The sequence below is a fragment of the Enhydra lutris genome, unplaced genomic scaffold (genome assembly GCF_002288905.1).
Source record: "Enhydra lutris kenyoni isolate GAN:26980312 unplaced genomic scaffold, ASM228890v2 scaffoldscaffold25, whole genome shotgun sequence".
NCBI classification, from domain to species: Eukaryota; Metazoa; Chordata; class Mammalia; order Carnivora; family Mustelidae; genus Enhydra; species Enhydra lutris.
The window spans coordinates 4435462-4496409 of NW_019154109.1; the positions used below are offsets into that span (position 1 = coordinate 4435462).

The 60948-nt window shown below is 50.8% G+C and overlaps 2 protein-coding genes and 1 long non-coding RNA gene across 3 annotated transcripts in view; 2 read left to right on the plus strand and 1 right to left on the minus strand.

The window, feature by feature from the left end:
- LOC111151054 overlaps window positions 1-2623 on the minus strand; it is a 42547-nt gene extending 39924 nt beyond the window's left edge. Inside the window, exon 1 of the long non-coding RNA XR_002640837.1 lies at window positions 2520-2623. This is a non-coding gene — a long non-coding RNA (uncharacterized LOC111151054). The remainder of the gene's footprint in view (window positions 1-2519) is intronic.
- A 4111-nt stretch (window positions 2624-6734) lies between these two features.
- LOC111151171 (chromosome unknown C1orf106 homolog) lies at window positions 6735-25817 on the plus strand. The gene is made up of 10 exons (XM_022508969.1): window positions 6735-6949; window positions 13037-13185; window positions 13937-14061; window positions 14593-14709; window positions 15452-15674; window positions 20383-20436; window positions 21304-21514; window positions 21741-21914; window positions 23777-24440; window positions 25725-25817. Exons 1-10 carry the CDS (start codon window positions 6735-6737, stop codon window positions 25815-25817), a joined length of 2025 nt encoding a protein of 674 aa, XP_022364677.1.
- Window positions 25818-36652: 10835 nt separating this feature from the next.
- LOC111150951 (maestro heat-like repeat-containing protein family member 7) lies at window positions 36653-60658 on the plus strand. Its single transcript, XM_022508644.1, has 15 exons — window positions 36653-36692; window positions 36774-36862; window positions 38354-38503; window positions 40565-40719; window positions 48967-49111; window positions 49598-49770; window positions 50275-50412; window positions 50511-50625; window positions 53252-53392; window positions 53948-54124; window positions 54464-54622; window positions 55524-55625; window positions 58953-59055; window positions 59656-59715; window positions 60525-60658. The coding sequence occupies exons 2-15, from the start codon at window positions 36845-36847 to the stop codon at window positions 60656-60658; spliced, it is 1770 nt and encodes a 589-aa protein (XP_022364352.1). The 5' UTR covers window positions 36653-36692; window positions 36774-36844.
- The last annotated feature ends 290 nt before the right edge of the window (window positions 60659-60948 follow it).

Here is a 60948-nt window from a genome sequence, read left to right on the forward strand (position 1 = left end):
AGCATCGTACCTCAAGGTATTCTCCTTGGTTCGTACCAAACCATTCTCCTTTTTCTTCCTTTCTCATCATGCTGAGTATTGTAGGAGACAGAAGTGTGAGGCACGAATTTGATTCTAGTTAACACATGCCAATGCCCCAGGCCCAGGGCTGGCCACGGGAGGAGGGCGGCCTTTCGAAGCCGAAGCCTCGAGCTGCTAAACCACAGGAAGTGAAACTTGGTCACCAGTAAACAGGTTTGGACCACTGAAGTCTTAATTATCATGCAGAAGTTTCTTTCTTTCTTTCTTTCTTTCTTTTTTTTTCTTCCTGAGAGTTGGGTGTGAGGAAGAACTTATTTTTCTTTTAAGATTAGGAATGTGGGGGAAAAGTCTTGAAAAAAAAAAATCACTACCAGGATGTCTGGATGGCTCAGTCAGTTAAGTGTCTGCCTTCAGCTCAAGTCATGATGTCAGAGTCCTAGGATCGAGCCCCGCATGGGGCTCCTTGCTCGGCGGGAAGCCTGCTTCTCCCTCTGCCTGCTGCTCCTCCTGCTTGTGCTCTCTCTCTCTCTCTCTGGCACATAAATAAATAAAATATTTTAAAAATAAATAAAAATTTTTGAAAAATCACTACACCTTTCCCCGGTGCCTGGCTGGCTCAGTCCAAGGAGCATGTGACTCTTGATCTCGGGGTTATGAGTTGGAGTCCCACTTTGGGTGGAGAGGTTCCTTGATAATTACATAATGCTAAAACCTATCTTATCTACATGATTTCACTATCCTCCCCACAGCCACACCAGTGCATCCACCATCCCCATTTTACAGAGGAAGAAACTGAGGCTAATTTGTCTGAGTCCAAAACACATACTTTTTGTATCTCTCCTAAATTACGTCCCCGAGCTGCCCAATAACCACCTACCAGGCAAAGTGAGGAAAGGCCCCACTAGGTCAGGTGCTACTTTGGGGGGCACCTCTATCTCCAGGCACTTGAGAAAAACAAGCAGTTATCAGATTTCTAATAATCCAGCCCTGATCAGAGCAGCAGACACCCCTACCCTCACCCTCCATCTCTCCCGCCACCTCCCTTGCCAGCCGCTCGAACTCATGACCTGAGGTGCTGCTCAGACAGGGACTTGGGGGCCCGGGCTCTGCTCCCAGGGACCTGGGACTTCTCCACCACACATAACCCTGACAGGGAAGAAATGCAGTGGGGACCAGGCTGACAAAGTCTTACTATGTGTGCCATCTAACTTCAAGCAGATACGGGCTTTCTCTGTGGGCACTGGAGTGGGGGCGGCTAAGGAGAGCTGGGAGCAGAGGCACCCTCAGGACCCACATGTCCTGTCTGTCAGGATGCTGGTCTCCGCCATGTCTGAAAGCCCCACAATAATCACTGCTTTCTCTGGTCTGTGGTATTTAGGTTTTTGTCTTTGTAGTTGTACTGTTTTTAACATAATTCACTTAAAGTTTTTCTTAAAGTTTCAAAATCTCGGGGCGCCTAGGTGGCTCAGTGGGTTAAGCATCTGCCTTCGGCTCAGGCCGAGATCCTAGGGGTCCTGGAATGGAGCCCCGTGTGGGGCTCCCCGCTCGGCAGGGTGTCTGCTTCTTCCTCTCTCTCTGAACCTACCTCCGCAACCACCGCCTTGCTTGCCCTCTTACTCTCTTGCTCACATAAATAAACACATGAATAAATAATCTCTTAAATTTTTTTTTTAAAGTTTCAAATTCTCTGGGTCTCTAGACACAGAAGAGAGGATAGCCAGAGACCAGGGCCCCCAGAGCAAGGCAAGGTAGGCTGGGGGCTTGGGGCTTGCAGTGAGGGAGGGGCCCGTTCACCCCTCAGGAGAGGAAGGATCCGCGTCCTCCATCAGCTGGGCTATCGGAAGCAAGGAATTCTCAGGCTGGATTAGAGCCTAGGACAACTCCACTCCACCCTCGTCACTTTCACTCTCAGGATTTTTTCTCCTCCAAGGCACAGGGAAGAAAGACCAGAGCATCATTGGTCCAGATCCAAGAGCGATCAACTCTCGCCCCCTGGTGGCCGCACCAGGGAGCGCATGCTATAACTGAGGCCGGCGCAGTACGTTAAGAGGGGAGGATGGCGCCAGTCTCAGGGGCCAGGGCTCTGGGCCGGAGGCACTCAGACACAGGGCTGTGGCCCCTGGAATCCTATGGGAGCCCTGGTGGCTCGGATGGAGGAGGTGGAGAGGAAGAGGTAGGAAGAACGAGAGAAAGGGGAAGGAAACATGCAAAGGAAGAGAGAGAAGGTGGGAAGGGTAAGCACCGTGGAGAGGATCTGGTGGCATCCAGAAAGCAGCTGAGAATTGCCAGCCTGCTGGATGCTGCTGTGTCTTGGTGAAGTGGGCTCCTTTTCCACCTCATGCAACTCAGGAGTCGGAGCCCCACGGAGGGCTCTGTCCTGCATTCCAAGCAGGTCTCTAAATGCAACGTCTTTGCCCAAGTTGCCCTGCCCTTGGGGCAGTGAAACACCCAGCCTTGGCCCCCTAAGGTGGTCGTATGCATTTCCCACAGCTACTTACCTCCTGCCACCAGCCTGTGCCCCGTCGAGAGGGTTCTGCGCCACAGAGGCAGATGCCAACGGGCAGTGCCCCTCCTGCACCTGCCCTCAGCTGCGAGCTGCAGGATGCGGTCAGGAGAGGAAACAGGGCCTCGGGCTCCGAGTCATTCTGGGGTTTCCAAAAGGCTTCTTGCCGAGGGCATCGACAGGGCACTGTCTGCACCACTGAGAATCGACTCATTCTTTTCACCCAGCCCACGGAGGGAGGGGGAGAGGAGGGTGGGCAAGGTGAGTGAGCCTCATCCTCTGCTAGGCCCAAGGGCCTGAGGACACCTGAGTCAGCAGGACCAGGGCAGCTCCCATGGGCAGGGAGAGTTCTGGGGCACCCCCTCCCCACAGTATGTGGGGAAGGGCTGTTCCCAGCACAGACGGGCAGCTGCTCAGCCACCACGAGGCTTTCAGAAGCCAAGCTACGGAGTTTCCAGCTTGTGCCCCCTTCTCCTCTCTGGCAGGAACTCAGAAAGCTTTTCTCAAGACCCCTCCACCACTTCCCAGGACTAACCATCCGATGGAAAAGAACTGTGGCCCCCTTCAGCTAAAGTGAGAAGGACAGAAACCTGTTGGGTGCTTGGTGGACTCTCCCAATGAGCACCCCCCGCTCCTTCCATAGTCTGGGCTAGTCGGTTCCCTTTAAGGGCTCTGGTTTCTGCTTCCAGAACGAACATCTGCTTCCCCAGCCCTGGCTTCTTCAGACCCTGCTCAAACCAGTCCCAGGCTTTGTGCTCAGAGCTGTGCGGCAGCAAATCAAGCTATGGCCCAAGGACTGCAGATACATTTTGCTTGACTGCTTTTAAATTTTTTTTTTTTTAAAGATTTTGTTTATTTGACAGAGAGAGATCACAAGTAGACAGAGAGGCAGGCAGAGAGAGAGAGAGGGAAGCAGGCTCCCTGCTGAGCAGAGAGCCCGATGCGGCACTCGATCCCAGGACCCTGAGATCATGACCTGAGCTGAAGGCAGCGGCTTAACCCACTGAGCCACCCAGGCGCCCCTGCTTTTAAATTTTTAATAAAAGAATCAAATGTGTACAAATTAGGAGATCTCACATTTCACACAAAATCTGGGTTTCCAGATTTTGTTTTAAAAATAGAAGCCCTTTTCTTGTGACATTTGCAGTGACAGCTGCCCTGAAACAGAGCCTCAGTGTTGGAATTTGCCATAGTCTCCACCATGCCCTTCTGTGCCCCTCTCCCCCGACATATGCCAAGGCCAGGTCCATAAATCAATTTGATTCTGTTCTGGGCCTCTGGGGTGACAAAAACTGGTATTTTCTCAAGCAGGATCCTGAAGGTTTAGGGGAGCACCAGAGAGCAGGGTAAGGGCTGGCAGCTAGCTGCTCTAGCTCCCTGGGGTCTCTTATAGCCTGAGCTCCTGCTTCCTGGGTATGTGCAGTGCACAGTTATGTTGAGGCCAGAAACTTGGGCCTGAGCATCCCACCTCCCAGACCTGGTGAGGCCCCGCTACCACTTATGGGCACTGCATGAAGTAGTGTTCAGGGTCCTGGCTGCCTAGGACACACACTATTTTCCTTCACATTCCCAGGTCATCACACCTCTTTTTCCTGGCCTCCAAAAGCCACATCTCTGCCCTTGAACCTCAGGACCCCTGGCATTGTCTCAGGAGCCTTGGGGCTAAGGCCTTCAGGAAGGTTCTGCTTTCCTCCCAGAGAAAAGGCAGCAGTGAATGGAAAGGGAGAAGGAATGCAAATCAATGCTTCAACAAACTGTGCCATTCCATGAGTAATATAATAATATAATAATGCTTACCTTCAAAGGCACATTACCCTCTATCCTTAAACACTCCCAGAATTCCACGCCCCCCCCCCGCAATGTCTTTTTCTCATCTTACACACCCTACCTGGGTGATTTCACCCACTCCCAGATCTCCAGCTCTCTAGTGTCTCCTAAACCCCACTCTCCAACCTTCCTTGTGGTTTAGAGCTCCACCTCCTGCCAACACTACTGGGCTGCTGACTGGACATTACCTTCAATGTCCTCAGGTGAATACATCTTACGCTGAACTCTCAAGCTAGAAATCTGGGAAACCCTCGACTCTTCCCTTTTCCTACCTGCCATGTCTTTAGTCAGTCAGTTGTGAAGTCAAGCAAGATCTACCATCCTGTATGGCTGTTTCTAAACTCTCCCCAGTCCGTTTGCTCATTGATCTAACAATGAGTCTGCCTAGGTTCTGGATTGACAGTTTTCAATATCGTGATGGATAATTTTACGTGTCAACTTGGCTAGGCCTGTGGTTTCCAGATATTTGGTCAAATATTACCCAGGATGTTTCTGTGAAGGTATTTTTTTTATTTATTTATTTATTTATTTATTTATTTATTTATTTATTTATTACTTTTAAGTGGTCTCTCCACCCAACATGGAGCTCAAACTCACAAGCCAAAAGTTACACCTGGCACCCCTCTGTGAAGGTATTTTTTTTTTAAAGGATTTTATTTATTTATTTGACAGAGAAAGAGATCACAAGTAGGCAGAGAGGCAGGCAGAGAGAGAGGGAAGCAGGCTCCCTGCTGAGCAGAGAGCCCGATGCGGGACTCGAGCCCTGGGATCACGATCTGAGCCTAAGGCAGAGGCTTTAACCCACTGAGCCACCCAGGCGCCCTGTGAAGGTATTTTTAAAAGGGATTAACATTTAAGGGAACAGTGGACTCTGAGTAAAACATTATTCTCCATAATACGGGTGGACCTCATCCAATCAGTTGAAGGCCTTAATAGGAAAAAGACTGACCTTCTCTGATGAAGAAGGAATTCTGTAAGCAGAGTGCCTTTGGACTTGAACTGCAGTCTTCTCTGGGTCTTCAGCATGTCAGGCCACCCTGCAGATTTTGGACTTGTCAGCAATTCCAATAGCATTCCTTAAAATAAATCTCTTTTTCTCTGCATCTCTCTCTTTCTAATATATATGTATACACACACACATATTTATACCTATTGATTATGTTTTTCTGGAGAACCTTGACTAGTACAAGTAGCTTCTCTTCAATTTCAGGATAAAAATCTTAAGCCTTAGCTAGCCCACACAGCTCTTCAGTCAACTTAGTTCAGACAGTGCTTTTGTATGAATGAGAGAAAGTCGCCCTCTCTAGGCAGAACCAGGGCACACAGTTTGGTAGGTGGAACACCGATGAGCCCTCCTTATTAGTGTGGTGCACAACCTGGACAACCGCATAGAGCTACACTTCTTCCTGATGAGCCTCTGCCTGCCACTTTAGGCTTGTCTTTCTTTGTTTTCATTTTTTTCCTTCCGCCTCATCCTACACCCTAAGTTCCCTGTAGCTCCTAGAACCTACTGTGCTTCTTTGCCATTATGCTTTTGGATATCCCGTCATTGCTGCCTCAAAATCCTCCTTATACCTCCCAAATTCCCCTGGCGCTGCCTTCTCTCGCTTTTGCGACCCTCCTTCTGGCCCAGCCTCTTCCGCTCTCCTGTCTCTGTCTCTCTCGACCCTGGGTTCTAGCCCTTACTTCATTCATACTATTGCTACTTGATTACTCGCCTCTTTCTACTGGGGAATCATCCAGGGAAGAATCTGAACTGTGATCCACCGTGCTGAGCACTAGTAGGTGCTCAGTAAGATTCCTGGACAGACGAAAGCAGGGAAGAGTGAATGAAGGATGGCTGGAGGGGCACGGGGCTAGCGGGAACAGTAGGAGGCGCTCACCAGGAGTGGGCTCCTCTCCTGGCCCCGCCGGAGTGCGGCCAGCCGGCGCCCAGGAGGACTGGGCTGGGGCTGGAGGAGGGGGAGGCAATTCCCGCGGCGCCAGCGCGGTGCACGGCGAGGGAGAAGGGGACCGGCGAGGAGGGGGAGGGGGCCTGCGAGGGAGGGGCGCGGCGCCCTCTTGCCGGCTTCTCTCATTCTTTCACCCCGGGGTCTCGGGGAATGGAAACGGCCCCCGGTCAGGCCGGAGCGCGCGGATGAAAGGCGGCCCTCGGCCGGAGAGCCGAGCCTCCTCCCGCCCGGGCGGCGGAAACTGGCAGCGCGGGGGGTGTCCCGCCACGCCCGCGTCCCAAAGCGGGAGAAGGGGGCAGCCTCGCCTCCTCGAACGGGGGTCTCCCAAGAAAACCCATTACTGCTGGCATCTTGCCACCCCGACAGGGGGCCCCGCCCCGACTCTTGCCTCGGAATCTCGAATCCCTTCTTGAGTCTTTCCCCTCTTTCCAATGGGCCTTGGTATGCCCCAGGGGACAGATGTCTTGGGATCTTTAACATTTGGGATGCTGCAAATGCCGAAGTTAAATGAAATACCTCCCGGGAGGGAAGGCCGGGGGGAGACTCGGGGAGAGAGGAGATGGCCTGGACAAGCAGGTCCTGAAGCTGCGAGGCAGGATCGGGGGGCGCGGGGACAGGCGGGCGGCGCCAGAGCTCCATGGGACAGGTAAGGGGGAAAACTTAGGGGGAAGCAGCGCGGGTGAACTGAGGGGTGGGGGGAGTTCAAGCTCCTAAACCCATGGTCTTCGGCCTTAACGAAGCTGGCCCTAAAAGGAATGGAGTAATTTACAAAAGGGGTGGGAATTTCAAGGTCCTACCCAAAGTGCACATTTCCGACTCCTCAACCCTTCTTCGACCTTCCCCATGCCTGTGGATCCCCTGGCCAGGTTCCGGGAAGCCAGAAAACAGCCTAACAAAAGGAGCAAAGTCTGGGGCCGCCTGGATGCGGAGGGCGCGGTGGGGGAGGGGAGCAGGGTGGACGGACAAAGGGGCTTTTTAAGGAAAGCCTAGAGGTCTGATTTCAGGGCACATTCCAGGCTAGAATGGAGTTCTCCTGTCCTAGCCCACTCCACCATCGCCTGCTGGAGAACACCTTTCCCAGTGGGAAGAGAGAAGAGTGCAGTAAGAAAACGATTCAGGAGCCCTCTCCCACCCGCCTTCGCCTAGAGGGTCCCGGGCTCCTTGGCCTTTTTCTGCTCTGTTGACTCCGGCAGCTGACCATTGCTTTGTTAATTCATTAAGTGGGATTTTCCGAGCACCCGAGGCCGCGCTCGGCTGGGTGCTGGTGGCAATGTGAGGGTGGTAGGAGGAGGCCCTTGCTTTGAACAACTTCCAATCTCATGTATTAGAAGCAATTTAAAGAAGGGACTTCAAAACAATGTTGGAGAGGATGGCTACAGAGTGTGGAAGTTTCCTGATTTGGGACTTGTGGTTGGGAACTGAAAACCCGAAAGAGATTCAGTGTTTCTCCTTTCAACAATCAGATTCCAAGTCCTTTAACTCTGCTCAGGGAAACCACTTCCTCCACCGCCAAGTGGTGGTCCTGGTGTGGATGCCCTGGGGTTTGGGGCAGGGCATTGATTAGTCAGTCCCCCAATCCCCTAGGCTGACTGGGAGGGAGGCAGTGAACCCCAAAATTCCCAGTTTCTGGGGTGCCCACCTCCCTTTTGGTGTTTTGAGTTCACAGGCATGGCCGACCCGTTGAATCTGGTGTTCTTGGGAGAGTTGGTTTTCTAGTCCCATCCCAAACCTCACGTTTTGCTGGGCAGGAAATGCTGCATGTGAATTTGAGGGAACAAGGGGGTTTTCGAGAGTTCCAGGGGATCAGTGCAGTGAGTGGATTATCTGTGTTTCTCTCCTCTGAGCTCAGAGATGGGAGGGTCCCAGATGGTGGTGTTCTTAGCTGGGTCCTGGGCACCAAAGCATCTGTGGATAGAATTCAGAGGGTTTATGAACTTAGATGGGGAAAAAAATTTTTTTATTTCACACCAACCTTTAACAAAATTTAGCATTGCCTTCAGTTACAACGGCAAGAAACCACAGGCAGTACTTGTGACTTCGCCATTGATAGAATTCACAGATAGTTTTACACCCATTACAGTTGTTTAACTGTCTTGAAGTATTGTTCACTGTTCATCTCCTCTGTGAAATTATCCACTGCTGGATCCTGTTTAATGTTAATAAAGAGGCATATATATTACCATGTTTTTCTGTTTTTAGAACTGTATTTCCATATAGTTGGTTCTCTTAGCGATTGTCTTAATTTCATTTTGTGAGTTAAAATACATGCTATCAGCTAGTTCTAGAAACTTCTATCACCCCCCCACCTGGAGCTGGGGGATGGGCAAGGTGGAGGAAGGGGACCAGTTACAATGAGTCAATCTCTCTCTGTCATTGAAAGAATGTGACAAGTCTATTGGGGGATGGGGAGGACTAGGGGGAGGGAAGGGCTGTGGGTTCTTTGGGAGACCAGACTGAAAGCTGGCTCCACTTCACAGGAGGGCCCCCCCCACTCCCCCCACCCCCGCCTTGGGGCCCCTCAGCCTCAACCTGGAGAGAGGGAGGTGGTCAGCCCGGAGGACTCTGGGGCTAGCATTGTTTGGAAAGAAGGTGTGTATAGGAACGTGAGGGGGAGCAGGGTATGTGTGTAGGGACTCTGGGGACATCAGCAACAGAGCTCAGGCCCCCAGAAGCTGCTTGGTGGAGCAGACTTCCATCATCCTGGCCCTGAGGAATGGGGAGGGGGATGGGGTTTGGAGGTGGGGATGGAGGAGGGAAGTAATCCAGAGAGAGGTAGAGGTGCCTGCCTATACCCCAGGGTTGAGGGGCACCGTGGGAGTATCAGAGAGTGGGAGAAAGGGAGGCAGTGGGATGACATGTCGAGGGGTGCAGTCCTTAACCTACAGTATGTCTCTGTGTGGTCCATGGTGTAGCAACAGGCGGCCTTAGCCCTTGCTTCTCTCAGTGAAATGGGCTAAGTTGTGAACAGTTTTTGGTTTGCTTGAGGCTCAGTGGGGTGGGAGACCTGGAGGTGTATTTTCTGTAGAGAACAGGTTGCATTTTGGTTAGGAATCAAGGAACTGGTCCCTTGATTAGAACAGGTTGCATTTTGGTTAGGAATCAAGGAACTGGTCCCTTGATTAGATGCTGGGGTTCCAGCATGTCTCCTGTGGAGCAGGGGACAGGGCTGGGGTTCAGCTTAGTGTTCGTGGACCCTGCTGAGGGATGGCTGTAAGTAACAAATAGGCCTTGATGATCCTGGGGGGCAATGTCTAGGATGGAAGGAGAGAACACCCTTGCTGTCTTTAGGATCCTAGCACCTTCCCATATGGAGTTCCATAGTTACTCCCCTGCCTGAAGCTTTTTAAAACCTGATTTGGGAGAGATGAAACTCGGGCCTTGGTTTCCTTTCCAGTGTACGGAAAGAGCAATGAGCTCTTCTTGTCACTTTGTCAGTTTCTTGCTGGTATCCCCATGGACTGTGGACCTTCACCCTCCTTCTGGGGGTCTTGCAGACCTTGATTTCTGGAAAGGGAAACTGAGGGTCAGGAGGGCAGTTGTGCAATTAACAGCTCACCGTGTTGCATTAGAGTCCCTTGAGGCCATGAAGACGTAACCCCTCTTGCCTTCTTCTGGGGTTCCTCTTTGGGGAGCCCCTTTCTCCCCACTCCCCGCCCCCTCCCCGCCCCCGGAAGTGCAGAGGCCCAGGAGCTGCCCGCTGGCAAGAGCCACGGCAGGATTAGTTCAGGGAAGGACTTGCTCACCTGCTCCTCCCCTCTGACTCAAGTCACAACAAGTAACCTGGTTCCCCTGGCCGGCAGGCAGCCTAGGAGGAAAGGCAGGCGGGCCAGCAGGCGGGACCAGAGGGAGGGGCGGCCACCGGCAGCGAGCCGAGTGCGGGAGCCAGGTCAGAGAAAGAGGACAGGGAGGTCTGCCTGTGTCCTGGGACACCCTGAGACGGCATGTGACACCCCTCAGCCCCCTGACCTGAGAACAAGGGGTGTTTCCGGAATCCTGGACTAGACCCCAAAAGCAGGTGAGGGCGGGGCGGGGTAGAGCAGGTCTTCGGGGCTGAGGGGCAGACTGGCCCCAGGGGAGGGGGAGTGGCGGGGAGCCCCTGCGGTGGCCAGCACCAACACCCCCTTCCTCCTTGTGTCTTGGGCACAGGATGATGGGGGGTGCTGGTGGGCCCAGATGAGGAGCCCCTTGTTCTGCTGTAGTTCCCAGACCTCAGTCTCTAGGGGAGAAAGGGAGAGGCCCAGGAGCTGGCTTTGGGGGCACATCTGTGATGGGGGAGGGTCCTCAGTGGCTCAGCCTGAAGGACGCTGGTGTTTCCCTTCCTCCGTCTTTGCCTCTTCTTTCCTTCGCCTTTTTCTGGGGACCTTGTTTGGTCAGGTGGCCTGTTTCCTAGGACCCAGGACTGGGGTTTGCTGTCGGGGGGGCTGAGGGTCTGGAGGGCAGGGAGGGATTCCTGCCTTGGGAAGGGGTTTGGCGTGTGCCCTGAACTGCATTTATGGGAAAGCAATGCCTGAAACATCAGGCTCCAGAGACTTCTGTCCTGCTGGTGGAGGTGGGACCCCGGCAGGGTCCATACAGCGAGGAGGGCGACGTTGTCCGAGATTCAGAGAGGGAGGCTGAGAGGGCCTCTCCTACACACTATATAATCTTTGTGCCTATGAGGAAAGCAGGTCCATCCAGGCCAGGCGACTCTCTCAGGACAGCATGGGCCGTGGCTGAACTTGAATCTCCCAACTTCAGGTCCTGTGCTCTTTGCTCTACTTGGAGCCGCGCGTTAGCCCCAAGTGCGCCCAGCGTCCGACTGGGGCCACTGTGAATGCCAGGGCCAGCCTCTTGACCCTGGCAGTGAACACTGGAGGAGTGGGGTATGTCAGGAGGTGGGGGTCTCCTCTCACATCCACCCCTCTGCCCCGGTGACCCTACTACACACGGCAACAGTAAAGGAGGGAAGCCAGGCGGAGGTATCACAACTTCCCAAGGCAACGCCTTCGTGGTTAATAATTAATTAGCAAGTGTGACTAATTAATGGCTTCACTCCCACATCACCTCCTTCCTTGTCCAAAGCAAAATGCCCTCTCCGTCCCAGCTGTGAGGGCCTTGCTTTCTAGCTCTGGCCGGGCCCTGCCCCTGGCTGCTGGGGACGGGTAGAGGCTGCCTGTGGTGGGTGGGGGCTGGGTCAGCGCGGGTGGCTCTCCCACTGCATGTCCTGTTCTGGGTTTCCAGAACATGGGCCATTCTCTCTCTTTGGCATGTTTGCAAAGGCTCCACATAAACGTCTTTCTTTTTTTAATCCTACCATCCGTTCTCTAGACTTTCCTGGAGAATTGGAATTCCAAAGTGCAGGTACCTACTGTTTTCGGGGCTGTGTTTTTATTGCTGTTGCTCAACCGTCCTTTGATGGGCTGAGTGGTTGATGGAGGTCGATAAAAGAGCCCCATCATCCTTCCTGCTCTTCCAGTCTCGAGAGGCAGAGGTCCTCCTGGGGACAGGGCTGCCCGCAGCCCTCTCCCTCTCGCCTTGCTTTGCGCTCAGTTTTCCCAAGGCCTGCCTTCCTCGGCCCTGGGCTGATGGTGGAGGGCGGAGCCCACCTCCTCCACCCCATGGCCCTGTGCCGTAGGCCGGCAGGATAAGCTCCAGACAGAAACTCAGAAGGACTTTTGGACTGTTGCTCAATGGGCTGACTCAGTGAGGAGGTGGCTGGGCTGTCCTTCCAGCCCGCCTGCCTGGGCTCCGCCTGCCTCTCCCCTTCCCTGCTCCAGCCAACAGCTGCCAGAACCCTGGCCGGCGGGGACCCTGAGCAGGGGTGTGAACTCAGGGAGGAGAGAGGGGGCGAACAGCAGGTGTTGTTTTGGCGACGGGAGCCCAGCTGGGCCGACACATTCGGAGAGTGTACCTGTGCCACCGAGTGTGCTCAAGCCCAGGGAGGCAGAGGAGTGGGTGATCTTGGCTCCTCCTTGTCCTCCAGCAGCTTCCACTTTAGTCACAAATCCCACCCCACCCGTGACCCTGACACACACACACACGCGCGCGCGCACACACACACACATACGAACTGGGTCTCCCTGGCTGTGGGGTATAGGGGATCTTGGCCGACTCCTCCTTGAGGGGTCTCCTACACATAGTGGTTTGCTTCCGGGCAGCTCTCTGGCACCTGCCTTTGGATGAAGACCCTGGTCCAGAGGGCTGGGCAGCACGGGCTTTGAGGGCAGCACGGGCTTTGACGGCTTGGCCGAGTACCCAGTACTGTCTGTCACCCACTGGGCAGCGGGACAGGCCTCATGCCTCCTGGGTTCTCAGGCTGAGGATAGTCAGCCGCATGGGGACCGCTGTGCCCCAAGAAGACTTCTTCCCCCTTCTGCTTTCCTTTCCCCCTTGCTTCGTGTTCCCACCCATTTTTATTACCCCTTTCCTTTCCTCCTCTTTCTTGCTCTTTTCCTTATCCTTCTCCCCAGTCGCAGTGGTCCCTGTGGCCACTCAGAAGGAGGCAGCAGGAGGCTAGGGTGGGTTCAGAGGGCCCCCCTGAGAACGGGTTTGCTGGTGAGGCCCGCCGAGCTTTCTCTGCAGCAGCCCCAGCGCCCAGCGCCGACGACCTCCCGACCCCGGACTGTCCCAGAAACCCGGTCCTCGCATCCTCTCCCCCTGCCCTCAAATATCAAAAGACCTTACTTAAGGTCTGTGTAGAACCAAGGGGTTTTACCTACAGCTGGTTTTAGTTTATTTATTTATCTCTTCGAAGCTGGGGAACCTGCAGGCTGTCGCCACATCCTGGCTCAGGTTGGGAACGGCATCACCCCTCCCTACTCTGTGCCCCCTCCTCCCCAACATCCATCATGGAGAGTAAGGATGAGATCAGCGACACCGACAGTGGCATCATCCTGCAATCTGGTGAGTGGTTTGGGGGAATCCCGCCCTGTGGGCCCCCAGCCTGACTCTCCGAGGCCCCAAGCCCCAGGGCTGGCTAGGGTGAGTGGCTGGAAGATGAGTGGGAGAAGGTGGGAGGGGTGGGAGAGGCCTCAGCTGGGGGCTAGATACCCGAGGGGCTGCAGTTTTCCCGGATGGTCTGGCCTGGAGGTCTGATCCTATCTGGAACAGGTCTCTGCAGCTCTGGCCCTAGTGATTACTAAGAAGCTGAAAAATCTTATCTGGCTACTGGAAAGGTCCTGTCTCTCTGGTCGGCCTGAGTCTGTCGTCCTGACAGAAGAGAAGAAAGAAGCACATATGTGAGAGAGAGGGAGAAAGAGAGAGGGGGAAAGAGAAGGAAGAAGTAGTAGAGGCAGAAGTAAATTGTAGGGGTGGAGGGTGGGAAGGGGAAGAACAGAGCTCAGGCCTGTAGCCCGCCTATCACTGCAGATTGCCTTGGGGTTGGGGGCCAGCCCTTTCCCGTGAGCTGTCCTGTTGCCACCTGGGATGGCCAGGAGATGTGTTTGTGGTTATGACACCGGCTGCAGCAGCTGACCTGTCATCTGTGGGCAGGGATGAGGCTGTGTGTGTACATGAGTGTGTGTGTGTGTGTGTGTGTGTGTGTGTGTGTGTCTTTGTACATGGGAACACATCCTCCCCACCACCCCGGGGATAGTTAACAAGTGTCTGAGAGGGTCTCCCCCACCTTGCTGAGCTGTGCCCTGCCACCCCCTAGGCCCCGACAGCCCTGTCTCCCCCATGAAGGAGCTGACGCACGCGGTACGCAAGCAGCAGAGGGCCCTGGAGGCACGGCTGGAGGCACGGCTGGAGGAGCTGAAGAGACTCTGCCTCAGGGAGGCGGTGAGAGCCCCGGCCAGCCCCCTGGGCCCCCAGCAAACCTGGGGTTAATCTGAGCCACAGTTTGGGATGCTGGGGCTGCGGAAAGGGAACCCTGCTTGGGAGGGAATTCTGGAAATCAGAAGGGGGGGTGGGGCCTGGAGTCCCGTGTGCAGCACTTGGCGTGGGCACCGGACGGCTTGGGTGGAGAAGGAATTAGCCCAGGTGGGACCCCCGGCACAGGGAGGGAAGGACAGAAGGGCTGGAGCGGGAGTGGACAGAGGCGTGCGCGTGACTGTAACCAGGGCCAGAGTCGATCTCTGAAGGAGGGGGGACCTGAAGTTTGAAGGAAAAGAGGATGGAAGGTAGGGGGTGCCCTGAAGAGGCCAGTGAGGGTTACGGGGTACTCCGGGTTATGGGGTAAGGTGAGGCATGGGCAGGGGCCTCCGGGGAAGGGCAGGCACAGGCCATGCAGAGCTCGTGGGATTTGCGATTCCCGGTTGGCCAAGGGCTGCGTACATGGAGAGGGGCCTGGATGACTTTGTTTTCCCGCAGGAGCTGACGGGTATCTTGCCAGCAGAGTATCCCCTCAAACCAGGGGAGAAGGCCCCTAAGGTCCGCCGCAGGATCGGAGCAGCTTACAAACTGGACGAGCGGGCCTTGCACAGAGAGGTGAGGAGCCCGAGCGAGCCATCTTGCCCCCACAAGTGTTGCTCACTGAGCCAAGGCCACGCCATGTGGAGGGGTTAGCTCCTAAGACACAGTGCGCTCAGCCAGGACCTGGCCATCTCCGTTTCACCCCAGCACACCCCGTCAGGGAGCTTGGCTCTGTGCTGATGAGGGGCACCCACTAACCTGTAGCCCGGGTGGCTGTGGGAAGGGGTGCCACCACAGGAGCTGGAAGAGCTGGGACCTCGAGAAGATGCTGGGTTTGGTCGCCAGTAGGCAGAAGTTCAGTTAAACGCTCAACCACCAGCCCAGAGAGGCAATGGCCTGTTTAAACAGGTTATTCTGGCCCCTAGGGCTGTCCTCCTCCACACGGCAGGCAGGCAGGCAGGCGGCGGGGGTGGCTCGGGCCCTAAGATCCCTTCCCTGTGGTGTGAAAGGCAGCAAGTTTCTCTGGGCCTGCCTGACCAGCCCTTGGGGTCAGGAGAGAAAGTGTCCCACTTTGGTTCCCACGCTGCCTGGCTCAGGGAGCACCGGGGGCAGGCTAGTGGGTGGGTCCCCCTGCCCACTTCTCAGGGCGACAGGTCTGCTCTCGGCCACCTCCCACTACCCCACCCTCTGCCCCGTGGCCTCCTCCGCAGCTATCTGCATCCCTGCTTCCTGGGCTTAGGGTCAGGATTCAGGGCCCCGGGGTCAGGGCCGTTCTCTGGGTCCCCGAGTGAGGCCCCTGCCTCTCCCCCCTCCCCAGGACCCCCTGAGCAGCCTGGAGCGGGAGCTGGCCCTGCAGCTGCAGATCGCTGAGGCGGCCCGGCGCCTGTGCCGGGAGGAGAACCTCAGCAGGCAGGCCCGGCGGCAGCGCAAGCACGCCATGCTGCAGGAGGAGAAGAAGCTCAAGGAGCTGGAGCGCTGCCTGGGCGAGCAGCGGCGCGCCAGCGGGCCCCCTTCCACCGCTGCCCTGCCCCTGGGCCGAGGTGAGCCAGCCGCCCCCAGAGCCCCGGGCCACGTGCGAGCTGCCTGCGATGGCAGGGGCCAGGACTCGGGCCATTGCATTTGCCTTTGTGCCCAGCACCGTGTCAATGTTCCAGCTTGGTTTTAGCTCGAAACCCGCTTCCTCGGTCCCCCACTACCCCACCCTGACCTGCTGCAGCCCCGACAGGCCGTGGCAAAGGGCTTCTCCATCCTATGAGATCCTCTCCCCCATCTCCTTAGAAAGCAGTCCACTCCTTCCTCATCCTTCTCAACGTCCTCTGCCCTTAAGAAGGCCTCCTGGGCAGAAAGGTGCTCCTCAGGCTGACTTCGAGCTTAGTCCTAGGGTCTGCTCAGCAGCAGTGGGCAGGGCTGCCCTCCTGCCCTCCAGGCCCCGGGGCTGGCGTATATGTTTGGGAAATGGGAGGCTTCCGTGAGCTCGGGCTCTGACCTGAGGAACTGTCCCCTGGCCTGTGTCAGGTCGCTCAGGGGCCTACTATTGCTACTCACAGCTGCTCCCTGAATTGTTTCAGGGGCCAGAGCTGCTCGTGGGATGTGTAGGTGGAAATCCAGCCCCACAAATGCCACACCCGACCGTTGCTTAAGTATCTAGAACCACCCTAGTCACAGGGAGGCCTCCACTTCTGTTCTCCGCTCTCACGGGGCCTCTGGTCTAGTCCTGAGCCCCATGGCCTGGAGACTTGGGGCTGTGGGGATACCTCGGAAGGTGTCCCTGCACAGGCCTGCCATTACTGGAGCCCCGTGCGTCTAACTCCGGTTACCTGCCGGCAAGTGGTTCTGAGCCCTTCGGTGTGGCTGTCGCTCTCCCCGGACCGAATCCAGCTTGTCAGGCTGAACTGCAGCCCTCCCTGCTGGTTCTCAGGGCGTCCTGCTTGCCCTGACCCCGTGCCTCTCGTGGGTAGCCCAGAGCTCCCCAGCTCCAGGGGAGAGAACCAGGGTGGGGTGGGGAGCAGTGGCCCGGGGCAGAACTGGATGCCAACGCCTCGGTCTGGGCACGGGGAATTGTTTACTTCTCCCACCATCAGGCTCCTACCCTGCACCTTGGGTTGGCTTTTTGCTGAGGCTGTTCTCCTCCCCTGGTTGGGGACACTTGTATTTAGAGTCCCCCATGCCTGGTGGCCCATGCCTTGGACTAGGGGATGCTCTCAGCCCAGGTCGCGGAGGTCTCCATTGCCACACATCTCCCTCTAATGTAGGGAGAAAGGATGGGACCCAACACCTCCCAGGTCACCTCCAGTAGAAGCAGAGGAGGCAAGAGGGGCCTCTGTGGGACAGCTGGCCCAGGAAACACAGGAGACCGGTACACCTGACACAGGCTCAGATGGCCAGACTCTTCTGGGTCACCTGGTTCTGGCCTGGCCTGGCTGTAAGGTAGCACTCCATGTCTCCAAGGCACAGATGGAAAAGAAGTTCTCCATCCTCCCTCTACTCCGACAGGGTCCACACACTTGACAGTACCGCCCACCCTCTGCCCCCCTGAAAGGAAGCTATGGACTCAGGCAGGAAGGTCCCTGAGGACTCACTTACTCCATGTCCCTGTCGCGGTTTGTCTCAGCCCCGCCTGTGTCCCCCTCCAGCTGGTACTATCCCACAGCCCCCTCTGCTCACAAGCCTGCAGGTGGTGGGGTGGCAGAGGGTGGGGGTGCTGTCCCTGTGCTGCTGCCATTGCTACCCATGACGCTCCTTGTGGGGGGCGGGGAGGGGGTCAGGACTTGCCTGGGGCTTTGGTTAACCCACCGTGGGAGGCAGGACGTTCTGAAGCCTTCTGCAGGCCCTCAGCTCAGGTGAAGACGGAGCTGTAGAGAGGAAACAGGGTGAAGTGGCTGCCTTTCAGCCTCCAGACCAGAGAAAGACCCTGCATTCTCTACCTTCAAACCCTGCCTTGACCGTGGGCATGAGGTCCTGGGCTCTAATGTCGTTCCTTGGGAGCCCAGTGGCTTGAGCAAGTAATTCCTGCTCTATGGCTCCCCTGCCCAGCCCTGCTTTCCCTGGAAGGAGAAAGTAGAAAGGGATTAATAATTAGTTAGTAGCTGAAAGGTGTTTGAAATTAAAAAGAAAAAGCAAACAAACAACAGCAACCAAAAAAAAAAGGGGGGGCAGAGAAAAAGCCCACCTGCTCCCTTGGTTTCTGCTCAAGGCTCATTCAGTTTAGGATAATTACTAATTATGCCAGGTGGGAGTAATTAGCTAGTACCCTGCAGGTGGCGGGAGCAGTCAGGTGTTAAGCTAATTTACCATGGTGAACTGGAGGAGAAATTCCCCAGGACCCAACCTCCAGTTGTAGCAGGTGCTCTGAATGTGTTTGTTGACTGACAACACCTGCCTTCAGCCAAGCTGCCTCCTAGAATTTCCATAATGGTGGGAATGTTCTATACCTGTGCTGTCCAATATGGTAGCCGCTCAAGGAGCTCCTGAGCATTTGAAATGTGCCCGATGTGACTGAGGACCTGAATTTTTTATTTTATTTCATTTTAATTAACACAGCCCCATGCAGCTAGGGGCAGCCTGTGGAACAGTGCAACCTTTGAGAAGGCTCACGTTGTGGGTATGATCTCCATAGTTACCACCCCACCTGGGGAGTCCCGCGGCCACTGCTGGACCAAGGGCAGGGCGAGGTTGATCCAGGGCTGGGTTGGGGCAGTGTGGCCAAGACAGGGAGCAGCCTTCAGCAATGGCTTGTGTTTGCAGATAGATGTGACCCACCTGTACCTTACCTCTACAAAGGCAATGGGTCCCCAGATGACCCTTGTGCACTTTTTTTTGGCCAGTGCACTTTTTTGGCAGTGCACTTTTTTTTTGGCCAGTGAATCTGGCCAATGATCTGCTTGTTTTTATGAAGATTAGGGATGATGAGACATGATGTCTTTCTTCCCAGGCCATATAGTCAAACCAAAACATACGACTAACTGCAGGGGCAGCGGGGGGACATGATAGTAACAGTCCCCCAATTTCTTCAGCTTAGCATCCGTGAAAAATAAAACTCTTTATTCTCCAGGGTTTTGGAAAAGATCAGAGGCAGAGAACCAGAATTCAATGAAAGGGTGTCTCCTCATTTGAACCCCAAAGCAAAGGCCAGTATGAGCCAAGCGCACCTTGGGATAGCTGGCTGCTTGGGAGTCGGCCCAGCTCCTTGGGCAGTATGCCCTACAGGGTTTAAGAACGACTCTCGGTAGAGTTTTTATTTCATTTAAATTGTGGAGCAAAGGTTGACAAACTTCTGTAGAGGCTCAGAGAGTAAATATTTTATGGGCTTCATGGGCTTTATAGTCTCTGTCACAACCACTCAACTCTGCCACTGTGGCTCAAAAGCAGCCAGACATTACATAAGCAAAGCTGTAGCTGTGTTTCAATAAAACTTTATTTAACTGGATTTGGCTCAAGGACCCCCAGCTTGCCAATCCCTGTTATAAAAGATTTCAAGATAGCTGGAATTGTTTACTTAGAACTTTCTGGAGAATGACTTATGCATTAGATGCCAGCTAACAGGAGAGCCAATAAATGGTCATGGTGACGAGCCAGAGTCTGGTCAGACTGTCTGGGTATGAATTCTGACTCCGTCACCTTTTGGTGGATTCACCTAAGCCACGTTCCTCAATTTCTCCAAGCCTTGTTTTCTTTTTTTAGCTGTTACATGATGATAATAGTATTTACCCTACGTGGTGGTTTTGATGATCACATGAGTTAATATATATGAAGTACTTAGGAAAGTATTGGCACAACAGAAATTTTAGCTATTGTTTTTATTTTTATTTTTTTGGAAGATTTTTATTTATTTATTTGACCAACAGAGATCACAAGTAGGCAGAGAGAAAGGCAGAGAGAGAGGAAGGGAAGCAGGCTCCCTACTGAGCAGGGAGCCCGATGTGGGGCTCGATCCCAGGACCCTGGGATCATGATCTGAGCCGAAGGCAGAGGCTTTAATGCACTGAGCCACCCAGGCACCCACAGAAATTTTAGCTATTGTTAATGTCCCCTCATTATTGTTATCATAGTTGAAAATACCTTGTGAATTCCATCCAGGTCATTTTAGGAGTATTCGCAAGGTCTTAAGTTTCAGTTTGTCCAAGGGCGATGGCAAATAGACGTTCCCTCAGATTTCTTGGGTCAAGCTGCTGCCATACCATGCAGAAATGTCACACTCCCATTTCCTTCAGGTGACCTGCCATATCACCAACTGAAGGGCCTTCCGTATCCGGCCAGGCCAACCCCATAGCTCAGATTCCCACTTTGCACTGCTCTTGGTGCTGGTAATGCAGGATTTCTCAGATTTGGGGTCCTTGAGTTGTATTTATGATCTCAGAACACTGGAAGAGTTAGGGAAATAATTTTCATCCTGAGGGCCTTCCAAAATGATCCTTTGCCTTTCCCTCCCACTGTCAGGAAACCCAGAGGAAGCTCTGGCTTTTTTGACAGATGGGGAAACTGAGGCCCAGAGCATTGAAATTGCTTATTCAAGGTTGCATAGCTAATGGCAGAGCCAGGATTAAAATCAGGTTTACTGTCTTCTTGCTCCTAACTTCTGATTCTTTTCTACTTCCAAGTAATATATTCATATCCAATATAGTATTTAGTACACAGTTGGTATTTCCTGATAAGGGATGTTATCAGGAAGGGGTGGGGTCCATACTGCCTGTTAATCCAGATCTATGGGTTGATTTCCTCACCTCCTTCTCTCCTGTTTGATTTTCCCAGAGCTCAGTGCCTCAGATGACAGCTCTCTATCAGATGGGCTGCTCCTGGAGGAAGGTGAGAGGGGTAGTTTAGGGATTGTTGTTAGGGCTGGGCTCCTACTGGAAGACGGGGATGGGGGTGGGGGGGGGACTTTGGCAGAGTTCACTAGTGAGGCCTTCAAGTGGGAAGTGGAAATTTAGTGACCTAGTGAAGGCGGGGTGCCAGGCTAGGCTCAGGGTCTGTGCTCTTGCTTGAAGATCATTTCTGTGTCCCCCTGCGCATGTTCATTTGAGGGTGGGAATGTGCCGACTTTTTCCCATTCTAGAAGTTCAATCAGTTTGACAGGGAAGTAAAAAGTGAATTCTAGCAGAGCCTGTAGAGTGCGGGGGGTGTCCCTGCCTTTGCCCTGGGACATTAATTCAATATGCACCTGTCAGACCCTAAAAGCCATCTGGCCATAATCATTGTCCCTTTTGAACAGAGGGTAGCACTGGGGATGGAAACAACAGTCAATAGATTAAAAACCCTGTTTATAAACCCTAAGGATGTTGGGGGTCAAGGTGGACCAAGAGGGTAGCACAGCCCTGCCTAGGGGAGTGCCCAGGTCAATAAGGGAATAGCACACATGGGCACAGCATGAACAAGAAAAATTGGTACGCGGAAAGTTAGCTGCAGACAGGGTAGTGGGAGCAAAGGTTAGAAGGTGGAATAATGTGAGTTAAGCAGAGTCAACCCGGGGAGGCTTCTTGAAGGAGGCAGGCAGGTGTAAAACAGCTGTGAGAGAGGCAGTCCCAAAGGAGAAGAAAACATCTTCGAGCATCTGGGCCTGGAGCCACAGCCTGGAGTAGTCAGCCAAGCAGCCTTGGGAGGGAGAGCAAGGCACAGGCCAATTTGGGCCTATTTGTCAGCCACTGACTTCACCAGGTTCTTCTACCCCTGCAGAGGAGTCCCAGATGCCAAAAGCTCCCCCGGAGTCCCCAGCTCCACCTTCCCGGCCTCTCCCACCCCAGAGCCTCGAGGGCTTGGAACCCGCGGGGCCTGAGACTGGGGGCCCGGAGCGGGCCCCAATCCAGAACAGCCCCTGGAAAGAGACTAGCCTGGACCACCCCTACGAGAAGCCCAGAAAGTCTTCTGAACCCAACAGCGAGTCCAGGTCAGGACGGGGAGGAAGGAGGGCGGGGAGTAGGTGGGAGCTGTGCTTGGCTGGAGGAGGGGTGCAACAGGGGAAGGTCTGGGAGACTGCTCCTCTCCTTAATTGTGTGATGGTGGGAAGCATGAGTTTTGGCGATCCCCTTCCACTGTGCCCCCCTTCCTCTGCACAACTCAAGCCCCACAATGGAGGCATTCTTGCCACTGACCTGTCTCTAATCCTTTTTCAGCAGCCCAGCCACCACACCCCAGGATGGGCCCAGCACCTCCAGCCTCTGGCTGCTGGAGCCTGCCTCCTACCATGTGGTTCCCATTCACAGCCTTCCTGGCCAGCGGCAGGGCCGCATCAGTGCCCCAGCCACCCCCGAGATCCAAGGCAGGAGGGGCCAGTCGCAGTCTCTGAGGTAAGAGGTCACCCCAGAGGTGCAGGGAGAGGGGGACCCACTCTTGAGAGCTTACATTTGGGTGTTGGTGGCTTCTAGGATGTAGGTGGGACTGTGGATGGCACATGCCTCGTGCTGTGGCTTCTCCCTAGGATCCCTTCTTGGGGCACCTCTCAGTAGAGGCCATGCCACGCACAAGCAGCGCGTCATTTGTGAAGCAGGCCGTTTACTGCACAATGCGATTCATGGTTCGTCCCCTTAGCCAGATTCTCTTACGGCAAGAGAATTTGGAACTTGGTAGACACTTCTGCAATTGTTTAAGATTGTTTTATTATTGGTGGCTGGCAGTGGACGATTCACTTTCTCAACTGATGTGCAGTCGATTCTCATTATTCGCGGTAGTTTTGCGTCCCATGACATCACAGCAAACACTGGGTGAGCAATACTGAACCATTGCTCCTAGGGCAGATAGTGCGGTAGGCTCCTGAGAGCTTCTGGTCACAACATTGTTGTCAGCTGATCAGTACATGACCTTGTTTCATGTGTGCTTCTGTTTAAAGACACCTTATTTAATATATATTATTGACCTCTTAACCTTGAATTCCTGGCCGATAGCACTCTAGGTCATGCCCAAATAAAGCTCAAGTAATACTTAATATTCTGCAAGAAGACATATCTAGAGCCTTCCCGCACTTGGAGCCGTTTTAAACAGTAAAGTCGCCAAGAAAGAGCACAAAAATACGAAACACATCGCACTAACTAGACTGTGGAGAGGATACTCGTTTGTAGTATAAAAGCCACGACAAGAGCTCAGCGCATTGCCTTGTTCTGCCTCAGCGGAGAATGTGCCTCGTGGGCATCCCCAAATTTTCACCATTCTCTGCACGTCCACACATGACCGCAAGTGTTGTGAGTGTCGATTGGAGGTTACAAATACATTTTTGCTGGGGGAGATTTTTGCAAAGACTGAATCCGCAAATAATGACAATCAGTCGGATGTTATTTTCCAATGTTTTACAAAGCTAGGACAGGCAGCACACGAACGCCCTGGGCACGATTGCTGGGTTCTTCTGTGGGTTGAAATGTGCTTGTCAGGCATTGCTAGGCCGGGTGAGGCTTGGGACAACTGCTCTCAAGTCAAGCAATGAATTTTATACTTTACATACTTCCTGGGCTAGTTTACAAACGGTGCCTTTGTGCAGAGGGGTGAGAGGCGCCCCCTGTGGGCAGACACAGCCCCACCGTAGCGCCTATTAACAGTGAGGGCTGGATTTCAGCCCCTATAGGTCCTGGGCTGCCGCCCTTAGGAAGGAACACGGTGAAGGCGGCTACTCTATATTAGTTTGGTAGCCTGGCCATATGGGTGGCTTAAATAAGAGAATTTTACTGCCTCACAGTTCTGGAGGCCGGAAGACCAAGATCAGGCTAGGGTTGGTTTCTTCTAAGGCTTCTCTCCTTGGCTTGTGGATGGCGGGCCATCTACTTCCTTCCCATGGTCTGTGCCCCACACAGCTTTACAGGTCCAGCTTAGACACCCGGCCATGTCTCCCTGCACGTTTCTGTGGGTGTCATGCAGCTGGACACAGGGTCCCTAAAGTGGCAGAAAAGAGGAGACATCGCTGGGGCATCCTTGACACAAACAGCGCAAGTGTGAATGCAGCAGGAACATGGCATAGGAAGGCGGGGAGGGGGGGGATCTGGATGTTTATTTTGGGGAGGTTTGACCCAAGACCCCGGCCTGTGAGCCATACTTCCTGCGAGGAAGGCCTCGGCCTTGCCATTTTATCTTCACCGCCCCCACCCCACCGCCCCCCCAAGGCCCACGGGAAGAGCCTGGGCCTCCCAGACTCCCAGACTCAGTGCGTCTCCCCTTCCTCCCCCAGGACGGACTCCTTCCGGGCGGGCCCCGAGGGCCGAGGTCGCAGCGCCTTCCCCCGCCGCCGCCCCACTTACTACACTGTGACGGTGCCCGACTCCTGCTTCCCCCCGACCAAGCCCCTGCTGCCCCACCCCGCCTACCACTCCTGCTCAGAGGACAGCGGCTCCGACGTCTCCAGCATCTCGCACCCCACGTCGCCCGGCAGCAGCAGCCCCGACATCTCCTTCCTGCGGCCGCTGTCCCCGCCCCAGCCGCCTCGCCACCGCGGGGCCTGGGGCCCGGCCGGCGCGCTCTACCCGAAGCTGCTGCTGCCCCCCGGGCATTTGGCGCCCGGGCGCTACGTGCTGGTGGCCGAGAGCGCCCTGCCGCCGCCCGCCGAGTGGGAGCTGGGCCGCGCCGCCTCGGGGCCCGCCTACGAGGAGGACCTGCGCTGGCAGCGCCTGGTGGCCCCCCGCGGCCGCGTGCTGCGGACCCCCTCGCTCAAGGACAACCCCGCGGGCCGTGCGCTCAGCAAGGCGGCGGTCTCCGAGGAGCTCAAGTCGTGGCACGAGCGCGCGCGCCTCCGGAGCGGCCGCCCGCACTCGCTGGACCGCCAGGGGGCCTTCCGCGTCCGGAGCCTGCCCCCCGGGAGAGAGGGCTTTGGGCGAGCCCCGGGTCCTCGGACACAGGTACGACGGCTCCGGGCTTCCGGCGAGGGGGCCTGCCGCTGGGGGAAGGGCGGCCGCTCTAGCGGGTCCAGAGCAGAGCGGCGGCATGCCTGCAGCGCCACCCCCAGCCAGGAAGGACAGACCACTAAAACGTTTCCCCCTGGCTTTGCAAGGCCCCCGGGCCTCTCCCTGGGGCCTCTCCTAATTTTGCCTCTGGCTCCAGAACGCATACCCACCTGCGCTGGTGGAGGTAATCCTGGAAGAGAGCAGAGACGTTTTTCCTTAATGGCTCCATAGATGGTCCGCAAAGCAGATAAACCTCTATTCATAATCGGAAGTCCAAGCCGAATTAACCCCCAAATTTCCTGACCTGAAGGCTCAGGACAAAGGGAGTCTGAAAACGTGTTCGCAGAAGCCAGGACCTGTGATTGCCTGTGTGTCACCTTCCTCTGACAGCCCTCTACACCTGGGGGCTGAGAAGCAGGGTAGCTGAAGGTTAAGGGCACAGACTCTGAAGTTAGGCTTGGGGGGGGGGGGGGGGTAATATTGATTGGCCAGGCGTCTATCTCAGAGGGCCAGGACCTTCACATGAGTTACTGTGTGTAAAATGATCAGAGTAGTGTATAGTAAGTACTAGTCAGTGGTTCTCTTATTGGCCAGGGGCCAGACTGGTAAGATAGAGCACTCTGACATGACGTAAGGGTGTCAACTGTGGATTCAGTGGCCCTGACCTTCATTTGGGAAGTGGGGGTAACACAGGAGTCCTGTCTTCTTTCTCTCTGGTACGGAGGGCTCTGCAGGGGGTGTGCTCCAGAAGTTACCAACAGGCTGCTCCTTTGAGACCCACGATTCCTAGCAGGCCCAGCTGCACGTCCCTCCCCCACCCACCCCCAGTTCTCTGGGCTGCAGCTGCCATCCTGGCCGGGCAGCAGCCTGGCCCCGGTCCCGGGCCGCACCCTCCAGCTGATGTGCTTTTGCTTTTCCCTTCCTGCCAGCTTGAACCTGCCCTCAGCCCAGGCCCAGCCCATCCCAACCTGCCCAACAGGGAGGATGACAAGAAGTGAGCCCAGGAAAGGCAGGGAGTAGGAGGTCAAGGTGCCTGTCACCCCCCTGGAGTGGAAAATAGATAAAGGGTGATCAACGGGGGACATTGAACCTCCTGGGGTGGGGCAGGGGCTGAGAGGCTGGGCCCGTGTTGCTGCCAGTCAGCGTCCATAGGGACGGGGATGGCGTGCCTGCATTTGCTGTCTGGACATTTCTACCTGGTTTGCTCACAGATCTCTCCTTTCTTCCTGACCCTGGCAGGTGGCCACAGTGTATGTGCCCCGGAGATCACCCGAAGGGGCCCCCGTGCCAGTCTTTGTGCCTGAGAATGGCGAGATCGTCAGCCAGGTGTAACCGAGGCCTGGTGTTACCGTGTACCCCCCACACCCCGGCCCTCTTACTGGAAAAGACTTGTCCACAACAGGACCGGAGCCGAGCCCTCCCAGCCTTGAGTGCCTTCTTCAGCTCCTTGACCCCCATCGCAGGTCGATGAGCCGGGGCTGAGCCTTTTTTTTTTTTTTTTTTTTTTTAATTTTTTTTTCCAGAAACCCTGACTTTAGGATTTATATTTGTGATATGTCCTCAAAATCCCTATAATATGATGATGCATTATTCCCCAGAGCTTGGTCTACTGGACTTGAGGCCTTGCCTGTCTGACTGACGGCTTCTGTCTCCTTCTGCAAGCGGCAGGGGATGCGTGAGGCAGAGGTCATGTTGGGATTCCTCACGGACTCGGGATTCCTCACAGACTCGACCCTTGGGCTCCAAGAACATCCCCAGGGAACAGCTCCTGTCCCTGGGACTGCAGCTAGAGGCATACTAGTGTGCCTCCCCCACCCCACAATTTCCTAGCTCTGTGGGTACTGTAGGGGTGTCTGAGCAGGGGGAGAATCTTCTTCCCCCTTTATAATGTGCTCTGTGATGCACACACGAAGCGGTAGGTTCAAGATTCTATGTCCTGGTGGAGTATTGTCTTCCTGGATGGACCCTGTCTTTTCCTCACCACGCAACCCCCAACCCCCACCCTGTAGGGGCCCCAGTCATTCACCATGTGCTGTCTGTGCCCTCTGGGCTCCCACATCGACTCAGACCTCTGTGCCTTGAATTTGAGGCTTCGCCAGATTGTAGCATTCGGAGGCCCAGGCTGGGGGCTGGCCTGTGGTGTTTGGCGGAGGGCAGCTCATACTCTGACCAGCTTCTCTGGGCATCGTGAAGACTGGCAACCCCACCCTTCCTTCTGTCACCTTTTCATTATAGTCCTAAAAAGCAGTGCCTTCCAGGTGTTTTTGGAAAGGCCCCATGTCTGTGGTGTGTTCTTGTAGGCGGGGGGGGGGGGGGGGTCCCTGCCCTGCTGCTCCCCACCCAGCTGTGCTTCTGCTCTGAGACTGGATTTCCTTGAAAGAGGGCAAGTCCTTATTTTTACGGATATGGGAATACTCACTCTCAAGAGCATTCATTAATTGTCCCATGTGCTAAAACCTGAGCAGGCCTGGAAACGGCCTGTGCTAAGACCATCCCGTAGACCCTGGGTCCTCATCCTTGGGCCTCTTTGCCCTCAGATCTCCTGCTCCAAAGAGAAAGCACAGAGCAGAGGCGAGGTGAGGGAGAGCTAAGTTCAGATTCTGTCCATGCAGAACCCTTTCCCCTCTGAGTGCCCTGGACTTGGACAGAAACTACAAATACAGCTTAAACCTCCAAGAACTTTGGTGCCTGACCCCAAAGAAGCCCAGTTCTCCCCCTCCTGGACAGAAGGTGGTGTGGCCAACTGTGCAAGGTTGCCAAGGGAGGAGCTTAGGTGGCCCATCAGGAATCTGGGGGAGGGGAGGAGAGCCTGGGGACAAGCACCTGCATACCTGTCACTACACTCTGACCACATCCTGCAACTCCCCCACTTTTTGGGTGGATGCCGGCCCCATGACATTTGAATCTCCTACTTTGGATTCTTATTCTCTTGTTTTGTCTCGAAGCCCCTTTCACTAATGTACAGCTATTTCCCCTCCCTGTGCCCTCCTGGGAGCCCAGAGCTCCCTAGGCTGAGCCAGGAGACATCCACGCACCCCCACACACATGAGCGTCCTTTATGTTAACTTATTGGTCCTGTATGATGCCTGGTACTTCGCTGCGGGGCTGGAACTGTGTGGGTTTTAGTGCCAAATATGTCAATAAAGTCTGTTCTTTGTGATTGGTTGAGCTGATGATGAAGGGTTCTTTTGTGCCAAGTTGTCTGAGCAGAGGATTTGCCCCAGATGCCTGCCTGGGGAGGCTGGTCTCCAGCCGGTCTGGCCAGGTGAGACGGCTGTGGTGGTAGAGGGAGGCTCTCCAGTTCTTTGCCTCCCTCACAGGACGGAATGGGGAACAATCCCGGCCAAAGCACCCGAGGTCTCCAGGGCTTGAGGAGATGGGCTCTGGAAGTCACTTTCTCAAGGGCAGGGGACTTTGTGGCAGCTTTAGGAGGTCTGAAGGCTTCCCCTGAGCCAGGCTGGACCGTGGTTAGTGATGGCGTGTGACTAGGAGTCTTCTGCTCCCTGAAGCTGTTCTAGGAGTTCTTGGCTGCCCAGAGTGGAGGTTCCCACGAGAAGCAGCCCCTTCTCCAAAGCTGGACAACGGGGGAGTTTCCTTGGGGTCGGCAGGAGGGGGCATTCTCCACAAGGTTTCCTTTCCCATATCGGGGCAGGATCACCCTCAGCCCCTCGTTCTACCCAGGGACCATGGGGTGGCGCAGGGATGGAAAGTTCCAGCTTGGACCACCTCCTGGCCTGGCCTGCAGGGGCCGCTACAGGACCCTGGAGCGCAGCGCCCCCTGGAGCCACAAGGCCCAGGAGAAGCGTGAGCCCCGGATCTGAGGTGCCCGGTGTGTCAGGTAAATGGTCCCCGCCTGCTTGTCGTCCTCCACGGCAAAGGGCCGATGGCTGCGGGTAGGGGTGACTCCAGGCTGGCCCTGGGTGCTGAGCCCTGGGGACGGTGGGAATCTGTGGGCTTCACGGGCTTGGCTTTCTTAGGCCTGCGGAGGTGGAGGGTAGTGCTGCATTCCTGTTGGAGGTGGGCTGGTGGAGGGAAGGGGACTCCAGGGGTCTCTGGAGGACAGAGCACTCCAATCATGGACCTAAGCATCTTCAACTTGGCTGAGCTGCTGATAACGGGGTTCTTGATCCTGTGCTGTAGACAACTTGATGCCTTAGGCTCAGGGAAGCTGACCGGGTACTGGGGGTGCCGAGTGGACCCCTGTCAGAGGTGGAAGCTCCCCAGAAAAGGACCGGCGGAGACCAGCTAACATGTGGGGGGACAAAAGAAAGCAGGGGGCAGGGCCATGTGTCAAGGCTCTGCTAAGAACAGCCAACAATAGGATACGTGAGTTTGGGGACCCAAGGTGTGGGGCACTGGTCTCCTAGCCCACAAACAGGTGTCCCTGGGCATTGTCTGGGAGGGGCCGACATTTACAGGCTCTTAGCTCCCCTACCACAGGGCAGAATGGGATTCAGAATTGGAGAATGGGGACAGAAGCCTCTGGTACAAGGGAGATAGAGGATTTTAGCAGCAAGACTCCAAGAGGCAATTCGGCCCAGAGGCAGACAGAGGGACGCTGCAGGTCCCCGATCCTGTATTTTAGACATTAGTAATGAGGCCTCGGGAGACCCTTCTGAATCTGAAATTTGCCCATGCAGAGAGAGCCCTGAATGGAAGACTCGTAGTCAAGTCAGGGTGAATCAGGGCCCTTCCGAGGGGCCCCTATCTTCCCATGGGGAGGGAAAGGAAAGCTGATGGTGGGGCCAGGCACTGGCATCGCCCCGCCAGTTCCTTTTCTTATAAATGGCCCTCCTCCTGCAGCTTCACCCGCCAGTGGTGAGGCTGCCTCCCTAGGAAGAAGCGTCTGACACCCGTCCTTCCTACCGTCCTCATCACCAGCTGCAGGCTGCTGCCCCAAGCATGCAGATGAATCCATACCCTAACAAGCAAAAGCCAAACAGAGTAACTTTTTCGCAATCGACCGGCCAAGTCTCTTGGAATCCTACCTTAACGGGTGAGCAGCTGACCCTGGACCGGGCTGTGTTTCAACTCATTTCAGTCTCAGAGGTGATGGTGATTGCCCAGCCCTGGCTTGAGGTGTCACTTCATGGACGCGAGTCAGCCCCCTTCTGGCTGCTCCCTTCACAGCTCTAGGCTCTGGGTACTTGTCCGCTTGCAGACCTGCCTCCATGAAAAGCCAGGAGCTGGGCAGGGAAGAGGACACTGGGGCTTTGAATTCAATCTCACCCAGCTCACAGCTACTCAGGGGGAGCCAACATCCATGCCCCCTGCCATGTTCTGTTTCCATGCCTATCTTTTCTCAATTGAACAACCAGAGTGATCTTGTTAAACAAAAGTCAGACCATGCCACTCTTTAATGCAAAGCCTCCCCAGGGCCCCCATCCCATTCAGAGCAAAAGCCCGAGTCCTTACAGCAGTCCTTGCCATGGGCCCTGCAAGGCCCTCATGACCTGTCCCATCACTGCTCTGCTTTTGTCTTCTGCCATTCTCCCCGCTCCTCCTGCTCCAGGTATATATTCCTTGCTGTTCCCTGACCATGGCAGCATGATCCTGCCTCCGGGCCTTTGCATGTGCTGTTCCTTTGGCGTAGAGTGCTCTTTCCCTAGATATCTTGTATGGTTTGGTCCTCATTTGAAGAACCGACCCTTGAAGACTACTCAAATTTAATCAGTGACATTTTCTCTGACCTCCTGTGTATATATACTAACCTATATGAACACATGCAAAAAGAATACCTTTAGAACAATAGTAACAGTAGTTTCTGTGAAGGAACCACTTGGTATGTAAGCTCTACATCTGTAAGCTGGGCTTAGAAGAGTGCCTTTTACATAGAAGGTGCTCAATAAATGAATGCCCAAGAATGAATTTATTAATTTCCTGCTATGTGCCAGGGATTATCCTATTTTTTCCATGAGTGAATTAATTATGAATTAATTAATTATAAATGAATTAACAAATGCATTAATTCAAATTAATTATGAATTAATTAACTCAAACCTCATAATAATACATACATACTGTGATTATTATGGTCCCCATATTAAGGTGATAGGACTGGAGCTAGGGGACATTTAATCTGCTCAAGATTGCTCCAGACATGCATTCAGTCATTGAATTATCACAACAATAATGCTATCATCTTCGCCGTTGTTGAGAGACTTACCTTGCTGAAGCTCACAGGGCCAATAAAATAGAAGAGCTGAGCTTTGAACTCAGGCCGAAGGACGTTTAATCGCTGAGCCATGGCTTTAAGCCCCACCCCCAGAGCCCTCTGCTGGCTGGATGACGTGTAGGGGCCTGAATCGGGGCTGCTTGCTTCTGTTGCTCTGGCCCTAGCATTGCTACCATCTCCAAGGTCTTGATTCATCTAGACCATCTCCAAGGTCTGACAGCCCTTGGGATGGACAGGCTCTGTTCTTAGCAGTACTCCCCAGCCTCTGCGTCTACACCTGGATTCCTACTCAGGGAGGCTCTCCCAGAGGCCTTTACCAGCCCAGCTGACAATGAAGCTTCCAAGGCTGATTTGAGGTTTCAAGTTCATTCATATTCAGGATTTTAAAAGTCTGTCTAGGACAGCTCCAATAATGTGCGGCCACTGGGGGTGACTTAAAGTTCTCTCTCTTTACAATTGTCCTTCTGTCCCTGGCCATTCGTGATGCAGAACTCTTACCTATGTTCCCACTGACTGCCTTTCCACTCAGGCTTCAGAGGTCCCCACTAGGTCATAGGCCTGGAGAAGCTGGTTCTGGAGCATGTTCTGGAGCTGGTTCACACACCCAGGCTCTGATGGTTTCTGAGCCTTCCTGGTAGAGGGTAGGGGCTAGAGTGGCCCTGCTTTCCTATTCCATCTGAGATAATCAGCCAAACTCCTTCCGACTACGTCCCTTTGCAGGATTGCGCCAGTCAGAAAGAGATGCCTGTGAATTCATTTTGGAATTTCTAGAACAAGGACAAGTGGTAAGGAAATCCTCTGAACCGTTTTGAGAGCTGAGGAGGAAAGCAGAAAAAAGTGAGGAAGTGAGGACTCATGCTTCCTTGGGTTTTGAATACTAGCCCTGTCTTGGAATTCACCTGAAATTCAGCCTTTTTTTTTTTTTTTTTTTTTTTTTTTTATATAGAGGAGGGAAAATAGAGAGAGTTAAAGGAGGTGGGGAAGGGCAGAAGAAGAGGAAGAGAGAGAATCTTACCCAGGCTCTAAGCCCAACGTGGAGCCCCACAAAGGACTCCTTCTTACAACCCTGAGATCTAAGCTGAAATCAAGAGTCAGATGCTTAACTGACGGAGTTGCCTAGGTGACTCCAGGCACCCCAAAATTCAGCCCTTTTTTGCCTTCTGACCCGAACAATCTTAAGTCGAGTCAGCAGACAGGATCTGCGCAAAAGAAAATTTCTTATGGACCCCTAGCTCTACAGTCCCCAGAGGGCTCTGAGGAGGCCAGGACATTGATGAGTGTCAGTCTAGACGATGCGGGAATTGATGAGGAAACCAAGCGAGCTATCCATCCCTGCATCCTGGCTGCCATGAGGGCTGGGCTGACGGCGAGGGGCAGGGGTCTGGGGGTATAAGCTGCAGGTCCAGCCTGTAGGAGGGACTAAGGGCTGAGATCTGGCTCATAGGCAGGCCGTTTCTGTGTTCTTTCCTAGTCCCAGTCAGACAAGCTGAAGTTCCTGAGGGCTGTGGATACCCTGAGCAGCGCTGTTCGCTCCCAGCCAAATGGCAGTATGAATGATTACTTTCCCAAATCCATTCTGGCCAAGAAAATTGAGGTGAGAAAGACCCTGAGCTCTTCTGGGAGTTGGTCTTCTGGGGAGGAGGATGACCAGCTCCCAGAGCCAAGAGCTGGCACCGCTCTCTGAGGGAAATTCTTGTTTCCTCCTGGTCCTTCTAGGTACTAATCCTTGAAGAATCCACCGAGGTCTTGGTCAGCAATGTGCGTCAGCAAGCCATGCTCTGCATCGTGGCCCTGAGGTTCCTTCCTTGCTGTTTCCTCCTCTGAGCCCCTGGGTCTCTGATGCTAAGAGCATTCGGGTTGGGAAGAATGGGAAGGTTGGGGGACTTGAGTTTTGGGCTGTGGGTGGTAGGCCCCCATGATTACCATCTCATCTACCAGCATCCAGGGGTGGTAGTGATACCCCCGATTTCATTATTAGAAACCTGTTAGGACGCCCAGTGTAGGGAGGTCTTCCCATGACTGTGACCTCCCTCCCTGGCAAGGAGGTCATTGACAATTGTCTGGGGTCTCAGGTCTACACTGTTTCCTGTGCCTCAGAAAAGGTAGGAGACCAGGTTCTACTTTAGGGACCTAGAAGCCTAACCCAGCTTGTCACTAATATCCTTCAAAGCTCTCTTGTCTTTCCTCCCCTCTCACCCCAGCCAGGTGAATCCACCATTCTACTTACCCCAGAAACTGGACCTGGTAAATTCCTGCATCTCTAGCACATTCTCTCTGCCCCTCATCGCGCCCAGTCTAGACCGAAAGGAGAGTGCTAGTCTCTACCTCCAGGTAATCCCCAGCATCGCCTCCCCGTGGAGGGTTCCTCTTCTGAGGCTTGCTCTGTCCTCTGAGCTCCTGGGCCCTTCTCCCCTCCTCTTTGGCCCCTCCTTCAGGAGCTCGGAGCCCCACGGTCCTCACTCTGCCCAGGAGTAACCCCTCGACCTCACCCTCACCACCTGTCTCCCTAGGGAGTGACTCGTGTTCCCACGCTGCCTGTGTCCTCTCTCACAAAGGCTCTCGTTTCTCTGGTTCCATGGCAGATTCTGTCTTACGAAGAGACCATATGATGATAAAACCCATAGATTTTACGGAATAACTGACCAAGCAGACTGTCAAATCTCAAGTATTTTCAGTTTTAAAAATAGAGCTTTCCTTAATCTAACAGCATGAGTCCCTAATGGTGAGAACCTCACAGGGACTGTATTTGTTGGGGACACCTGCCTGATGCCTACATTTTATTTACTATTTGGCCTACGATTTGGACGGGTCCCAGTCTAATCTCCCATGAGGTCAACGGAGGTCAGCACTTGGGAAGATTGGACTGTGGTGGCACAGCTGGACTGGTCCCCACTCTCCTTCCTCCTGAGGAGGGGTCTGAGGGGCATGGGGGAGTGCCCCAGGGAGCCAGCCGGCCTGGTGGCTGTCGGTCCTCCTACATGCCACGCCTCCTCACTTGTCAGACGATCCAAGCCTTAGATGACCTGTTGCAAGCTCTCGTAATGGAGGGTCTGGACCCCAGCATGGCATTACTACAGGACTTCCTGGAGGTAAATGTCTGTCAAAATCAGCCACACTGGAGCCCTCTGTTAAATCTGGTCTTTCGGGGGGGAAAGACAAGGAATATTAAGACAATCGGTGTGTGGGGGGGGGTCTTTCTAGCCCAGAGGTCCTTGGCTCTCAAACCTCTCAAGCATCACAGTAACTTGGACACCACTTCTTGTATTGCCCTCTCTCTGTCTTTAGAGCCTTTCCAATATTCGTAGTGATGACATGCCGTCATCTCGCTGGGGTGAAGCTGAATTGGGGAAATAGCCGAGTCACTTGAAACCAACTTTCCTCAACATGATGATGATGTCTGAGGATAATATAATTTTGGATAAAATATGACATGGGACTACCAATACGGAGACAGGATCACCTGGGTGTCTTTAAAAAAAAAAAATTGGGGGGCGCCTAGGTGGCTCAGTCATTAAGTGTCTGCCTTTGGCTCAGGTCATGATCCCAGGGTCCTGGGATTGAGCCTCGAATTGTGGTCCCTGCTGAGCTTCTCCCTCTCCCACTCCCCCTGCTTGTGTTCTCTCTCTCACTGTGTCTCTCTCTATCAAATAAAGAAAATATTTTAAAAAAGCAACCAACCAAACAAAGAAAACCCAAAAAAACAAAAAAACTTTGATGAGGGCCATATCTAGAGAGGAAACCTATCCATATTGGGATTAGAGACATGGTTTTTTTGGAAGGTCTCATTTCTGGTACACTTGTTGAGAAGCATTTCTGTGCTTTGTAGGTACCTGCACTGTAAGTGGATTAGGAAACGCATTATTATAATTTGAGTTTCTAGGGAAACAAAGATGCAGAGCTTTGGTTCTCCATCAGGATGGGGTCCTCAGGAAATCCACTACGGGAGTCCTCATTATTCAAAAGTAAATGGTGCTCTCCAAAGGGACCACTTGAAATTGTTTCTAAAACTTCATTTATTGATTTATCTCGATAACTGAAATTAAAATGATGAAAGTAAGATTTTTACATGCAACAACATTTAGATTATATTTGCTACCTTGAGTTAATTCTGAAACAAAAAAATTCAGACACAATTTTTCCTACAAAAACTATATGATCGCATAATACCTCATTTATTTCATATTAGACTTTGCTCAGTGGGATCAGAAAGAGGGTTAATTTTGAAAAAAATATTTAAGGTCCATTTACTTTTTTGAAGGACGTCTCTCTCTCTCTCTCTCTCTCTCTCTCTTTTGCCTTGTTTTTCCCCCATATTTTTATTAAGGCATAATTTACATACAGTATAACGTCCCCTCTTAGTCTGTAGTTCCGCAATTTTTTTTTACAAACTCAGCCATATCTACACAACTAGACTCAAGCTACAGAGCTGTTCTACCATCCCCCCACAGCCCCTCACGACTCTGGAGTCAACCCCTCTGTCCACCCCAACCCCTGACAGTAGATGATCTGTTCTTCTCTTCGGCACATGAGCTGCCAGAGCGAGCACCTGTTTGTCTTGCTGGCAGTTGGGAGGTAGATTCAAAGCAAGGAGGGATGAGGGCAGTGTTCCCGTGGAAGACACTGGTGCTCTCCCTATGCTGCCTTTCCAGATCATCTTGCCTTGGTTAACACTGTCAGAGAAAGTGCACGAACAGACCCGGGCCTTGGGCGCCATTGCCCGGATGCTGAGGTTTATTTGCAATTTCCCGGAGCTGTCGGTGAGTGCCCAGGGTTGGGAGGAGACCAACCCATGGGCCTTGCCTCTCTGAACATGGGCCACCTGGCAAAGCCTGAGTCTCGTCAGGGCTGAGCGCCTTATTTATTGGTCTATTTATTTAGTGTGAGTGCCTTTTCTGCTTCTATGGGATAGTGCCCTTAGCTAGTAAACTCTATTGTGCAGACATAGCTCAGTCTCGGTGGGAGACCTTGGCCTGGAGAGCTGGGTTGGGCCCGTAGCTTTCCGTCGGCTGACATATTTGAGGTGTCTGACTGCCCCGTTTCCCTGGGTGTTGATTCGGAATGCTCCCCGACTCCAGGACGGAGTGTGGAGTTGGTGGGGCCAGGGGCCACACACAAGCATGTACCTTAGTGATGTGGGAAGAAAGGGCAGGTTGGAGGGGGACGACGGTCATGGTGGGGAGGAGCTCCTTGCGGGATGGCGGGGAGGTAAGTTTCCTCTTCCTGGCAGGACATGACGGAGTTCTCCATGAGTGGGAAGCTAATCGGCATCTTAGGCCTGTTCTGCATGAATGCCGACTATGAGATCAGCACAGGGGCCTCGGAGGCATTGCATTACTTGTTCAAAATCCTCGTGCTTCATAGAAGTAAGTGATACGAGCTGGGCCGTTGTGAGGCTGCTGCTGTGGGGACCCTCTGAGCGACAGGAGCTAACCAGTATGGGTCCCTGAGTGCCTACCTTGTGTATGGCACAGCGGAGGGCAGTTCTCTCCTGCAGGGGCACTGGAGTAAACAGGCTTTATCTAAAAGAATGCCAAAGCCATGCTGATGCAACATCCTGTTTTAAAAGATTCTAGAAGATCCTTGGAAAAAAGGGGGAGCTAGGTTCACAGCCCCCCATGAGATCCCATCACTCCTGCTGGGTGTCTGACTGAGAAAATGGGCATCCTTTCGCAGGGAACAAACTTGGGAATCTTTGTTCTAGACCTTCTCTGCCCCAGAAAAAAAACAAAGATACAGACAGCCACTCACACTTAGAGAGGTGCTAGAGGGATTTGCAAGTATGCCCTAATGGGAGTTTCAGAAACCTTGGCTTTTTATGATTCATTAAAATGTGCTTCCTGTTTTGCTCAGCTGTCAGGGTGAGGGGTGGGGACAGTCTACATGGTGGCATGGGTACAGGAACAGCAGGGCCAGTGGACCAGACTGCCTCCCCAGAGACAGTCTCCCTCCACCCATCAGCCTGGCACTAGGGAGCTCTCCCCATTCTGCTGGGCAAACGTTACTCCGCCTGTTGAATCCTGTTGATCTCTGAGGTTTGGAGGGGAAGGGAGGGAGGGTGTGTTGCTTTCTTCCTGTTAAGGCCCTGCCCTGTAATTGTTGTTTTTGGACTGGAGGTGTGAAACAGAAGACAGAGGTCGTCCTGAAGGACTTGCAGAAGCATTTCCGGGGAGGATGGTTTGCCAACATGCAGAGTCTCACTATGGTAACCCTTGCCTTCCACCGTGTGTGGGGTGTCCAGACGGGGAGCGTCCAGAGGGAAGAGAAAGATGGCTGAGTAGCGATTACAGAGGGCCTGGCTGGGACCACAGGGGACTGCCACCCTGACACAGGGAACGGCCCCTAAAATTTAAGATCTCATGGACAGCATGCTGGAGGGATAAGGCCCACTTCCCTAGCTTCACTTGAGTTGACTGAAGCTGGAGGGTCATTGAGAGAGTTTGTAACATAGGGGCACAGTCAACCCCATCCCCCACCCGCAGATTGTGCTCCTGGTCCTTTAGCTGTGGCCTAGCTTTAATTCTATAGGCGTATTGCTGGTCTTAGCAATGGTGTCTCCAAGCTTAGTCTGCTTCAGCCATGGCAGCTAGATATCCCAGAATCCTTCTTCCTTCTTTCCCTCCCGTCACGTTCCACATCCAGTTCCATCCCCTGTCTGTCCATTGTCATCCTGGATGGGAAGAGATTTCATCCACACTGCCCCGGCGCCACCGCTGCTCTTCTGACTCCGTCCACCACCAGTCTTGGGCCTCCTGCCCATCGCCCTGTTTCTGACCGTGCTCCTCACCACACCATTTTCTGCACTGTCCTCAGAGATTTCTCAAACACACATATCATCATATTATTCCCCTTCGGACTTTGCCCAGATTCTCCATTGTTCTTATCCTAAAGGCCTAACTTCACGCAGCCAGGGAGGCCCGGCCCAATGTGGCTCCTGCCCAGCTCCCTCGCCTCATCTTTTCTGGATTCCCCTTCCCCACCCGGTTCAGGTTCCTTGCAGGGCACAGTGACTGGACTGAACTCTTCTCTCTCCAGGACTTTGTACAGTCTGTTCCCTGCCTGGAACTCTTTCCCCCATTTTCACCAAGTATGGACTTCAGAGGTACTTCTTCTAGGAAGACTCATCTAATCTTGCAAGTCTAGCTTCGGTGTCCCCACTGTGTCCCTTACTGGCCTTTCTCACATGGCACCATGAATATCTATTTACCTGCCCTGACCAGACAGTAATTTCCTTGAGGGTAAAGGCAGGGGGTGTCTTGTGTGTGGGCTTCCTCCCCAGCTCCCGGCATAGAACCAGGCAGAGTCGGAACTCTCTTTCTTGTTTGGGTGAATAAGCGTCCCTGGGGTGTGTAGATCCAGAGACATGAGGCACACCTGGTGTAGACCACAGTAGTCACTATTTCCCTTGGAATGCTGTCAACTCACCACACATCAGAACTCATTTCCAAATGGGATCACCTAATTACATTCCAAATCCAAAATAGAAATGCCTTTTCATTGTTCTCTTGTACCGTGTTGTCTGGACCCTTGTTCTTACCTGGGGATCCTGGCCTCACACCATAGAATAACCAGATATGGGCCAGGGGTGTCTCCACTGGACCCAGGTTGACTGGTCTCTTTGGAGTCCGGGGGTTTTGTGCAGTCCCAGAGTGGGATGCTGACATTGCAGAGACAGCTGTTGTTTCTCTTTCGTCAGTTCTTCCGGAAATACCTGACCCCTGAAGAGAGAGCAGATGTGCTAATGGTGTCAATGGAGGCCATGACCAGTGCCAACAGGAAAGACGCCTTCGCGGCTTCCAAGATGCTAAAGATGATCCTGAAGTACTCTATGCCAGAAATTGGGAAGGTACCAGCTCTGAAGGGCTTAATGGTTCAAGGTCAATTGAAGATTCTTCCTCTCTGTTTTGGATCTTGTTCTGTTTTATTTCCTACTGGTTGGGGTTTAAGGAATTGAAATCCTGTAACTCAGAGGAGAGAAAGTTAAATGAGGAGTTGTTTGCAATTGTGTGAAAGACCCTTCCATGGGAAAGGATGCCTTTCCATGGGAAAGGATGCCTTTGCATGGGAAAGGATGCCTTTCCATGGGAAAGGATGCCTTTCCATGGGAAAAGATACCTCCACATCTACCAGAAAGGGAAGAATAGAGTCAAATCTATAGCAGGAGACTACTGTGGGGTCCCAGGACCAAGAGAGAAGTGTTATCCCTTCTATTTCCAAACAGTATGTTAGGTCTGTGGGTGCCTTCTTCATTCAGGTGGGAGAATGTACAGTCAAGACAGAGATCAGTCTATCTATCTATTGATCAATCTATCCATCTATCTATTGATCTATCAATCTATCTCATATATCTGTATTTCATATATACATATGAATTTGTGAGACATTGACATGAATCAGAGATGGAATACAGGGGCTCTTTTGTCAGAGGTGGGACTGGTTCTCCATGAAATCAAGATAGCATAGTTTATCTTTGTCCCTTAATATCTCATTTTTTAAAAAGATTTATTTATTTATTTAATTGACAGACAGAGATCACAAGTAGGTAGAGAGGCAAGCAGAGAGAGGAGGAAGCAGGCTCCCCGCTGAGCAGAGAGCCCGATGTGGGGCTTGATCTCAGGACCCTGGGATCATGACCTGCGCTGAAGGCAGAGGCTTTAACCCACTGAGCCACTCAGGCACCCTTAATATCCCATTTTTAAAGGTCTTATGGATTGATAGATTCACTCTCATCTCATTGGCCTAACCTACTCCTCTATCTTGGTCATGACATCTCTACAATAGGTCCAGTTATTATCTCAAGTCTTAGCCTTGCCACCCTCTCTGGCCTGGAGAGCCATCTGAATGCCTCAGAGCAGACCAGGAGTAAGCTCTTTGAGCTGAAGGCCATCCCCAATGTCAACCACTGCAACATCCCACTCAATGCCTGTAACCCCTTCTGGAACATTCCTGACTCTTGAAAATAGTCAGACTTTCCTGAAAGCATTTTTGGGAAGCTCATGACCTTAAACGATAACTCATTCTAATTTGTGAATCATTTTCATTATTAGAAAGTTCTACCTTATTGTGAGCTGAAATATTCATCTCCACAGTTTCTAGTCCTTGGCCCAAGTTTGCATTTTGGACTTATGCAAAAATCAATTAATATTCAGGTTTTATTAAAACTGGGTGCCATGCACTCTGCTAGCCTTCCTTGTTCACATGTTATTCTACTGAATTCTTACAGCAGGTCTGCAAGGAAGGAACGGTTTTCTTTTTAGAAATGGGGAAAAGGCTCAAGGAGGCTAAGAGCCTTAGTAACTGAAGTTTCTTGAACACTTCTTGTGTAATGGACACTGTTCCAACCAATGTAGGTGTATTAGCTCAGAGACATTGAGGTGGGTAAAGTTGTTCTCATTTTCTATATGAGGAAGTAATGCACAGAGAGGATGAAAAACTTGCCAAGGTCATACAACTGGTAAGCAAGGAAGTGAAGTTCAAATTCAGGCAGTGTGACTCCAGGGCCTGTGCTGTTCACCAGTAGGCACCCTGCTGAGTGCACATGGCTAGTAAACCATAAGGCCTGAGCCCTGGCCTTCCCCTATAATAGGCTTGATGTCTCCTATCCCCACATCTCTGAGTTACTCAACCCCAGACACTTGCTTCATTCCTCATGACATGGTTTCCAGGCATGACTTGAGTGACCCTTCCCTGTTGCTCTTTATTTTGTCCCTCTTAAAATATGGGGGACAGGAGAGCCCCCAACCACACAGGTGTGGCCAGACCAGAGTTGGGCACTGACGGCTGGGGACTGGTTTGCATTGGTGTGTGACTATACACACACTTTATACGGAAGGTGCCTGGTTACATGCCTCTTGATGAGCTGGGGCTGCGTCCAGAATGAAACTTGCTCCTCCTTCCCCCACTTCAGGTGCCAGAAATCATCCAGTACATTTACCACAATGTGAACAACATCACCGAAACCACAGCCCAAGGGACCATAGAGAAGATCCTTTACCTGCTGGCCCAGACCTACACTGATGAAGTTATCTTGACACTATTTAAGATGGAGGATCAGTCACAAAGGTGGGTGACCATCAATTCCACCCACCAGCCACCGACAGTCTTCTAATTTGCTTACTCTTAAAATGTACCCAATTTTTAATACAAGCAGGTTCCTTACTTATTTGGGGACAGGGTGATTGTCAAAGTAATATGGGCTTATTGCAGCAAAGTTGAAAGCATGCAAAATTTTGAAAAAGTAAAAAAAAAAAGTCATATTGGTTATCACCAAGTATAATTTATAATGTCTACCTTTTATTTATTTTTATTTTTTAAAGATTTATTTATTTGAGAGAGAGAGAGAGACAGAGAGCATGCGTGAGTGGGGGGGAGGGGCAGAAGGTGAGGGAAATAGAGAATCCCAGGCAGACTCAGGCAGACTCCCCACGGCACTACTGAGTGCAGAGCCCGGTGCAGGACTTGGTCCCGTGATCCTGAGATCATGACCTGAGCTGGAATAAGAGTTGGCCACTTGACTGAACCTCCCAGGCACTCCTAATTTATCTACATTAAAAAAAAAAATTTTTTTAAGATTTATTTATTTATTTATTTGACAGAGAGCGAGAGAGATCACAAATAGGCAGAGAGGCAGGCAGAGACAGGGAGAGGGGGAAGTAGGCTCCCCACTCAGCAGAGAGCCCAAAGTGGGGCTCGATCCCAGGACCCTGGGATCATGACCTGAGCTGAAGGCAGAAGCTTTAACCCACTGAGTCACCCAGGTGCCCTAAAAATGTTTTTTTTTTTTTAAATGTATTATCAAGCTCATACTATACATACCAATTTGCATATTTTTCATTTAACATTTTATCATAGCATTTTCCTAAGTTAAAACCTTTCTGTAAACATAACTTAATGGCTGTATAATATTATATATTCTATAATACAATATTATATTGTATGAATCTACTACACTAGAATTTCTTTTTTTTAACTTAAAAGATTTTTTAACTTACATGTAGTAAAATTCACCCTTTGGCCATACAGGTCTATAAGTTTTCTCAAATGTACAGTTGCAGTCATCACCCCCGTTATCAAGATAGAGAACATTTCCATCCCCAACCAAAATTCCCCTGTACTACCCATCTGGAGTCAACTCCCTCCTCCAAACCCAACCCCTGGCAACCACTCTCTGTTCTCTATCCCTCTCATTGAGCCTTTACCAGAATATGGTAAAGAGACTCATACAGCACAAATCATACAGTACAAAACAGAATCATGCTTTTGAATCTGGCTCCTTCCACCCTGCATGAGGCATTTGGGATTCATCCAATAGTCTTGGGGCGCCTGGGTGGTTCAGTGGGTAAAGCCTCTGCCTTTGGCTCAGGTCATGATCCCAGGGTCCTGGGATCGAGCCCTGCATTGGGCTCTCTGCTCGGCAGGGAGCCTGCTTCCCCCCATTTCTCTCTCTGCCTACTTGTGATCTCTGTCCATCAAATAAAGAAATAAAATCTTTAAAAAAATAGTTGAATAGTCTTATATGGATATCCCACAGGGCTTTTTTTTAAAATCCATTTACCTTTTAGGTGGTTTCCAATTTTTGATAATTATAATGCTGCTATAAATATTTGTGTACAGTTTTTCTTTGTGTGGATATCAGCTTTCATTTTTCTTGAATAAATTCCTAGGAACTGCATTGCTGGGTATTATGGGAAGTATGTATGTTTAACTTGAAAAGAAACTGCCAGACCATTTCTCATGTGTAGATTTCCCATTCCCACCAGCAACATAGGGAAGTTCCAGTTGCTCCCATCCTTGTTCACACTTGGTATTTACACTGAAAAAAAAAAATATTAGTCCTTCTACCAAGTGTGTAGTAGCATCTCATTGTCATTTTAATTTACATTGCCCTAATTTATTTATTTAAAAATTTTTTTAAAGGTTTTACTTATTTATTTGACTGAGAGAGGGATCATAAGTAGGCAGAGAGGCAGGCAACGAGGGGGGGTGCGGGGAAAGCAGATCCCTGCTGAGCAGAGAGCCTGATGCAGGGCTTGATCCCAGGACCCTGAGATCATGATCTGAGCTGAAGGCAGAGGCTTAACCCACTGAGCCACCCAGGTGCCCTTGCCCTAATTTAATTGCCGCAAATGAGGTTGAGCCTGATTTCATGTTTTTACTGGCCATCCGCAGGACTTCTTTGTTCAAGTATCCAAATCTCATACTCCTTTCTTAATTGAGACGTTTGTCTTCTTATCATTGAGTTTTGACAGTCCTTTATATATTCTGGCTATAAGTCTTTTTGCCAGTTACACGATTTTCAAATATTTCTCTCATTTTGTGGATTATTTTTCATTCTCTGGAGTGTCTTTGGCAAAGTTCTAAATCTGATGGAGTCCATTTTATCTTTTTTTTCTTCCTGCTATGGATTGTGTTTAAGGTCACAGATTTTCTCCCATGTTTGCTTCTAGGAGGTTTGCACTTTTACGTGTTATATGTAAGTGTGTGTTTCAGTTTTGGTTAATTTAGGTGTGAGGATCTGAGTCTAGTTCAGCTTATTGCATAGAAACATGTGAATCTAGAGTTTCATTTCTTGGAAGTTTTTAAACGATGGATTCAATTTATTCAGCAGGCGTAGGGCCATTGAGATTATCTATGTCTTCTTCAGTGAGTGTTGTTAGTTCATGTGTTTCAGGGAATTGGTCTATTTCATCTAAGTTATCTTATTTATGATCAAGGAGTAGGTCATAGTATTCTTTCATTAACTTTGAATGTCACTAATGATTTCCCCTCTTTCATTACTGATACTGGTACTTTGTGTCTTCTCTTTGCTTTTTGGTCAGTTTGCTGACCAAAAGCAGTTTGCTAATGTTATTGATGATTTCTAACAACCAGGTTTTATTGATCTTTCCCTCTGTTGTTTTTCTGCTTCCATTTTATTTATTTCTGCTCTTGATAATTTCCTTTGTTCTGCCTGTTTTGAATTTAATTTCGTCATCTTTTTATAGTTTCCTAAGGTGGAAACGTAGATTAGTGATTTGAGAATTTTTTTTTCTTAAAGAGTTTATTTATTTGACAGGCCGATCACAACTAGGCAGAGAGGCAGGCAGAGAGAGAGAAGGAAGCAGACTCCCCACTGAGCAGAGAGCCCGATGCGGAGCTCCATCCCAGGACCCTGAGATCATGACCTGAGCTGAAGGCAGAGGCTTAACCCACTGAGCCACCCAGGCGCCCCTGATTTGAGAACTTTTTTTAAATAAACATCTTAATATGATGAATTTCCCTCTAAGCATAGCTTTAGCTGCATCCAACAATTTTTGATATGTTGTATTTTCATTTTCATTCAGTTCAAAAATCTTTTCTAAGATTCTACTTAGAAGTGTGGTTTAATTTACAAATACTTGATAATTTTCCAGATATCTTTCTGCTATTGATTTCCAGTGTAAGTCCATTATGGCTAGAAAATATATTTTATGTGATTTCTATTCTTTAAAATCTGCTAACGTTGCTTTTATAGCTCAGAATGACCACATATATTTTGGTGAATGGTTCAAAAGTGTCCCAAAAGAATATGCATCCTGTTGTTGGGGGGAGTGTTCTATAAATTAGGTCTAATTGGTTGATAGTATTGTTCAAGACTTTAATATCCTTGCTGATTTTGTCTACTTAGTCTTTCAATTCCTGAGAAAGGAGTGTTGAAATCTCTAAGTATAATTATGGATTTGTCTATTTGTTCCTTCAGTCCTACCACTTTTTACTTCATATATTTTGTTAGGTGTATACACATTTAGGATTTCTACATCTTGATGAATTGACTCTTTTAACATTAGTTAATGTCCCTCTTCAAACTAGTAGTATTCACTGTCCTAAACTTTACTTTGTTTAACATTAATATGGCTAGTTTTTCTTTCCTTTGATTTGCCTTTGCATGGAATATCTTTTTTCATTCTTTTATTATTTTATCTATAATAGGTTTTTTGTATACAGCATATAGTTGTGTCCTGTATTTTTATCTGATTTAACTATCTCTACCTTTCAGTTGGTATGTTTAGACAATTACATTTAATGTAATTAATGATGTGGTTAGATTTTTTAAAATTTTATTGAGCTAGAGTTGACATACATCACTGTATAAATTTCAGTTGTACAATATAATGGTTTGACTTACATATATTTTGAAATGATTACTGTAGTAAGTTTGGTTAGCATCATCATCTCATACAGAAAAAAAAAAAAGAGAAAGCAAAAAAAATTTTTTTTCCTTGTAATGAGAATGGATATATAGATAGGTTGGATTTAAGTCTACCACTTTATGATTTGTTCTCAGTTTGTCTCCTCTGTTTTGTCCCAATGTTCTCGATTTTAGTGGGTCTTAGGATTCTTAATATACCTAAATTTTCATAGTCTATGTAAAGTTGATATTTTACAACTTCAAGAAAATGTCAAAGCTTTCAGCATACCAGTTCCTTTTCCTTCCCTACTTTGTCTCTCAGTTATGATATGTATTATATCTAGCACATTAAAGAAACACACCAAAAAAATGTCACAATTTTTGCTTTCAATAATCATACTTATTTTTAAACTTGAGAGAAAAACATTCCATTACATTTACCCCAATATTTACCCATTCTTTTTGCTCTTCCTTCATTATTGAAGTTCCAAGTTTTCTTCTGATAAAATTTCTCCTCAGCTTGAAAAAGTTCTTGTAGCATGTCATTCAGAACAGGTCTGCAGGTGACAAATTCCCTTAGTTTTTTCATCTGGGAATGGCTTGATTTTACCTTAATTTCTAAAGAATATTTTTATTGGATATAGAATTCTCGGTTGATAGCTTTTCCCCCCCCTTATCACTTTAAATATGTTATTCCATTGTCTTCTGGACTGTATGGTCTCTGATGAGAAATCTGCAATAATTCAAACAATTTTTCCAATATGCAATGTGCTATTTTTTTCCTTGTTGCTTTCAATATTTTTTTTAAAGATTTTATTTATTTATTTGACAGAGAGAGATCACAAGTAGGCAGAGGCAGGCAGAGAGAGAGAGGAGGAAGCAGGCTCCCCACTGAGCAGAAAGCCTGATGCGGCGCTTGATCCCAGGACCCTGGGATCATGACCTGAGCTGAAGGCAGAGGCTTTAACCCACTGAGCCACCCAGGCGCCCCACAAGATTTTTTTTTTTTAATCTTGGTTTTCGGAAGTTTGATTATGTTGTGTCAGGGCATGTGTCAGGGCATGGTTTCTTTGAGTTTATCCTGTTTGAGCTTCACTGAACTTCTTGAGTCTGGTATTACACCAAATTTGGGGGCATTTTAAACCATTATTTCTTCAGATACAATTTCTGCACGAGTATCTTTCTTCTCTGAGATTCTAATGACATGAATATTAGACTTTTTTTTTAAAAGATTTTATTTATTTATTTGACAGACAGAGATCACAAGTAGGCAGAGAGGCAGGCGGCAGGGTGGGGGAAGCAGGCTCCCTGCTGAGCAGACAGCCCAATGTGGGACTTGATCCCAGGACCCTGGGATCATGACCTGCGCTGAAGGCAGAGCCTTTAACCCACTAAGCCACCCAGGTACCCCGAATATTTGACTTTTTTTTTTTAAGATTTTATTTATTTATTTGACAGAGAGAGATCACAAGTAGACAGAGAGGCAGCCAGAGAGAGAAAGAGAGAGAGGGAAGCAGGATCCCTGCCGAGCAGAGAGCCCGATGTGGGACTCGATCCCAGGACCCTGAGACCATGACCTGAGCCGAAGGCAGCGGCTTAACCCACTGAGCCACCCAGACGCCCACCGAATATTTGACTTTTTGATGGTGTCTCACAACTACCTGAAACCCTGTTAATTTTTTTTATTTGTTTTTTTCAGATTGTGTAATTTTTGTTAACATAGCTGCAAGTTCACAAACTCTTTTCTCTATCATCTCCAATTTCCTATTGGTCCCAGACAGTTAATTTTTATTTAAGGTATTTTATTTTTCAATTCTAAAATTCCCGTTTCAGGGGCACCTGGGTGGCTCAGTGGGTTAAGCCGCTGCCTTCGGCTCAGGTCATGATCTCAGTGTCCTAGGATCAAGCCCCGCATCAGGCTCTTTGCTCAGCGGGGAGCCTGCTTCTCTCTCTCTCTTTCTCTCTCTCTCTCTGCCTGACTCTCTGCCTACTTGTGATCTCTCTCTCTGTCAAATAAATAAATAAAATCTTTAAAAAAATAAAATAAAAATAAAATAAAATTCCCGTTTCATACTGTTTTTTTTTTTTTTAAATCACTTTTAATAGTTTTGCTAAGAACATCTATCTTTTCATTCATCCCAACAGTGTTCATCTTTACCTCATGGAACACGTTTAAAATGTCTACATAAAGTCTTTATCTGGGGGAAAAAAAAATGTCTTCAGTTGCTAATTTCAACATCTTGGTAACCTCAGGATTGGCATCTGTTGATTATTTTTTTCCTTGAGAATTGATCACATTATCCTGTTCTTTGTATGTCAAGTAAATTTGTATTGTAGTCTGGACATTTTTAATATGATGTTTTGAGGCTCTTGGTCTTATTAAATTCTCCTGAATATATATATATATATATATATACATACATATACATATATATATATATATGTATGTATTTTTAACAATCAACCTGGTGTATGGGTTAGACTGCAAGTTCTGCCTCACCTTCTCTTGGATGTAATTTCAATGTCTGTTAAGTCCTTAAAATCTTTTGACATGCTGCTTTGTTTTGAGTCTACACGTAGACTCTTGCTTCTCAAGGGTCATTTAGGTCCACCCTGTGCATGTGCAGCTCAGGAGTGATCCCAGAACTTACTTATGTGTTGGCTCATTTACAGAATTAGGAATGTCTCTGTCTCTCGCTCTCTCTTTGGATTTCTCCCACCTTCTGGCTTCCAGGAACACCTTTTCCAAGTCCTCTATCTAGAAAGTTGGGTTTTCTCTCACAATTTACTGCTTGTGCCAATACAATTGTACAACTGGGTCCATGTTTAGGGCAGTAACATGAGAACAGAGGTAGAGAGAAAAGGGGTTTCTCTCTTCCACACACACACACACACACATGTCCTCTGGGGCATAAGTTCCCTGTGTTCTTGCAGTTGCCACCTCCATTTCCACCACAAAGTGGGCTTCTGGAGTCATCCTCAGACAGGGTTGGGAGAGGAAAGAGATGAAGATTCTACCCATTCTCTCATAAAGTCACAAGTCTTAGGGTCCCTTTTCCTAGACCTTCTGCCAGAATGAGAGAGTTTTACTCAGATTTTGTGTCATGCGCCTGCTGCTTAGTTTAACACCAGGACAAGCTTCAGGTCAAAGTTGGGAGATGAAAGAGAAAAGAAATCTGGGAAACTCATCCAGTAAGAGTTGCTTTTTAAATTGATGCTTTCTGGGGTGCCTGGGTGGCTCAGTAGTTAAATGTCTGCCTTCAGTTCAGGTCATGATCCCAGGACCCTGGGATCGAGCCCCGAATTGGGCTCCGTGCTCTTCAGGGGACCTGCTTCTCCCTCCCCCACTCCCCCTGCTTGTGTTCCCTTTCTGCCTGTCTCTCTCTCTGTCAAATAAATAAAAATCTTTAAAAATATGTTACTTTCTTCCCCAATCCATCTGCTGTTAATAATTTTAAAAAACAAGTAGTTGGTTTTCATAATTGACCCATGTTTTTTGCATCAGTCAGGGGAAGTGAGGGAAAGGAAATGTGTTTGCTTGGTCTCGGCCAGCACGGCACTGAAAGAGAATCATTTCTTTGTAAAGAAATTAAGAGGGGCACCTGGGTGGCTCAGTGGGTTAAGCCTCTGCCTTTAGCTCCGGTCATGATCTCAGGGTCCTGGGATCGAGCCCCACATCGGACTCTCTGCTCGGTGGGGAGCCAGCTCCCGCCCCCCCGCCCCGTCTGCCTGCCTCTCTGCCTACTTGCAATCTCCATCTGTCAAATAAATAAATAAAATCTTAAAAAAAAAGAAATTAAGAAAATTAAGAGAACCTTAATCTTAGGGAAATTAAGATTTTAATGTCTAATAAGTATCAGGTAGGTAAGGAGAGCTTGGACAAGGCAATAGAGAGGACTCTACAGGAGGCTCTTCTGACTGATCTGCAACTTTGAAGTATGGCCTGAGAGATTCTCTCATATCAGGCTTGCAGGTCAAGTGAACATCTCCGGGTCTAGCTCTGTGTGAGAGGACAGAGGATGGGGAGGTCTGGAGATGATGACAGTGAAAGGAGAAAAAGAGAGGGGCTAGAACACTGGGCAAAGGAGCTCAGAATCCCTTTCCCTGGAAGCCCTGTGGAATCAATGGAAGGTGACCATGTTGGTGGGGTTCTGCCTCTACAGAGTGGTTCATAAGCCCTGGGAAATCCTGGCATCATTCCCCAAAGGCTATGAAGTGATCATGGAATTTCTGATGCAGAAACTGACTCCATACCAGAAATCAAAGGGACAGGAGACCAGCCACGGGATGGAGATCTCTCCATTGATTGTATGGAGGGGCCCATAGAGGGTGCTGGGTGCTGGGTGGGGAGCCTCCTGGTGTCCTGCCCCACGCTGTCTTGAGCTCTTTGGGCTTCTCCCTTTTACATATCCATGTTTGGTTGAACATCCTAATGACAGAGTCTTATGGTGGTTGGAGGGAGGGTTTTCTAGTTGTCTCTGCCTTGTAGGGTGACAGAAGAACTAGCTTCTCCGTCTCCCTTGGTGAGCTTAGGTAAGACAAACACCCCAGCATGCCTTAACTCTCCAAGCCTATGAGAGAATAAAACCACCACCACAATGATGAGACTATTCTAACATTCTAGAAATTTCTCCTTATTTTCTTGGCTCACAATAATTCAGTTTTGACTTGCTCTGGCAGTGTGGGCTTTTCTTGGCCAGGCCATCATGGTGATAGGTTATGGGCAGAGATTTCACGGGGACAAGACCTGAGACATGAAGTCGATGATGCCCCTGCTCTCCTCCCCACCCTCAGGCCACCAGGGCCATCCAAGAGCTCCTGCTTGAACCAAGTCGGCGGATGGAGATTCATACCTTCTTCTCCTCCCTGTTTATGGCCTTGCTCTTCCGGATCTCCTTTCTCGTGCTTGAAGGGGACACGGACATCCAGGATGAGCAACATATAACCGGATGGGTGGACCCTGTCAGGTACCTTTGGCCTCTGGGCCAGAGTTCCTAGTGACCGTGCTCCAGGCCCATCTGGCAGCCATGTCTGGTTATTCCCCTACTAATTGCCTGCCCTGATCCCAGGCTGCTGGTTTGGGACACCCTTGTCACACCTCCCGTGTAGGGCACAGTGTGTGCTCCCCATTCATCATTTCAACAAGTCTTACTGGACTTTTTAGAAAAGGCTCTTTATTTCTGACTTCCTGAGCTGATGCCAAGATTCTGTACCCAAGTGAAATCAGTATAACGGATAAAACAGCGCCTCTGAGCTCTACTCTCCACCTTCTGTGGGCTTCCTGCACCACCTCAGGGACCCCCACATCTCTCTTGGCCTTGGTTTCTCATTTGTGAAATGTTAGCCCGGGTCTCTCAGGGCTGTGCCAATACCAGTGGTTCATGATTTGCATAGACAGGCAGGTGCAGGTGAGGGAGAGGAGCACAGATGGTGGGGGAGGACTTCCAGTCTGCTTTCTGCCTTTTCTCCAGTTGCAGCATAGAGGCCCTGAAGACCTTGATGCTAAGTACCGGGTATGGAGACCACGTGTCTTATGTTCAGAAACTTGGGGGCTGGGAGCTGCTCAGCAGTCCCGAAAGACACTATGAGGGGGTCACTCTGCTGGCCAGGTAGGCCTCACTCTTGTCCCTGGCCAGACGACCTCCCATCCTGTTGGTTCTCTCCTGGGGCCCAGGCCTGCTCCTGAGCTCTCTACTCTCATCGGCAGGACCATGGTCATCAAGAACTGTTGGCACAACAGCCCCATCTTCAGTTTCATCATCAGCATGCTCCAAGACCTGAACTACACGAATCACTTAACGGCCTTCGTGTTCATGACGGAAGTGAGTGGTTCTTGGTGGGAGGAGGGCGGGTGAGAGTGGTTCCTCTGGAAGGCAGCTCTACCCAAGGGACACCTCCAGGGATGGCTGGTGGAGGAAGGGTGGCCTACTTCACTGTGGCTCCCTGTCCCATAGAAGGGCCGGGGGACACGGTTAATGACAGTTAGGCACCTTGAGTCACAGGCTTGGAAAGTACCTGATGTAATTCCTCCTTGAATCTTAAGGCAGCTTAGCTCTGTCCCAACCTCATGGGAAGTCCTAGATCTTTCCTTCAGCCACCTTGACCTTCATTAGCCTTTGAAGTGAATCTTTACTCAGTACTACTGATTGACTCAATGTATTTCAGCCATTTGACAGAAAAAAAGGTGTAGAAAATTTAGAACATGTGAAAACGAACTTTAAAAATTATAAAACCATTAATGGGCACAATACCTGGGGGAAACCACTTTTAGGTTTTGGCCTGTTTGGAGGGGGGCTTTGTGTGTGTGTGTATTTCTGTGTGTGTGTGTGTGTGTGTGTGTGTGTGTTTCATATCTAACATCATTCTCTACTAATACTGTATCTTGCTCTCTTTAAGCATCTTCAAACATAAATTATAACGGTAATGTAATATTTCATCACAAAGAAGTTCTATAATTTATTGGACATTTTTTTCTGGTTTTACTATTTATAATTTTACTATTTACTATTATAAATAACACTGTAGGGGACATCTCTGTGCAAAAGACTTTGCCCATATTCCAGATTATTTCTTTAAATGTTGACTATACGTAGAAGTGTTGATTGAAAAAAAATATGAATGTCTTCTAGGATTTTTTTACATTAATGCCAAATTATTTTCCAGTAAAATTGTACCAAATTATTCTTCCACCAGCAGTGTCTGGGAAACTTTTGGGATTTTTTGGCTCACTGTAACTTTAAGTAGGCTCCCTTCAAGATTCAAGCCACCTGATTTTTTTTTTTTTTTTTAACATGGAGCAGGACTACATTAGACCATGACAGAAGACAATGCAGGGCTGATACTGGAATCTAAGCAGATATTGCCCTGACCTGGGTTGTAGGCCGTGGTCTTGCTGGAAGGTGCCCATGGCCGTGAGCAAGTACACGTGCACTGGCAAGGGGTGCTGGTATACGCATTCAAGGATGATGTTGTGTTGGCAGAACCCCTGCTAGGGATGTGGGAAACACAGCTAGGATCGACATCCGCTCTAGAAGCTCCCCCAAACGCATAAAACCCAACTGAAGCAAGCGGCCGTGTGGATAGCAATTATTCATCTGCTACCGTTACTGGATTTGCAGGCTGAGGAGCTTGGAGGGAGGCGTCGGCAGGCGGGGGAGAAGGCTGAGACCCCACCAAAGGAGATGAGGGAGCCTTGCTCCGAGCTGTTCACCCCAGAACCAGTTTTAAAGTGGAGAACCAATGGGGTTTTATGTAGCAGCTAAGACAGCTGAGCACAATCTATAAACAAGAGGCACGAGCTTGAAATGCTTTCTAATATTTCACAGCCCCTTGCAACGTCCCTGTTTCCTTACCCACGGATGACCCCAAGTAGAAACACTGAAAACAGGGCCATGTACTTTCCTTCAGGGCGCTCAAGGAACAGGTGAGCTCACTGACACTGATTTTCACGGCAATTCTGAAAAAGACGTTCATATTTCTGTTTTGTAGAGGATGAAACTGAAGCTCAGAGTTTGAGAACCATGCTGGGCTAGCGCGTAAATTACGCGGGTCCCTGGGGGCTGTCAGTCAAAGACAGGTGGAAATGCCGCTGTGTCCGCGGGAACGTTTTTGCCAGTAGAATCGCACCCACGAACACATACATTTGTTCGTGTATGCACACACACAAAAGCAAGTTCCTCTGGTTTAAACGTATCTGATTCGCTTTTTTGTCTTTTAAAATTTTTATTTCAAATGACATAGAGACCCACATAAATTTTACGTAAATATACAAATGAGATCACGTTGTGCTATTTTTTAAATTGTAGCCTTAAAAAAAAAAAATCTTTCCTATTTTTGCTTCTCTCCCTTCTGCTGTATCATTTCTACCTGCCACCTCTTCCTCTCCGAGGTATTTCAGAGGCAAGCAACCAAATATGTATCCTTCCATATTTTTCTCCATGGTCAAATAAGCTATACATAGCTATGGATAAATATCTGGGTGCATTTCTTACTTTTCTCCTCTACAGCTCCCCTCATCAAAGATGCCTGAGGAAAACCTGTAGAATGGATGAATGACTTCTGGAATGATGGAGTGTGAAGTTATCTCTCAAATGTGCTTTGGCCTCTTTATCTGTCCTTCCAAATCCTTAGGAACATCTCTCTCTTTTTTTTAGATTATTTATTTATTTAGATTATTTATTTATTTATTTGAGAGAGAGAGAGAGAGAGCATGAGAAGGAAGAAGGTCAGAGAGAGAAACAGACTCCCCAATGGAGCTGGGAGCCTGATGTGGGACTCGATCCCAGGACTCTGGGATCATGACCTGAGCCGAAGGCCGTCACCCAACCAACGGAGCCACCCAAGCGCCCCAAGAACATTTCTTTATAAATAGAAACCTAGATTCAAGGTCACTGGGAATTTTTGTTCTCCTTGGCCATCATTTCAGTTTTCTTGGTCTTCTTTTGCCAGCTGCTCCGGTGCCCAGGGGTGGCGGCCATAGCAGATGAAGCCACTCTCCGCATATTGGCAAACTGGTTCCAACATGAGGAGCCCACCACGGTGAAGCTCTTGCTGCGGATGGTGGTGATTTTTGCAAAGCACGGGAACATGGTAAGATGGAGCGGGGTCAAGGGTATGCTCTCAAGAGATCTTGTCACCCAGAGAAGCAAGTGAAAGGCCTGGAGTTCTGGTGTGTCGTTATAGATGAGGTAGACCACACTCTTGGGACTGGGCGGAGGGAACCCTCCTGAAGCCAGCACTGGATACAGGGGTTGAGGACCTGAGCCATTCATGCTCAAAAGAGGAGGTTTTCCCATGGGTCATTTCGGAGTTAAGGCCAAGCCAATTCCAAGAGCCCAGACCATCCAGGTGTCCCAGGGACCAGGGACGCTAAGGGCAATGGAGCTGAGAACTTCTGGGTATAGTGGGAGGAGGGCTCTCCTCTGCCTTCTCCCCTTTTCCCATGAGGACAGAAGTCCTCCTGGGCAGCTCCCCACCGAAGGCCACCCATTTACCAGCCCCGTCCCCGTCCCAGAATGAAACAGGGTAGAGTGTCGCAGTTCTGGCTTTCATTTGTGGAGCCTCTTGAATAGAAATGCGAGTCCCTTGACGTGGCAAGAGTCATTCCCTGGACACCTCTTTTCCTGAGCAGCCGTCACTCTGCAGGTGCGACAGCTCCGTGTCCTCCAGCCCTATGTGCTGAACTGCTGCTACTCCCTGGACAGCGACATCGTCACGGAGACATTCGCGGCGCTCAAGTGTCTCACGCAGCTCCTCAGCTGGCGGCAGAACGCCTCTTTCTTCGTTCAGCTCTCCTTCACGCTTGGGCCCTTCTTTGAGGAGGTGAAGACCTTAGCGGGGTCATTTCCCTTCTCTGGGCGTCCAAGGGAAACGGGCAGAATTATCTGGAAAGGCCCCTGTCGCCTGAATGGGAGGCTGTTCTGGAAAGGTCTGCTTGTGTATGTCCTCTTGGGTAATGGCTGTGAAAGGCGGGAGACGTATCGAGAGCAGACAACAGTCTCCAGGGAGAACGAGGATGTGGTAGGATCACAGCAGATCACCGGGGAAGGAAGTGTGCATGGCAGTGTGTGCTGGGAGCGGGAGCTTGGGGGCCGCCTGTCCCCACTGGGTGGACACAATTGGAGGTGTCTTCTTTGTGTCTGTGTGTGTCTTCTCCCCCAGGAGTCAGAGCACCTGCGCCTGATGGCCTTTGAGACCTACAGGGCTCTCTTGGCTAAGGTCAAGAGGAGAGTGCTTGTCTTCCCCTTGAAGCACCAGGTTCTCAACTTGATAGTCCCCCTCGTGCTCCACCTGGAGGATGTGAATGTCAGCGTGGCTCAGGTGAGAGGCTGTCCCGGAGCCCCGTCTTCTGTCGTCGGTCACAGAAGGTAGATGCTAAGGAAGAGGCTGTAGCGAAATTGAAAGATGCTGGAGGAGTTGCTTTGTCTCTGACCTTGGAGAGTTGCAGGGAGGGGCCAGGTGTGACCAGATGCTTGCACCAGGGGTTTCTCTCCTTCCCGGCTCTCTCCAGCTGGCCACCAGCACACCATGGAATGCCCTGGGTGGGAAGACTCCAAGGAGGAAAATCGCAGCGCCTGGCACAGTGCCTCTCTCCAGTTCTCTGCCCTTGGCCTTCCCTCCAAGTTGTTCCCTGCATACTCCCTTGCGTTGAATTGAGAACACCACCCCCGCCCCCACCAGCAGCAGCAGCACAGAGGTTCCCATGAGGCAGGACAGAGAGCCTGGCATTGGTCCATGTTTTGGGGGGCCAGGGATGTGAATGGCAGCTGGGGAAAGTTGGAAAGTGGCTGATGCGGTTGGTAACAGGACGCTGGGTTTCCAGATGAGGCCACTTTGCCATGGCAAGGCCTCTGTTGGGCAAAGGTGCCGAAGCTGCTGGAAGACTTTGGGGAAATCTGTTTCAGAGAGTCTGTTTTGAGGTGTGGGAAGCCATGCTGTGGGTGCACGAGGCTGGGACGTAGAGAATTTCCCAGCAGCTGAGAAAGTGATTACAAGCAGGCGTCTTGACCTGCTCGTTAGTGGGAAACAGTTGTAGGCACAGCCAAGCTGCCTTGAGGACCCTGCCTCTCTCTGCACCCCTGGGTCCATCTGGGTTCACTGGAGTCTTCCCTCCCTCCAGGACTGGACTCACTGCCACCTGTCTCCCCTCCTCGTGCCCTTCTTTGTCTTCTCCCCGCCCTGTCCCCATAGCTCCTCATGCTGGGCCTTCCTGTCTCTCCAGATCTGCCGGCCTGCGCTCTGCCACACGGCCGTCATACTGGGCTGGTCAAGGCTCAAAGTGATTTTTGCCGAGAAAGATGTATGGACTATCCTCAGAGCCCTGGTAAGGCAGCAGCTCCCTCACCATCCTGCTCCATGCAGGGAGGATGGGGTGGCCGACAGTCTGTTTCCTGAGCTGTCTGGGGTTTGCTACAGTTCAACAATGAGGGGCTCAGTGAGCACCTGCTTTGTGCCCAGCACCTGGCCCTGGTTCCTGCCCTCCCATTGCTCCCTGTCTAAGTTGGGGAACTCGACACCCAATTAGACAAATTCAGAACTAAAACAGAGGAATGTACTTCATAGCACAAAGGAAGGGTGCCCAGCCCAGTCTGGGAGTTGAAGGATGGCTTCCTGGAGGAGATGTCATGTGTGAGGAAGGGAAATGGAAAACAGGATATCACTTAGGCAAAGAGAAGGTCTCAGGAGTGCAGGCTGAGGTGCTGCTGCACCAGGGATCATAGCAAAGCCCTCACTATGTTCCAGGGCCTTTGCATAGGTCATTTTCTGTAATTTGATCCTGAGAAATAAGGGCAGAAGAGCCTGGCGTGGAGGGAGCTGTTAGTGGTTTGGAATCACGCGAGCACAAGCAGAAAAACTCAAATGCCTACAAGGCCATGAAGAGAACATTAATCAGACAAACAAACTGGGTGGCCCTGGAGGGGAATCGAAGATCCTGGGGTCCGGTGAAGGCAGCGCCTCTCAGCACGGTCAGACACCAGACAGCCTTGTTCTAGTTCATTCTCAGTAACTCCTCCTTTACTATCCTGGAATGAAATTCACGTATATCCCAAAATTAATATAATGCCCTAACTCCAAAGGAGAAATGAACATAATTTTAAATCAAATAATGTGTAAGTATGTATGTAACACAATATAACATAAATGACGTGACTATATGACATGATATGCTATAACATGACATAATGGAAAGTGATAAAACATAACATAAATAATAGATGGGAGGACCTGGGACCCACTCCTCTGGAGGACACGATGAAGTGGTTGACTCCTTGACCCTCTCTGTGGAACCTCTTTGACCTGACCTCTTACAAATGTGGAATGGTACTGGGCTGCTGTGTTGGGGACTCCAATGCCACGAGAATTGTGGCCGTTGGTGGTGGGACTTCCAGAGAGATGGACAATGTTTGGTGAAAGGCTACACAGAATGAAGTGCAGTCTTTCTTTGCTTCATATTGTAGATGCATCTCCAGGAAACCCAGTGTGTGTTTGAACTGTGAAAAAAATATTCTGTGTCTATGTAAAAGACAGGGTCAGGTTCTGGGCCCAGATAATTAGAAATAGAGTTTTTGATACAAATATGCAGTGGGACATTAGAAATTAGGATACTCCCTCTCATCATTTTGCCCACCAAAACATCCCCCCAGTTCTACAATTCCCCTGGGACAGTACGGTCCCCAGCTGAGAGGACCTATTGAAAACCAACCTAAAAGAAAGAAAGAAAGAAAGAAAGAAAGTAAGTCAATCTATTGGGTCTATGGTATAGAGTGGGCTCAGTGTTGCTTGATTTTCCACTTTGTTAAGACAAGCAGGAGATCCTGATTTTAAGTGAATTTGCCACATTTTTTTGGCAAATAATTTACAATATTTGTGTGGAGCAAATGAAAAAATCTGCAGGCTGGTTTTGGCTCATGAACTGGAGGTGTGCAGTCTTGGCATGGGAAGCAGGAAGCAGGAGCTGGGGCTGTACTGTGCAGTGAGGGCTTGGGCACAATAAGGAGCAGGACTTCACGCTATAGGCAGTAGGGAGCCACTGAAGTGCTCTAAGGAAGCGGCACCATGGTTAGAGAGCTGTGTGCTTTAGACAGATAAGCTGTTGCAGATTGGAGGATAAGTTCACATGGGACAGGACTGGGGTCTGTGGTTGAGAGGATCCAGGGAGAGAAGATGAGGTCATGAAGACAAAGACATGGAGGGATTAGCCAGGACTGGAGAGCTAATTGATGTGGAGTGTGAAGGTAAAGGTCAGCTCTTGGGTTTCTGACTTGGGTGAATGCTATGCTGGTGTCACAGACTGGTGTCAGGTATACAGAGGGAGGAGCAGGGGTGGAGAGGATTGATTTTGTACATGTCAAGTTTGTAGAGCTGGGGAGATCTATCCCACTGGAAATAGATATAATCACTGAATCACTGAGGCTTGGAGAACAGAGCTGCACTGGAGATATGGATATGTGGACCCTGAGCTCAGGAGAATTGCATAGCGGGGGAAGCGTCTGGTTTGACATCAGGATCCCAGGAAACCTCGGTTCCAAGTTTCCCATGAAGGAGACCAAGAAAGGAAACCAGGCCAAGAAACAGAAGGGGAACAAGAAGAGAGGAGGGTGGTGGTCCCTTAGGCAGAAGACAGTTTCAGGAAGTGATGAGAGGTCGGCAGTGGGTGGTGACTGTAGCGGGAGTGGACATGTGTGTTGGCTTTGGACCATGGAAGCCAGGTCTGGATCAGCGGGGTGGTGCAAGGAGACCAGGGTGCCAGAATCCAAGGGTTTCTCAGGGTAATCTGAAACCTGGGGGAGATAAACAGCAGGTGGGGCTCTGCCTTCACACCCCCTTTGACAGGAGCAGTCCCCCTTCTGTTGGTTCAGAACCTGAGATTTCCTGTGAGGATTTTTATTTGAAGAAGAGTTGTGCTACCAAAGAGTTTTGACAGACCATGGATGTAGCCTCCTCGTTTGAGAACTCAGGCTGCAGTGTAAAGGGGGAGTAGGAGACTCACTGGAAAGGACGCATAGGAGATGGGGTTAGGTATTTTCAAAAGGCAGAACGTGTCATCCCCCAGAACCTTCAAGGGAGGGCGTCTGGATGAACGCAGAAGTGGGTGCCCCTAGACAGGGAAAGGAAGGTATTAAAACACTTAATTACATGTAACCACGCTAGGCTCTGTTTAAATAGAAGGGTGTAGATATAATTGATTCTATTGTAGCCTAGAGCAGATGACCTTGAGATGGAAGATTTTAAGCCAAGACGTACATAAACAATATTGAAACAACTGGGTTCATTCCCCTATGGTTGGCAGTAGGAGGAATGTGTGAGGGAACGACTGGGGTAAATCTTTTGGAAAGAGGTCCCCCTGTCAGTCCAGGAAGGCTTTATGGAGGAAATAAGACTTCAGGAGCTCCCATCCCTTCAGGATGGGAGGGAATGGGTGATGTTGCATTTTAAAAAATAATTTATGTTTTAAGTCATCTCTATACTTAATGGGGGCTCAAACTCGTGACCCCAAGATCAAGAGTTGCATGCTCCCCCAATGAACCAGCTAGGCACCTCTAGAACGTTCCAATCAGGTTTTGCACTGAGAGGATGTCTCCAGGCTGTGTGAGGGGGGCAGAAGAACTGGCGGTGGGCACCTTATCTAAATCAGCTCGTCTTCCTGCAGCTGAAGCAGAAGGCAAACAAGGCCCCCTGGTTTCTGAAGCAGTGTGTGGCCTTCTTCAAGAGCCCACAGGCCCCCATCCGCCAGACAGCAGTACGGTTTGCAGGTACCCTTTCTCTCTTCTTGGAGCCACTGTGTCCTTGTCCTGGCGTCCTTCAAGCAGCCTGAGGACTTGGGGCACAAGGGTATAAGGGCCCGAGCTAACCCTGGAGGGTGGAGGGGCTCCCTGTGCAGCCCCCAGGACCGTTCTGGCGATAGTCCACATACTCCCCACCCATCCCCTCTGCCCCTCCTCCTCCTCCCCCTGCAGCAGGCTCCTGGGTGGGTTGGGTGACCTTTCCTACAGTGGAATGGGCCTCGTCCTGGCCGGCCAGGCCAGCAAGGCTCCCAAGGGGCAGGGCGTCAGGGTGTGGGTCCTGCTCTACTATGATGCTCAGAGGCTGGTGAGGACTGCTTCCTGTAACCCCAAGGAAAAGTGTCCTTAGAGCTGAGGCATCCCCTCCCCCTCCCCCAGCCCCATTTGCCGATGACCCTCAGAGGAGCAGGGGAATTAATTTCTCTTTGTGCGAAAAGTCTGGGCAAGGCCAGTTAGGGGGAGTGAGAGAAAAAAAGGAGGGGTCTGTTTTGGGAAGAAACAGAAGAGCAGGTCCAGCCGGGGTCCTGTGGTCCTTTGTGGGCCCCTGAGGTGCTCTGTGCGCTCCCATAGGCCAGATCATCCAAACCCTCGACAGGAGAGAAGTTGGTGATATCGAGGACGTATACGCAGGTGAGTGGGAACCCAGGCACAACTCCTTGTAGCTTTTAAGGGCACCACTGTTATTGAGGAAATCTCAGAAATGAGGGAAGATGGGCACGTGGCAGGCAAAAATGATCCTTGGAAAGAATGAAGAGGGAGGCTTGCCTTTAAGGCCTCTGGCTTTGGGGCGTCAGCCAGAACCCCCTGCCCCTCATTTTCCATCACTGACTGACCCTCACCCCCGCTGAACTCCAAGTTGTTTAGCAGCCAGGACCGTTGCTAGAACTCTCGAGAGAAAGGCCATCCAACTTTTTCTCACCTGGGGAACACAAGGGTTCCCAGCCCTTCCTAGCCATTGTCCACACCTTCTCTGCCCATCCCTCTGAGACCTGCCACGCCCCCCCCCAAAGCCCCGCTCGTCCCTTTTCCTCTGTCTTGTCTCAAGCACCCTATCCCCGCACTGCTGCGTCCCCCGGGGCCGCCCAAATCTCTGGCTGTACTCTCTGTGAAGTCAGAGGACTTTGCTTGTAGCTATTCTCTGGAAAAGAGGAGGGCAGAGGGGGCAGGAGGGAGGTGGTGAAGGGGGCCGAGAAGGTTGGTTGTGGAGGCAGGACAAGAACAAGCCAGCCTCACATCTCCCTGAGCCTGGGGCAAGTATGTCCCCCTGCTTGTGACTGAGAAGGGTGGCCTCCTGGTGGGGATCTCACTCATATTTTAAAAGCCGCCAGTCCCCGTCCCGCTGCACTGCCCCTGTCTGCCAGCTGTGAGGGGCCCAGACCTGGCGTCCAGCCCAGCAGCCTGACTTTGTTCCAAGCACCTTAGCAGTCTCCGTGTTGCAGCCCTAAGGTCCATGCAGGAAGACCCCGACCCCATGGTCAGCTGCCTCGCCACTCAGACCCTTTACATCCTGGAAGCCAAGGAGAAGCAGCTGGCCAACACCCCTACCTCCTGCTTCTGCAGCCGGAGGCCTTGAAAGGGCCACTCCTGAGCCTGCGTCCTTGGGACCTGGCCAGGGCAGCTGTGACTGTGACAACCGCGACAGGGGGGCCTGGCTCCCGAGCCCCACCCTAGAAGTGGCTGTGTGCCCCCGCAGACCCTCTGTAATAAAAGGAAGAAGCATGAACTTCTGTGGAGTTGGTGTCTCCTGGCCTTTCCACTTTGTTCTGCGGGGCAGACCATTCGCCGTGGGCTGCCTCCTTGGCGGTGACCATCTGGTCCAGGCTGGCCTCTCCCAGCTCCGTGGCCCCTACCACGCCCTTCGCC

Excerpts from the sequence above, each read along its gene's own strand:
- LOC111151171 (XM_022508969.1), top strand. The coding sequence starts at position 6,735 with ATGGGCCTTGGTATGCCCCAGGGGACAGATGTCTTGGGATCTTTAACA. Across the intron at positions 6,950-13,036 it reads GCCAGAGCTCCATGGGACAG|CTGGGGAACCTGCAGGCTGT; the intron begins GTAAGGGGGAAA and ends ATCTCTTCGAAG. Across the intron at positions 21,915-23,776 it reads GGCCAGTCGCAGTCTCTGAG|GACGGACTCCTTCCGGGCGG; the intron begins GTAAGAGGTCAC and ends TTCCTCCCCCAG.
- LOC111150951 (XM_022508644.1), top strand. Across the intron at positions 49,112-49,597 it reads TGGAGATCTCTCCATTGATT|GCCACCAGGGCCATCCAAGA; the intron begins GTATGGAGGGGC and ends CCCCACCCTCAG. Across the intron at positions 59,716-60,524 it reads TATCGAGGACGTATACGCAG|CCCTAAGGTCCATGCAGGAA; the intron begins GTGAGTGGGAAC and ends TCCGTGTTGCAG.